The sequence below is a fragment of the Protopterus annectens genome, chromosome 7.part0 (assembly GCF_019279795.1).
Source record: "Protopterus annectens isolate FY-2018-M chromosome 7.part0, PAN1.0, whole genome shotgun sequence".
Classification (NCBI taxonomy): domain Eukaryota; kingdom Metazoa; phylum Chordata; order Ceratodontiformes; family Protopteridae; genus Protopterus; species Protopterus annectens.
In genome coordinates this window covers 310,388,662-310,460,750 of record NC_056739.1, presented here as the reverse complement: position 1 = coordinate 310,460,750, position 72,089 = coordinate 310,388,662, and positions in this window count along the sequence as shown.

The window sequence follows — 72,089 nt, the reverse complement described above, 5'->3', positions numbered from 1 at the left end:
CCTGTACCCACTGCCCTGGCCATCTCTTCAGCTGCATGTGCAATAAGCTGCATGGACAAGCTGGAGATCGATTCTAGGGTGGGAAGCTGGGAGGCAACCTTATTGATTACCTCATCAGACACTGCTCCTGCCAAGATCCCTGAAAGCTCAGTTATCAGGTCCATTTGAAGTCATTGAAATGTGCCAAAAAATTCAACGATCTTATGGTAAAAGTCCAATCCACACCAGCAAACGAATACACAACTTTGAATACGAAAAACAGATGACAGAAACCAAACTCCACTCTGCAAGTTGATGGAAGAAGTACTTTTAATATGAAGTAAATTGCACCCTTCACGTGCGGCAGGAATCACAATACAAACAATGGCATTAAGTACTTTTCATCCGGACTAAGCTCCAAATTACAAACTGTTTAAAAAGCCCACGTCAAATGACATGGCCAAGTAGTTGGTACTAAATTCATTGAAAAAATTGTTTAAAAGTCAATAGTCATTTCATTGTAAAAGTCATGTAGTTCTAAAACTAACTAAATAAATAAATACATAACTACTCTGCAGGTCGACAAAAATTAATTCTAAAAGGCTTAAATTACACCTATAGAAACATTTAAAGCCTTTAATGTGTTCATACTTTCCTATATAAAAATCCAAGTATTACGTTTGAAAACACGGTTAAAATGCATAATGAATACATAGTGCCCCATTCTGTCCTGATGTACGATGGTTTCTAACAATGCAACACGTCCAGCGGTACTAATATCTATTTTTACTCCAATAAATAGTCATTTGGTACACGTAAAATTAAAAACACGCACCAATAATAAATTCATTTTTATATATACATGTATGTAAGTGTTGCTTTTTATATATATTATTATCCTATTCAACAAATGTTTGAATGACCTAAGGGGAGGCATATACCACATTTTGACTCTACACACTCCTTACCTAAATAGTTAAAGTTAAAAATAATAAAAATATATGTATATACAATAAATATAAAAAGTGTAATAAGTATATACAAGCAATATATTGAATAAGTTTTGTTTGTTTTTCAAGGAGTAGTTTAACCATGTTATCCTCTGATAACCTTCTACTATCCTGTGGAACTATTTGTGTTATAACCTTAAACCTAAAAGAATGGTTTGGGTTCGCCTCACAGTGCCTTGCTAAAGCATTGTCCATTTTATGCTTATTGATGGCATAAGTATGTTGGTAGATCCTTTCACGCAGTCTATTAAACTAGTCCTTGAAAAAAACTGAGTTAAGTTGGCAGCTTAGACTTAATGCTTGTAGCCATCCAGGCCTAAACGAAACTTATTCAACAGCATGTATTTTGAAATTAAAAAGTTTACTAGTTTACTAAGGTGAACTAGGTCATATTATGGTATAACCACTCCCCTTTTTGTGCACTTATTTATCTTGGTTTATATTAACATTAGAAATTATATGTCTTATGCTTGTATATACTTATTACACTTTTTATATTTATTGTATATACATATATTTTTATTATTTTTAACTTTAACTATTTAGGTAAGGAATGTGTAGAGTCAAAATGTGGTATATGCCTCCCCTTAGGTCATTCAAACATTTGTTGAATAGGATAATAATATATATAAAAAGCAACACTTACATACATGTATATATAAAAATGAATTTATTATTGGTGCGTGTTTTTAATTTTACGTGTACCAAATGACTACTTATTGGAGTAAAAATAGATATTAGTACCGCTGGACGTGTTGCATTGTTAGAAACCATCGTACATCAGGACAGAATGGGGCACTATGTATTCATTATGCATTTTAACTGTGTTTTCAAATGTAATACTTGGATTTTTATATAGGAAAGTATGAATACATTAAAGGCTTTAAATGTTTCTACAGGTGTAATTTAAGCCTTTTAGAATTAATTTTTGTTGACCTACAGAGTAGTTATGTGTTTATTTATTTAGTTAGTTTTAGAACAAAATGACTTTTACAATGAAATGACTATTGGCTTTTAAACAATTTTTGCAATGAATTTAGTACCACCTACTTGGCCACGTCATTTGACGTGGGCTTTTTAAACTGTTTGTAATTTGGAGCTTAGTATCTGAAGAAGTCTGGATAATATCCGGATGAAAAGCGCTTAATGCCATTGTTTGTATTGTTGTGATTCCTGCCGCATGTGAAGGGTGCAATTTACTTCGTATTAAAAGTACTTCTTCCATCAAATTGCAGAGTGGAGTTTGGTTCCTGTCATCTGTTTTTCGTATTCAAAGTCATATGGCAAAAGTAGTTGAAGCATAGACCAATTTCCCGAATCTGTCCATTGACTGAGACTCTCGGTTTGGAGGATGGACAGCAGAATTCTCCTCGGTGAGTTCCTTTTTTGTGGCAGCCACCACCACCATAGCATCTACTGCTAAACCTTTGTTCTTCAGGTATGGAGAGAATTTTGTCTGGTCTCCAGGTAATTGGCTCTATAGTGTCAGGAGCCTTCCACGCATGCTGCACAATGAGTTTTACCAATTCATCGGCAGGTGGGGTCACTCAAGAATTAGAAGCCTACAAGAAAACAGATTCCTTGGAGGAAGGGTTTGTGGACTTCCAATCAAACCTCTGTTTTAAGATTTCCAGGATGTCTTTGAAGGAGGCATCTTCAGGGGTGACTGTGGAGACCCTTCCCCTTCATCATAATCTGTATCCTCAGTGACAGATTCTTCCAGAGAATCTATGTGCTTCCTCTTGCATGATCTCTTACGGGGTGGCACCTCAGGGGGAAGGTCTGAGGAGGACTCTGAAGAAAGGGTGCCATGCAGCAGGGTGTCTTATTACTCTTGTGCCCACTGCCCTGATGTAGCAGATTGAGACAGCTGTAAGCCAGAGGATACATAGATGTGACACTCCGATGCAGATGGTGCCAACTGCGAGCCTGTTGAGGCAAGAGCTCTCCATAATCTGAAAGGCAAGCCCACCTGAAGAGGGATGGGAGCCCAGAAATGAAAAAGAGAACCTCAGAATCGGGGTCACACCCTGGTCTGATGAGCCCACCTCCAGAGAAGGAGCCATTAGATGACTCAGAACTGCTAAAGCACCAGGAACCATAGATGGTGTCATGGAAAAAATCGGAGCCAAACTAGGGATCCCGGAGCTGGCAGCCAAGTCATGGTCCCACTGGTGGGTCAGCTCTGACAGAGCCACTGACCACAGAGTCACTTCTAGAACTAAGATGAGCTCCACCATCGGTACCGAAGTAGTTGGCACCGGGAGTGTCGAAGTCAAGGGCTCCAAAAATTGCAGAGAGGTTGAAGGAGGAAGATAAGTGGGAGTCCTTGGAGAGTAAAACTCAGCTCTGGATGGGAGAGAGGTCCTAGACGGGGCAGGGAGACCTCTGGCCACCAAGAGCTGATCCACCAATCTGACTACATCAAGCATTAAAAGGCTCCTGGTGGAATGGATGGACATCCATGAGGGTAATTCTGGACGTTCAGTAAAGGGACTCAATTGTTGACCAAAGAAGGGGTCAATAGATGGGGAGTACCTAGTCCTGGGTATAGATTCAATCTTTGGCACCATGGTCGGCTGACCAATGAATTGTTTTGCTGGGGGGAAGTGGCCAGTTTAACTTCAGAATCTATTGTTTTTGCCGAGAGGGTCGTAGGCACCGATGAAGGGGTTGGTACCGAGGTGACTTTCATAGGTTCAGTAGTTGTTGGCACCATGGAGGAAGTTATAGGCTTTGGTGCTGAAATAGTAGCAGGTGTCAATTTTGGAAACTTAGGCCTTGGTTCTGAGGTATGAGTTGAGACCTGGACCTTAGAAGATTTAGACTCTTGATATTTAGGAGACATCAGAATGGAGTGGCTCCTCTTTTTAGACTCATTGTTGTGAGACTTAGGGATCTCTGCCTCAGACAAAGCCTGCCTAAAAGGGCATTTTAACAGCTCCTTGAGGATCAGTTTGTTTCACCTCTCTGCAAGAGTTTGAGTGCTGAAACCCTTGCAGAGCTCACATGCCAGTTGAATCTCTAAATTTGGCACCCCCAAACAATACACACAAGAAAGATGCCCGTCCAAATTGGGCTTCTTTCTGCCACACTCCTCGCACTGCTTGAAACCAGTACTTCCTTTATGCTTTTCATCCATCTTTCAAATTTTTAACAACAAGGCACGTGCACAGACACAAACTTACACACACACACACACACACACACACACACACACACACACACACACACACACACACACACACACATACACACACACACGCACACACACACGCACACACACACACACACACACACACACACACACACACACACACACACACACACACACACACACACAAGGAGTAAGAGAAAAAAGAGTAAAGAAAAATTTTTTTTTGTTAATGAAAGGTCATACCAATAATGGTAGTTGAAAATACCCACAAAGGGTAAAGGAGGGAAATGGGAATACCAACGATGGTATTTAAAGAATTACCAGAGGGAAGGGAAGGGCCTATACCAACGATGGTATTTAAAGAATTACCAGAGGGAAGGGAAAGGCCTATACCAACGATGGTATTTAAAGAATTACCAGAGGGAAGGGAAGGGCCTATACCAACGATGGTATTTAAAGAATTACCAGAGGGAAGGGAAGGGCCTATACCAATGATGGTATTTAAAGAATTACCAGAGGGAAGGGAAGGGCCTATACCAACGATGGTACTTAAAGAATTACCAGAGGGAAGGGAAGGGCCTATACCAACGATGGTATTTAAAGAATTACCAGAGGGAAGGGAAGGGCCTATACCAATGATGGTATTTAAAGAATTACCAGAGGGAAGGGAAGGGCCTATACCAACAATGGTATTTAAAGAATTACCAGAGGGAAGGGAAGGGCCTATACCAACGATGGTATTTAAAGAATTACCAGAGGGAAGGGAAGGGCCTATACCAATGATGGTATTTAAAGAATTACCAGAGGGAAGGGAAGGGCCTATCCCAACGATGGTATTTAAAGAATTACCAGAGGGAAGGGAAGGGCCTATAACAACAATGGTATTTAAAGAATTACCAGAGAGAAGGGAAGGGCCTATACCAACGATGGTATTTAAAGAATTACCAGAGGGAAGGGAAGGGCCTATACCAATGATGGGAAGACAAGTCTTTACCGATAAAGTAGAAGGGGAAGAAACAGCACTCACACTCAAAAAATTAGAGCAGTAACAAGAAAAATATTAAGTAAGTAACATGTTTAGAGCTAAAGGGACAAAAATTTGAATATATATATATATATATATATATATATATATATATATAAAGTTAGCAAGGTTAGCACTTAGCTGAGAGCATGGCTGATGCTTCCTAAATTCTATGCGGAAAATGAGATGTGAGGGGAAGGGAAGAGAGGCACTATAGGTAGCCTTAGCTTGAGAGTTTCTGGCTGGCGCGAGCTTGATATAATGGCCAAGTCAGTTCTGAGGATGGAACTGAGACCCAACTGTCAAGAATGAATGAAGAGTGACAACATCAGATTAATTCTTACCCCATAACACCTGTTAGTACCAGCACCATCAATAACTGTTACTGCATGACACCTGTTGGTACCAGCACCATGAATAACTTTTACCACATGACAACTGCTGGTACCAGCACCATGAATAACTCTTACCATATGACACCTGTTGGTACCTGCACCATGAATAACTCTTACCACATGACACCTGTTGGTACCAGCACCATGAATAACTCTTACCACATAACACCTGTAAGGTGCTTGGCATAAAGTTATTCTTTACTACAAAAGGGAGGATCCCGACCTACAGGGACCCATGGGGTGCAAATGGAGTCCCTGGAGAAAATTGGCTCATTAGGTGCAAGAAGACATGAAACTTGACTTCATCAGGGTAGATGCAAGGCGGATAAATCAGCTAATACATATACGTACTACAGACTATAAAATGAGAGGCTCATGTTATGTTCCTACCCAAAGTACATAATACATTTGGTCCTACCCTCAGTACATAATATATTTGGTCCTACCCTAAGTACATAATACATTTGGTCCTACCCTCAGTACATAATATATTTGGTCCTACCCTAAGTACATAATACATTTGGTCCTACCCTCAGTACATAATATATTTGGTCCTACCCTAAGTACATATTACATTTGGTCCTACCCTCAGTACATAATATATTTGGTCCTACCCTAAGTACATAATACATTTGGTCCTACCCTCAGTACATAATATATTTGGTCCCACCCTAAGTACATAATACATTTGTAGCTGTCACAAAAATTTTCAGTGCTTAAACTTATCTTCTGTACATCCTAGGTCTCAAGCATATGCCACTGAAATGACAAGACAGGAGTTCCCCTTGGAAAAAAAACACATTTAATTTTTTATTGGGCTAATTTCATAGACTTACTTTTTTTTTTAAGAAAAGGTTTTTTAAATGTGATAATGAGAGAGTAATTTATCGGTTGAAATGTCCATCTAATAAAGTATATATTGGGGAACGTAAGAGAAGTTTTGCAACTAGGTTAAAAAAACATCTGAGAGATATAAATAAAGGTAGGGAAGACAGTCCAGTAGCTTCACATTTTCTAGAATGTCATAATGGTACTCCCCATGGACTACAGGTGGCTATTTTAGAACAAATTAAAGATCAGGAAACAAATGTTAGTAATATTAAGAGAAAGATTTGGAAAAAATAATCAATTTTTATCTTGAAATTTAATACTTTGATGCCAGGGGGGCTTAAGAAAGAGTGTCATTGGAAGTGTTTTCTATGGTTGTTTTTTATTGTTTTAATGACTTAATTATTTAATTTAACAATGGGTTCAATTGTTATGTGTATTTAAAGGGTATTTTGGAAAAGGAAGGCATACTCTGTAAAGGCTTAACAGCCGAGGCACTAGAGAAGTGTAAAGTGTGTTTTTGCCGACTTTCGTATTTGTTTGTCATTTTAATAAATGTAAAAAAGTGTTAACACTGGGCCGGCTCATTTCTTCTTGTGGTGGAGAATGATTTCATAAACAGTTGTGTCCTGTTGGTTGGTTCATCACTGAGTTGTAACTTGAATAGCAGTGAAAGCAAACTATAGAGCAACTTTAAAAGGCAGAAGGGTTTTTTCCAACCTAACAAGGACAAAAAGCTAGCTTTGCTGAGATCACATGAAATTAAGTAATGTATTTTCCAGCTACCTTTAGTTGGTTCAGAGTTTAGTTGCTATCAGAAAGGCTTTCTGTTTCTATATATTTAAAGCACCATAGGTTCATAGGTAGGTAGGTACTAGGCTATCAGCCCTGGAGCCTATATAAGCCTAGCCAAAAAGGTTCCCTGGCTTTTGCCACCCAAGAAAATTATTTTCCTGTGCCCCTGTCAAGCAGTGCTGCAGAAGTGATCCCTGGGGTGAATTTTTTATTTCCCATCCAGTCGTCAAGATTTTTCTTAAATAGGGCCAATGAGGAGCTTTGTTTGACATGAATGGGTAGTTTGTTCCAGAGTATAGGAAGTCTCTGGGACTGGAATCTATTCTTCCAGCATGTTCTGTTTATTGTGGTGACAAGGTTTAGGCCCCTAGAGCGTGTAGCTCAGAGGGATTGGGAATTCTTTAAGTGGATCATGTCCAACAGCTCTGGGTTTGACATAGCTTTGTATGTCAGGCAGAGATCGCCTCTGAGTAGGCGATATGCGACGGAGTAGAGCTGGAGTAGGTTTTTGAGATGGTCTGCGTATGGCATCTGTTTGAGGCCAGTAATCCTCTTAGCGAGGTATTTCTGTGGTCTTTCCAATTGTTGTAGATGTCTTGTGAGATACATGCCAAATGGAGGGTTGTACTCGATAATGGGTCTGATGAGGGATGAGTAGAGGGGAACAAGGACCTCCTTTTTTCTAGTCCATGGATTATCTTTGTAAAGGAGTTGTGAGTGCAGGATAATTTTGCAATTTGTTATGAACCTTTGAGCTGAAGGTCTCCTGCAGAGATAGATGTTATATCCTTCATATCATTTAAACTTGGACTTTTTCCAGAGACTCAATTATTTTTGCCTAGAGACAGCATTCCTGTATGTCATCCTTTATTTCAGTGTACAATGTATTATCCTACAATTTGCATCCCAGACTGAGGATTTTACTTTTCCAATTTCTTTTTGTAAATGTTTTTGTTTTGCAAAATGTTAAGGTAGTTGAAATTCAGGAATGCAGAGATCTAAGAATACTGCAGACTGATAAGTTACTTCATTGCAGTGTCTTCATAGTGAATACATTTAATGAAAGTTTTTTGGAAACAGTGTAGCATACATTGTTATGCATGAGATAATCTGACTTCCGAGAACTCTTATAGTGCAGTTTCTGTTTTCTGTGTACTTTTGGTTTATATATGTAAGCCTTCGAATTCCAGCCTGTTATAGAAACAAAAGATGGATAAGGACACCCATCTCATTTTTATATGCTGTTTTTCTTTCCATGTGTCTGCAGACCATATGCTCACTTACTGCAACCATCTATTCATATAACCATGAAAGGCTTTTCTGTTTAGAGACTAACTCATACCACACTAAAGGCTATACATACATGTTGCCTGGTAAATCATACCACACTGAAGGCTATGCATACATGTTGCCTGGTAACTCATACCACACTGAAGGCTACGCATACATGTTGCCTGGCAGAGTCAGCCTCATGTGCCCAGCACATACGCAATATGCAGTACATGCATTCTTCAATGTGGGTCAGCATTACAGTAGACCAGATGAGCACCCATGCTCCCAGGACAAGTGAGGCAAAGTTGTCAGCTCACCACCACATTCCTGAAATAACATTTTCAACATGTAGCATACTGCTTGATCCTGTGCTGGCTGGGTCATAGCCAGGACATTACCCCTTTAATTCATGGAGCTGATAGATATGTGAGAAATTCCTGTAGTAACTACTCCATCCTCAGACTAGGCATATTTAGCTGTTGTATGAAATCACCGTTTTATCTTCATATCTTGTTTTATACCTGTAGTTTTGATTTACCTCCAAGTTTGCATAGAATTGATTAACAGAAAATTATTCCATCCATCCATCCACAACTCCTTTTTCCTATTTTTACACATGGGTTCGGGGTGTCACTTCAACATCATCATCTACGGTCAAGGTTGACACTGCCAGGTGGTTAACCCTGCTGTAGTGCTCTTCCTCATCCCCCCCCCCCCCACAAACACACACTCACACACATCTATGGCCAATTTACAGTGTCAAATCCACCTAGTGCATATCTTTGGAATGTAGCAAAAAAAACAGAGCACCCGGAAGAAACCCACTGGAACACGAGAAGAACACACGGACTCCTCATAGAAGGTACCACAGATGAGAATTGAATCAGGGAACCTCTTGCTGTGAGGCAAAAAATGCTATCAGCTGCTCACCAGAAAATGATTACCTACTCTGTTTGATTACAACTGGCATATACCCACCTATCCTGACAAACGTTCCGACTTTCAGCAATGTGAGTGAACACAGCATGGAAAATATGCTCTGCAAATTTATATTGTAGAGACCAGATGTAATCAAGTTGGTTGTTAGAGATAGTAAGCACTGTCATTGTCTGGTTAGGAGATATTCTAGCACCAACTGCTTCTTGCTTGGGGGATTCTTGAGCTCTGATCTTGAATTTTTTGGGAATAACATGGACAGAAGTCTATGTTAATTAGCCATGTACTCTGCCCTGGAAATGCCAGTTAACTTTGCTGGTCAAGTTAATTAACTTAGCCAAAAGTTTACTGTCACTCATTATTGTCAATGGATGAGATTGTGTTAGAAGAAAGTGCCAGAGAGTTTAGTAGACAGGTAGTAATGGGGTGTTCATATGTATGCATGTGTCTATGGATGCATTTGTGGGTCTATGCAAAAGGATGAGTGATCTCAGATGTGTGTGTGTGTGTGTGTGTGTGTGTGTGTGTGTGTGTTTGTCTGGTCACAGTAGGATGGGTAGTTATGGGATAGGTAAGGAAGGCTATAGCTGTGTGTGTATAGGTGACTTTATCCTGGTGATGTAGGGCTGTGTGTGTGTGTTTGTTTGTGTGTGTGTGTGTGTGTGTGTGTGTGTGTGTGTGTGTGTGTGTGTGTGTGTGTGTGTGTGTGTGTGTGTGTGTGTGTGTGAGTGTGTGTGTGTGTATCCATGCTGGGGGGCTTGCCATAACTCTGAACTCCCCTAGACTAAAGAACAAATCCTGCAATATTGAGGCGAGGGAACACTAGACACAAGGGAAATTTAAGTATTACTCTAAATCACTGAAAGAGTTAATAGAACAGCAGGTTTGTAGCCAAAGGACATATGGGTAGGGTGGGGGAGGACACAACACCAGGAATACTCATGACTTCAACCATTAACCTGAACTTACTAGAAAGGTAATAGAGCAACAGTTTTGCAGCACAAAAGATGTAAGGGTGGAGGGAATGCACTAGATACCAGGGAGTTGAAATATTACCATACAGTCACTTAAAATGTTAATAAAACAACAGGTGTTGCAGCACAAATGATGTAAGATGCAAAGAGGGGCAACACTAGACACCAAGAATAATTGCTAAATTTTAGCCTAACTCAATTAAAAAAAAATAATAAAATTGGGGAAAAAAGCTTTGCGCTCTCATTATATTGAGGGAGGCAAAGTCAGGCAATATATTTACTTTTTAACTCATCAATGACAAAGCAATCTGGTGTTTGCCAGTGAGACAGTATATACATCTGAAAGAGTTAACAACAAGTTTTAATGGATTACTGTAGCCCCTGAAACTATAACATTCTGGTGGTTGAAGTCTTGCCATTTCTAGCCAAAAATTGAAGAAATGTTGCACACCCCAATTCTGTGCACACATACAATCTCTCCGAATCAACAGTAACCACCTAAACCAACTACCCAGAAATTAAATTAATTCCATTTAGAAAGGAAAAACTTAAAACAAGAGAATAAAAAGCTAAAAATGCTAACCACAGCTACCAAGTCAGAAAAAAGCATTACTGGCAAAATACGAACACCATTCTAGGTAATTAAACCAACTGAAGATAAACCCACTAAACACACAATTTAGCTAAGACTAACAAATCCTAACATAACATATAAACCACATTAAACTACTAAAGCAAATCAAATAAATTACCTTTAACTTCATAAGAATATCATTAAAATTTACCCCAGGGACCAAAGGAGAAAACCACTGGTGAGTCTACCCATTCATAAAAACCTGCATGGATGACCTAAAACACTGTTTGCTAGAAATGTAAACACATTTGGGTAGCCAAGTGAAGTCAGCGAATATAAAAAATACAGAAAATGGATAAATGGAATTTGTGGGGTCTGTTTTTTGTGACAATGAAATTTTTTGCACTGTGGGATTACAGATCTTGGTTCATGCTTTACCATGCATCATAACACCCAGATGTTGCCACCCACTATATAATGTAGATACCATAGTAGTTTCATAGTTTCATAGTATAGTACTAGGCTATCTGCCCTGGGGCCTTTGTAAGCCTAGCCATAGTGATGTGGCTTTTGCCACCCCTTGAAATGGTACAAAAATGTACAGAATAAATCTAGAATACTGTGCCTCTGTCTAGTAGTGACACAATGAAGGTCCCCTTATATAATAGAATTAGTTTACTGTGCCCCTGTCTAGCAGTGACACAGATGTGACCCCTGGGGTAAACTTACGATCTCCCATCCACTCATCAAGATTTCTCTTGAAGAGAGTCAGTGAGGGGCTCTGCCTAATATTAACTAGGATCCTGTTCCAAAGCATGGGAAGCCTCTGGGTTATGAATCTATCCCTCCAGCATGTCCTATTCATACTTGTGCCGAGGTTTAAGTCTTTAGCTCTCGTGGTCCTGATGGATTTGGATTTTTTGAGGTGGAGCATGTCCATCAGATCCTGATTGGACATGGCCTTGTACGTCAGGCAGAGATCACCTCTGAGCAGGCGGCATGCTACTGAATAGAGCTGAAGTTTCTTTAGTCTGGCAGAATAAGACATATGTTGGAGACCCTTGATCCTTTTGGTGAGGTACTTTTGTGGTCTCTCCAGCTGTTGCAAATGCCGGGTGAGGTACATACCAAATGGGGCATTGTACTCAATCATGGGACTGATGAGGGAGGAATATAGGGGTACAATGACATCCTTGGATCTGGATGTGAATCCCTTCATGATGAGGTGTGCAAGGTAGAATGTTTTTCTTACCACTTTGGCAACATGGGTGTCAAATGAGAGGTCGCTGTCTACTTGGGTCCCTAGGTCTCTGATTACTTTTTCCGTACTCAGTGGGTTGCTGTCTATGTGATAATTTGTGGGTACTTTATTTTTTCCAAAAGGGATGACTATACATTTTTTGGCATTTAGTTTTAGGCCGTGGCTACGGCACCAGTTGTCCGTTTCAGTGAGGCCTTTTTGTAGGATGTATGTGTCTGCTGGTGTATCGACTATGGTGCCTAGTTTGCAGTCATCTGCGAACTTTGCCAGCCACAGCCCTCCCATGTTTGCTTTAACATCTGAGAAATAAATGCCGAACAAGAGGGGTCCCAGGACAGATCCCTGTGGGACACCACTTGTGACTGGCTTTGAGTCTGACATTGCTCCAGCGATTTTAACTTTATGGGTTCTGTCCTTTAGCCAGTTTGCAACCCATCTAGTGACATAAGGGTTTACTTTTATGCTGTTTAGCTTATCTATGATGCCTGAGTGGGGTATTGTGTCAAAGGCCTTAGCCAAGTCCAGGTATGCTGTATGGACTGCTTTGCCCTCATCAATGGCTCTAGTGACTGTTTCGAAAAAGTCAACCAGGTTTAAAAGGCAAGATCTGCCCTTTACAAAGCCAAACTTGGTGGGGTCAAGTGTCTGTAGGTCCCCTATGTCTCTGTTTATGAGTTCCATAATGATTCTTTCCATAGCTTTGCAGACCAGGCTAGTTAAGCTTATGGGGCGGTAGTTTCCAGGGTCTGTAGAGGCACCCCCTTGTGGAGTGGGACCACTGTTGCTGTACGCCAGTGTTCAGGTACATATCCCGAAGTAAGGCTAAGGTTAAATAGCATTTTTATGTGTGGGTTTAGCTCCTCTTGGAGTTCACGTAACACGCACCCCGGGATACCGTCAGGTCCCATTGATGCTGTGTTTTTTGCTTTGTTTAGGGCGGTTCTCACTTGGACATCTGAGATGACAGGGAGATTACATTCAGCTGGGATAAGTATTTCTTCTTTTGGGGGTGAAGGAGGGGAGAAATTTGTACTGAACCTGTCAGCCAGAATGTTATCAATATCTGTGGGTTCAGTGTATTTTATGTTGTTGTGAACCAACTCTGAGCATATCTGAGGGTTTCCGCCCAGGTTTCTAACATAGCTGAAGAAGGCTTTGTGGTTATTTTTAGTGTCCTTAGCGATTTTTCTCTCAAAGTTTGCCTTGGGTGTTTTTATGAGAGAGCGTAGTTTTCTGCTAATGTTGAACAGAGATGTCTTCCCTTCATGGGATTTCGCTCTGACGTGCAGTAGTTTCCTTCTTTTGTTATACAATTTGTTTATGGCTGAGGTCCACCAGACAGGACGCTTACATTTGGTGGAGAGGGACTCTGATTTGTTTGGGATTGCATGATCCATGCATTCTTGGAGATGTCCATAGAAAGCATTTGTGAAGGATTCGGCATTGTGGGATGTGATATCCACTGGTACAGTAGGCTTAAAGGATGCCATCTCAGTCTTAAGAAGAGTGAAGTCTGCTTTTGAGAAGTTTTTCACTGTGGGTGGAGGTGGGATATGTATATCCAGGGTGATTAGTTTGTGGTCAGATTTCACTAGTGAGGGGCATACGTCCGGTGTGGAGCATTTTGTCCCCATGTTTGTGATGGTCAGGTCTAGTATATTATCTCCCCTAGTGGGAGAGGTGACTAGTTGTTCCAGTGCATTTGAATTTAAGAATTCCAGGAACCTTTGGGCTAGGGTATTAGGGCTAGAATAATGTACCCAATCTATGTTTGGGTAGTTGAAGTCTCCCAGTATGATGGTATTTTGTGATACATTCATATCCTCCAATGTCTTCAGGAAGGCTGAGTGGGGTTCTTGAGATTGGGAGGGTCGTCTGTAACATGCTACCAGTTGTATAGCAGTTTTGCCTATGGTTAGTTGCACCTGTATGGTCTCTGATGCTTCATGTGTTGCTACTAACCTGGAGGTGTGGGTGTCCTTTATGAATATGGACACTCCCCCTCCCTTTGTGGTTCGGCCTGGGTTTTGGGGCCAAAAGGCATGATACGAGGTATAGCCTGGTAGTGCTGGGGTGCTCTCAGGAGCCTTGAACCAGGTTTCAGTTACTGCACAGACGTCAATGTTCTCCATGCTGAGGAGTGCATCAAGTGCCTGCATCTTGAGATTTAGACTTCTGGCGTTGAGCAGCATTACCCTTAGTTTTTTTCCATTTTTGTTTTCTAAGGAGGTGGGTTTGTCTTTTGAGCCTTGCCTAAAAAAGGCACTATGGGGGTGGCAAGAGCCTTAGCCAATATCCGGAAGCCCAGTGGTGACAGGTGTAAGCCATCCCTTGCGAAGCAGCTTGGCTTGTCCAACATATCATCCCAGGCAGACAGACATTGGATCCCCTTAGAATGACACCAGTACTTGAGCCAATTGTTAAAGCTGATCATCTTGTCTTTGTATTGTGGTATCATTCTTGGTAAGGGCAAGATGCTGCTCAGGGTCAGGGTCATACCAGCCTGGGCTACATAATCGGAGAGCTCCTCTATGTCTCTTTTCATGTAGTCCAGGGAGGTACATCTCAGGTCATTCACACCAGCATGGACAATGACGGAGTCATATTTGTACTTGCTTTGGAGTGACCTGAGTGCGTGTGTTATGTGGCGGATGCTAGCTCCCAATAGACAGCTCACAGTCACCTTCTCCTTGTTCAGCCTGGTCAGTGGGACATCAGTGTGTCTGACTATGGAGTCACCTATTACTAGTGTATCAGGCAAGGTGTTTGGCCTTAAGGGCTGCGATTGGTCGACACACTGATTTATTGAAGTATGTGTTGCATGTGTTTTGTTTTGAGGTGGTGGATTTTTGGATGTCTGCTTTGGGAGCCTCTGTTGTTTTGGTAAGTTTTTATTAGAGCCTCGAGTATGTCTTTGTGTTTTTATGTGTTTGGTTTGCAGTTGTGGTAGGTCTATGTGGGACTGGGATTGTTGTGTGTGTGGTTGCCATCTCCTCCTGTCTGGTCATGCCAGCCCTGAGTTGAGAGAGTTCAGCCTCCAGTTTGGCTATATAGTTGCATCTCTCACATGTATTTGTGTTTGTTGGGAGGAGGAGAGGGTTGTCTGTGTACATGAGACAATTGTAGCATTGTCTCAAGATACCCAGATTGACCAGCTGAACTGGAGACGGCGCCAGTAATCTACCACTCGACATGCTAGAACAGTATAAGGGAGTGGTATACCTTTCAGGGAAGTGGATATTCACAGGGGTGGTAGGTAGATGTAGTGCTTTACTTAGTACGAGAGTGCTTACTTAGTAGAGAAGTATTGAGAACAAGTGCTAGGCTTATAATACAGTGAGTAGTCTGGTTATACTAAGAGTAGAGCTTCCTTAAGGGAAAATTTGAAGAGCAGACTTGGCGGAGCCAGAAAAAGTTTAACCTTGTTTAACCCCTATGCGCACGACCGAGCAAAGCCGTGCAAACGCGGATTTTAAACAGTGAACTACAAAAGAGCTAGAAATGGTCCAAAACAACCAATTACTACAGCTTCTTGTGCTGAGGTCACTTCCCCCAAGGACAGGTAGGCTGCTCAAGGCTCCCCACTCCCACTGGTGAGCAAAGAAACTTCCTTCTATCCAAGTAAGGTAATGGACAACACAGGACTACACCACAGCCCAGAATACAGCAATGCCTGTAAACTGGTCTAAACTAGTCGAGGAAGGCGGGAAAACAAGGATTATTTTTTTGTTTTTTTTTGTTTTTTTGGTAGAAACACACAGAAAATGCAGAAACAGTGATAAATTAGTTACACAGGCTAGCACACTTTAGTGGGCAGCCTCCACAGTTAAATTAAACAAACAAACAAGCAAACTTTCTATCAAATTCGACTAAAATGTAACTTTAAGTGCAGATTTTAAAATAATGCAGCAATCAGTTAAAAAACAGTTCAGGCTAGTTCAAGGTAAGCTACAGAAGCTATTCCAAGTGAAAAAAAAGCAAAGATACTTAAATCCAGAAGGTAGTCTCTTTTCTGAGTTCCCTGCTGCTAGGACCACTCTGTAAACCCACGTGGAGCTTGTCTGAGCAGTATTGCCAGAAAAAAACGCCCAGAGGCGGATTTTAAACAGTGAACTACAAAAGAGCTAGAAATGGTCCAAAACAACCAATTACTACAGCTTCTTGTGCTGAGGTCACTTCCCCCAAGGACAGGTAGGCTGCTCAAGGCTCCCCACTACCACTGGTGAGCAAAGAAACTTCCTTCTATCCAATATTTAAATCTATCTTATATTTCTTTTCAGTCTTACATATAACATTTTATCTTCAGGCCTTTTAAATGGATGTGCTGACATGCATTCCTTTCTGACATTCTCAGACAGTAGATGTTCATGTGTTTCTGTAAATGCTCATGGTTTATATATTTATATGCATGCATAACAAACTTAGATTATCCTGGCAGTGCAGACCTATACTGTACTTACCCCTTGGAGTAGTATATTATACCAAACTGATATATGGCTCCAAAAACAGGCAATAAACAAAAAGAACAGACAAAATACATTTTTTTAAATACATTTTATGCACAATAGCCAAAGTGTTATCTCTGTGAAAGTGGGCATCAAAGTAAAGAGCCTCTCTAAATTTAAATGAGACAACACATTTGACAAGCATTTAAATGAGAAAGTAGGATATGATCATGCAATAATAGGCCTTTTATTAAGTACACATGGATATGTACTAAAGAATCATAATGACAGGCAATACTTAAGTGAAACTCTTCATTCACACTTCACTTAAGACAAGAATGAAAAGGAAATTACTTTTCAAAGCACTTCATAAATAAGCTCTGGTTAAAAACCTATGCAAAAAAATGTCTGCAAACAAAACCAAAGAGCTCTTCATTTCCACACACAAGGGAATATAATGGCTGTCTGATGCTCTTTGTCTAACAAAATATTTGTTACAGCTATTTTTTGCTTAATAAGCTGCTAAAGCTGTGCTCTGCCATTATATGAACTTTTATAAAAAGGATGTACAGTGACTCATTTGAAAATGCACAACTATATTTGTCAAGGGTAGAAGGATATCTGACAAGTTAAAACAAGTATAAGTCAATTCCTAACATAAATCCTCTTAAAAGCAATAAAATGTACTTTAAAATACCCAAATGCATATAAAATTATACACTCTTGCACATTCTGACCTGCATGCAATAAATTCCATCGTTCTAGTGAGAACAAAAAAGTTACTGGTTTACACTCCCTTTTCATGTTCTCTAATGGATAGATTATTTCTTTTTCATACTATGTTTAAGTCCATGCTTTGCTCTTCCAGTGCTGTCCGTCTACTCCTATGATTTTTACAAAGCAGTGCACCCTTTACTTTACTTTTACAGCTTGAAATTACCTCTGTTACTGTATGGTCATTTAGTTACAGTGCTCCTCCCATTAAATAATACTTTCACACATCTGTTTACACTGCTCCTCCCATTAAATAATACTTTCACACATCTGTTTACACTGCTCCTCCCATCAAATAATACTTTCACACATCTGTTTACACTCCTCCTCCCATTAAATAATACTTTCACACATCTGTTTACGCTGCTCCTCCCATTATATAATACTTTCACACATCTGTTTACACTGCTCCTCCCATTAAATAATACTTTCACACATCTGTTTACACTGCTCCTCCCATTAAATAATACTTTCACACATCTGTTTACACTGCTCCTCCGATTAAATAATACTTTCACACATCTGTTTTAAATCATTTTCCTTAGTTTGCACCTCTGTCCAATAACCCGTATCTGATATTTATGCTAATTACTTTGGATATTTAGTATCTGATGTTTATGCTAATTGGTTTGCATACTCAGTCAGTTTAAGCCCAATATACTTAAAAATCTATTAGCTCCCCTTTTGAAAGACAGATGCACTGCATATGCCAAGGATACATTTAAGAAAAAACAGTCAGTGTATGAAATTAGTTTAAAAGATGGATAAGATACTGCTTTTTTCATGTGTAGAAGCGTATTACATAGGTACGGGATATGGTGGCTTAAGCATCTAGCATTCCTTTTGCGAAGATGATGGACATTAATGCAGGTGTCTAATAACAGTAGTTTTGCAAAGAAGGCTAACCAAAGATAACTACATAGAAGCTTAAATGAGATAGTGTATAATGAGACAGCTTTTAGTCTATTGTTTTCAGAAACTGCCAGCAACTTTTCTTTCTATTTGGGCTCATGCCATCTTAATGCCATGTCATTTCTCAAATCATCTGCCAGTCTGATCCTGAATCACTTACTTTATCCAGAATTATACTGTCCAAAGTCTACCTTTCCTTTCCTTCCTAAGAACATATTCTAAAAACTGGAGCAACAGTCAAGTCAATTAAATTAATTCCATAGTCTTGAATGTAATTATGATAATCCCCCTTCATTATGATTCTGAGGATGCTACTTATCCTCATAATGTTCCTCGGTCACTCATAAAAAAAGCACTTGTGTCTTGCAGGTTTAACAGCTTAAAGATAATGTGCAAATGTGTTTTGCCATTTATGTTTTCTGTAATCATGTCCTTGTCATGTAATGTAAGCCTTCTAATTTTAAGCTATGTAGGTTATACTTAAGTTACATCTGTGGGTCTATATTTATTAAGCTTTAAAAACTTGTATTTGTACTTACTGTTTTGTGTTTGTATGCTAAGCATCTGTCTAATTGCTTTCTGATGTTGTGTCATCTTGTGGCACTTTTTGATGATGTCATAAGGGACAGAGTAGATCAATATATCTAGATATTCAGTTAAAGGGAGTTCATCTGTGCCAAGGACATTTAGTTAGATTCTGTAGCAGTCTATGTTAATGGATTTTATTATCAGTTCTGAGCACAGCCCGAACTTATTCAAAGATGAATCGGGTCACTGACTGCAAGTAATGGTCTCCAGCAGCTTCACCTCCATTTCAGACCTGGTACTGCCTGGAGGGAGACAAGTCTGGGGGATGCTGCATGGCCAAGAAGCTGTTCAGTACAGGAGCTTTACATATAGGCTGGCATAGCTGGTGTACAGGCATTCTGCTCATCAGGGAAGTAAATGTATTTCTGAAATTAGAACACTGCAAGCAATTCCCACAGAGGTTTGGGCATGTGGATCACATTTTATCAAATCATGCATCTTTACTCCATAACTCTATAAAGCTGCAGTACAGCTCAACCTGTATGTAGAGTTTGATATTTTGTGTCACTTGTTCATCTCTAACACATAAAACAAGAAGGCTGGGGTTTTGTTCAGATGTTTAATACATACAAACACATCAGAATGGATAGCAGCATCATTAAATATGAACAAACTAGTTAACAGACAGAGCTTACATGCATACATGCTTACATCGCAACAGTTAACTATAAAATGGCAGCCTGACTTGCACATGCTCAGTATTTATACACTTGTGCAAGCGTTTGGACAGCTTCTTAAAGGTATATGCACATATAAAGATCTACATACTCCATTTTAAAAGATTGCACTTTATGCAAAACAATATCAGAGATAGAAATGCATTACTATATACATCAGAAACAAAACACAATGTTCATGTCCAGTTTGCTTCATATCTGTTGCAAGGTTTACAGAATAAATCATATCTTGTAAGATAACAGTTGGGACCAAATTTAGCAAAAGGGACAGTCTGTGGTGCCCAACTCGTATAAGGAACTTCTGGATTTGTCATAGGAACAAGAATGTCCTCTGGAACTTCATCTGTAATTGGAACACCAGACAACTCACTCTGAGATAAAAAGTCTTTCTCACAGGCTATCTGCTGTGGTATAGGCTCAGATACCAGTATCAAATGTTTCGGATTCCGCCTAAAAGTTGCTTCTTCTGATTCCACAATGTACAATCTCAACTCTGGACCAATATTCTTCATGACTTCTTCATGACTCCAATCCAGTCAGAACCTTTGGATGTTTGCATCCTTACCACGTCTCCCTCTTGTAATGGATTGAGTGGTTTGCTGGTCTCATCGTAGTAGGACTTCTGGGTTAGGCGGTTCTTCAACAGATTGGCTTTCACTAACCTGTTGTTCTTGACCCATGGAACCAACAATTGATTATTGATTTGTAATGTGGTTCTGGTTTATCTCATTAGAAGTCTCTGAGCAGGTGAACCAAGATGTTTTTCACGAGGAAAATTTCTGAGATTCAAGAGATTCAGGAAAACACCAGTATTATCTCATTTTGACTTCTCACGTAACTGTTTTGCACTTTACACTGCACTTTCTGCCAAACCATTTGACTGTGGGTACTCTGGACTACTTGTGACATGAGTAAAGTTCCATTCTTCAGCAAATCTTTTGAACTGTTGGCTTGTAAATTGCGTGTCATTGTCACAAACAACTTTGTGCAGACCACCATGAACAGCAAAACGACACTTCATCTTAGTAATGACAGTACTGGATGCTAGGTTGGGAAGTCGGTCAATCTCAAACCAATTGGAGTAAGAATCTACTAACACCAAATAATGTTGACCATTCCACTCGAAGATATCAGTGGCTACTGTTGACCAAGGTAGTTCTGGAATCTGGTTAAGCTGAAGTGGTTCCTTCTGTTGATGACGCTTTGTACTATCACACACTGAACAAGATAAAAGTGCTCTCTCAATGTGTTGCAAGATAGAAGGACAAAATACTAGTTCTCTAGCCCTTCTTTTGGTAGATTCGGTTCCTGGATGACCATGATTCAAGATAGTAATGCACCCTGGTTGCAAGGACTTTGGAACAATTACTTTCAGACTTTTCATTACGATACCTTTGTCAGACAAAATCTCATCTCTGTATGGAAAATAAGGTTGCACTTCTTGAGATACACTAGATCACTTTGATGACCATCCTACATTGATAAAGTGGTTGAGCCTTTGTAAAACTGGACCTGTGGCTGTATGATCTCTCAACTCATCAAGATGTGTGGAAGAAATATTTCTTACTTCCCTGACTTTAAAATCAAGACTCTCATTCTCATGCTGTTCTGTGGTATTTCTGGGTGATCCAGATAATGTATCTGCAAGATAAAGAAGTTTGCCTTTCTTGTAGACAAGATTGAAATTATACTTTTGCAATCTCAGCATCATATGTTACAGTCTGGCTGGAGTTGAATGCATTGGCTTTCTCAGGATAGTGACTAATGGTTGGTGGTCTGTTTCAATCTGGATAGGTCTACCATAAACATAATCATGGAACTTTGAACATGCAAACACGATTGCCAAAAGCTCTCTCTCGATCTGGGCATACTGCATCTCAGTTTGGGTAAGAGTCCTCAATGCATAGGCAACAGGTTGATCCTCTTGTAGAATGACTGCACCAAGACCAAATTTTGAAGCATCACAGGAAAGTGTAACTGGTTTGTGAGCATCATAGTATCTGAGAGTTGGCGGACTTGCAATTCTCTGTTGCTCTAACCAAGACCAGGATACATCTTTATGTGTCAGCTTTCTTAGTGGTGCTGATAGTTGGCTCAATTCTGGAATGAACTAGGTAGTTAACCATGCCAAGAAAATGTCTTAGGGCTTGAACATTGTCTGGAGCTGGCATCTCGAGAATGGATGTTTGTTTTGAAGTGTCTGGTTGTAGGCCTGTACTTCTAAATAAGTGACCAATATAAATAACTTCTTGTAGCCTGAATTTGCATTTGTGTGGATTGAGCTTCAGATTCACTTGATGTGCCCTTTCTAGAACTTTTCTGAGGTTTCTGTCATGTTCTACTTCATTGTGACCTCCTACTAGTATGATGTCTACTATAATAGCACAAGGATACCCAGAAAAAATGGCTCCATTGCACGCTGAAAGACTTCACTTGCAGAATTTATCACAAATGCCATTCTCAAAATCTGTACCTGCCAAATAGAGTACTGAAAGTAGTGAGCAATGAGGATTTTTGTCAAGCTGAATTTGCCAAAATGAACTCTTTGCATCTAAGACAGAAAAAAATATTGGCATTTGGCATCAAAGCTGTGACTTCTTTGACTGTACGCATTGGATGATGAGGTCTTTTTACTGCTTTATTCAAATCTCATGGATCATTACATATTCTGATGTTATCTGAGCTTTTCTTATGAGCTACCACCATGGAAGATACCCATTCAGCTGGAGTTTCCACTGGAGAAATCACACCTTCTCACACCATTTTAACTCTATTTTGACTCTGTCTTGCATGGCTATTGGAACTTTACGTGCTAGCCTTATAACTGGACTGACCTCTGAGTCTAACTTCATGGAGTACATGACTGGAAATTTGCATAGTTTGCCTTCAAAAAGATACACATAGGTAGAAAAAAATGTGCTGGGCAAAATTAGAGTAGTGGTCTTTTAAGCTAATATGGTGGACTTGTTAAATGAAAGCAGTCCCATTTTCAAACTGTCTCTGAGCCCTAATAATGACTGGACATGCGTCTTGACCACATAAAATAATAAGTCATAGCTTCTTCCAGCAGAGTAACATGAAAGCACTACTGAGCCTTCGGTTTGAATTTCTTCACCTCCATAAGCAACAAACTTCGCACACCTTGCCAAATCAAGCCTTTCACCTTTACATACTCTGGCAAATGTTTCTGCTGAAGTAAGATTGCACTTGAAACCTGTATCAACTTTGAGCTCTGTGGGTTTGCTACTTAACCAAACAGTACAAAATACTTCATTCCTTGCCCTTAAATCTACCTCTTCTGCATTGACCATTTCTTGAAGCACTGACACGCCGTCAACATAAAGAGTAGACTTGCCACTGTCTAACTGATCAACTTGTTTCTTAAAATGTTCCCTTTTAATAAAAGAACGTCGGCCTTTTGATTTACAAAATCTTTTGAAGTGAGTCCATTTATTACATTTATGGCAATGTTGACCAAAAGCTAAATACTTTTCTCTTTTAGATTCGTGACTTCCACCGCAATTACGGCAGTTGGCAATGAAAATAGGTTGGGGCCCATGCTTTGAATATGCTGACTCACTGTTATGCTTCACTGAGACTGTGCGACTTCTGGAACTTGTTAGAAAGTTTTAGGGTTCATCAGTGAGTGCTGCAGGGGTTACAGTTGCTGCCACATGCTTGGGCCCGTTTCTCTTAATAATGTGCTGCATCTAGAGCTATTCTTATTTGTAAGTATATTGGTGTGCTTTTCTGTGAGCTTGTATATTTCACAAATCTCAATGGCTTTATTCAAAGTTAAATCACTGTCGCAAAGTAAAATCTTTCTCACAGCATCATCTTTTATGCCACATACAAGTCTGTCCTTTATCATCTCATCCCTTAAGTCACCAAATTTGCATGTTTTAGCCTTATTTCTCAGGTCAGTTATATATGTTGCAAAAGTTTCACCAGGCTTTTGATCCCTTGCACAAAATAAGTGCCTCTCCATTGTAATATTTGTGTGGGGGTTACACATTTCTCTAAATTTATGTTTTAAGCACTCTGGGTCCTCCCTTGACTCAGTCAGTACTACAATATGATGGTTTTCCCCTCTCCTGTATAGATAGCAGGTGCATACACAAATGAGCGTTCACTTTCTATACCTTCTGACCCAGCTAAATTAAATAGTATAAATGCCTTTGTATGATCATCTTTATCAGAAAATGCAGCCTGTATGAAAATGTCATACTCTTGCTCAAACACTCTCCAGCTCTCTGCAATATTACTGTCAAGTATAAATGCACTGGGTTTACGAAATCCATCTGCCATGTCCACAAAGTGTACACAAACACACTGAAAATATGGCCCTTGTAATTATGTATGAACAAACTGTTCTGTGAGCTTGTAACAACATATCTTTGAAATACTTTACTTTGCAAAATATACTCTGTAATAGCTGTTTTCTGCAAAATTTGCCCTGTAATGGCTGTATTTTGTGAAATAGCTTTACTGTAACACTGCATAAACATGCAAACACTTTATACACTTTTTTTAAGGTATTCATTTGTTTTATTTGTACAGTACTTACACAATAATACACTCTTGGCTTTGTGACTAAAATCTCTTTAATAACTTTTAAAGGCAGGTCAGCCAATCTAACCTCTATTTTTTTTCCAAAATGTTTTTATTCATTTTATAACACAATAACATAACAGTATAGTAACAGGAAAAATACAAGTAAACTATATACAATGTCCATAGCAATTAACAAAGCAATATACATAGGAGAACACTTAATATTTCTCTAACAGATTAGACAATTTTGTCCAAGCAATTAAATGAGTTGTGTTAGTCCCTGCTTTTATAGTAGCAATCTCATTCTTAAAAATGTATTTCACAAAATGAATAAACTCAACTTTAAAGACAGGAGGAGATTTCCAATTTTTAGTAACAATTTTCTTTGCTATAAAGAGGATAGACCATAGTAAAAATGTTTGGTTTTTAGGAATGACTTCAGGAACAAGAACATTGAAAAGGATAAGGGAGTCAGAAATTATATGGTTCTCGTTCCATAGAGCTTCAAAGATATTTAAAGTCTAACCAAAATGGAGAAATTATTTTGTAATTAACAACCATGTGTATCCAGTCAGCATCAGGGTGTCCACATCTCCAGCATTTCATTTCATCTTTCTTCTACATTATTGGTAGTCTATGTTGGATGAAAAAACATCTATGCAAAAGTTTCCATGTGTATACATGCCAGAACAGGGAAGATGTGGATTCCTTCACCAACTGTAAAGGAAGTTTTTTTTTTATCTTTTTTTGAGAATGCTTGTTTATTAACTTCACTTGAATAATTCCAGAAAGAAACATCTGTTTTGCTAAAATCATTTCTGAGAATTTTATAAATTACAGACTTGTATGAAATGTTCTTGGGTGAGCTATTAATAATTATTGAGATAAAAATCCAAGATTTTTAAGTTACTCTTACTGTATGCCTCTAATGAGGTTACAAGCTTAGTATGTATAAAATCCTTAGACATTTGGATGTCCAGCACTTTATACACTACTGATAACTCGAATATCTTTGCTTAATAAGAAAAATACACATACTTTGCAAAAATGCAGTCTTTTCCCCTTATTTTATTCATTTTATGTAATTTGGACTTTATTTCAAACATGTTCCATAGTAATTTGAATATTCTTATAAATATTGTACATATCGGTTTATGCAAATATTATTTAGACTGTTCTTTATGCCGCATTTCATATTATGGGAAAAAACAGTGCTGAGCAAGTTTTTTTAATATCTGAAATTTGTTTCTGACCTGTTTTGCAAAGTCTGCACATTTTGGGATGATCCATTCTTGTATATTCCACCGGCATCTAAACAATTGCCTTAAATCATTTTAGCCAAGCTGTTTCTGACTTCATACCCCTTCGATATGCTTCTACTAACTTCATGTCATTTTAAATATGCTGCTTCTGACACCATGTCAGTCATTCATCTCTAACACATAAAACAAGAAGGCTTGGGGTTTCTTTAATACATACAAACACATCAGGATGGATAGCAACATCTTTAAATATGAACCAACTCGTTATCAGACAGAGCTGACATACATACCTGATTACATCTCAACAGCTAAATACAAAATGGCAATTTGGCTTGCACGTGCTCAGTATTTATACAATTGAGCAAGCCCTTGGATAGCTTCTTAAATGTGCACACACACACACACACACACACACACACACACACACACACACACACATATATATATATATATATATACACTTAGGTTTAAAGTTAAGTACTAGGCCATTAGAAGCCTAGCCAAAAACTCATATTCAAAAATTCTATCCAGCCAGGAAGACAAGACAAGATACACTGAGGGAGAATTTAAGGCAGGCCATCCAATTATCTAGGCTTGCCTTGAAGGTTTCAGGGGGTGATTCTCTGCTTGTCATGTAGCAGAAGTTTGTTTCAGATGTGGGTGATACATTAAGATATGAATCTATTATGCCAACATTACTTATCTGCTTGTTCTATACAGGAGTAGGTGGTCAAAGTTTTGGATCTTTTAAGGCTCAAAAGACTAGACGCAGATGTCCATGGAGTCTACAGGAGACAATTCAGAGAAAGAGATAGCTGTTGGTCTGCTCTGATAACTAAGATTTTTGAAGCCACTAATCTTTTTAGCTTTGAATCTCTGTGGTCTCTCACGCTGAGTGATGTGCTTTGAAAAATACATGCCAAAAGGTGCATTATATTACGGACATACAAGTAAAGGGGGATTTAGACATTTTTTGGATCTACAAGAGACACCTTTGAAAATGAGATGAGCCAGAGAGAAGGCTTTCTGAGCTACTTCATAGGCATGTTGGTTAAACAATAAGAACTTCAACAAGAATGTCTAGATGTCTGACACTAGCATCTGATTGGAGGTGAGTGTCACTTATATGGTATGTGAATATGTTTTGTTTACAAAAATAACCAATACTATATATTTTCACATTTAATTTGAGGGCATTGTCCTTGCACCAGTTGTTAACATGGTCTAACCCCCTGATGGAACAGTTAAAATGAGAGCATCCATCTAATTTTAAACCAACCCCATGTTGGAACAATTCCAGGTCAGACTGAATGACTGCACCCAAACTAATTATAAATATAAGTCATTTGCAAACTTAGCTAACCATAGGTCACAAGTGCTGGCCTTAATATATGCCATATAGGAGATGGCCCAAAACCAAGCCCTATGGTGCGCCACTAGTAATTGTTTTGCTTTCAGAAGTGGCACCTGCTACTCTAACCATGTGGGTTCTGTCAGATAACCAGTTAGCTATTCACCATGTATAAGGTTTTATAATCAGATTTACAAGTCTGTCAATAATGCTTGCATGGGGAATAGTGACAAAGGACTTGATCAGGTCTAGATATGCTGTATGGACTGCATAATTGTTATCCAGTTCTTTAGTTACTTTATCAAATAAATTAATGAGATTAAAGAGACAAGACCTTCCTTTGGCAAAGTCAGATTGATGTGCTCCTAGGGTTAAGAGATTTTCTAGCAGTCTGATTTCCCATCACGTACTGTCTGCAGTATCTAGGCTTACATACAGATGGAGTATTCATCTTGTTGAGAAAATCATTAAGTTCATACTTTATCATTGTAGTGATTTACACAGCCCAAGCTATCTTCCTATGAATGATTATCCTATCATAGACAAATGTTTATTATACTTCTGTATGTATATATCAGTGTATGTATAAAGTATGTTGTTAAACTGAATGTCAAGCACCATACATTTTGCTAGCAGTCTTATCCTGTTCTGTTTCTCTCTTATTATCTTCTGACTATAAATGCATTTGATTCTTGATTTATAGTATGACTGCCTGACTGAGTGACTAATTGTGCTACAGTTTCTGTCACTTTGTGTGTTAAAAGCTGCTGCTAACTACAGAAACCATGCTTAACAACTACAAATTGTTTACCACCATATTGCATTAGAAAAAAATACAGGACCATGTGATTTATAATCAGGAAGTACACGCACAGTTGCTCAGCATGCAGAAAATAAAAAGCTGCGTATTTCAGAATCAGAAAACCAACTTATATGATAAGAGGACAATTGCTACAAAAAGTATCAGTAAAAAAAGCTTTGCACATGATCTTTAAGAAATCAGTAAAATAACCATAAAACAGAAATAAAAGCTGTGAGATATAAACAGGATACACACAACAGTGTCTTTCTCTCTGCTGTGAATGCCTCCCCGTTTCCTTTTACATTCTGTTTACTGTAACATTTGACATGCATTTCTATATTTATGTGATCCCCTAATTTCTGGTGAAATAGGCACTGCAGGTTTTACATGCCAAATTATTCAGAGCACAAGCTAATTTTTACTTAAGATATGCATTTCTTTGTGCTGGTCCCAAGCCTGGATGAATGGGGAGGGTTGCATCAGGAAGGGCATCCAGTGTAAAACCTCTGCCAAATTACTTATGCGGAGAACATTTCATATTTCCATACCGGATCAGTCGAGGCCCGGGTTAACAACGACCGCCACCAGTACTGTTAGCCAACAGGGTGCTGGCAGAAATTGGGCTACTGTTGGCTGAAGGAGAAGAGGGGGGGGAGGCATGCCCGAAGGCAGGAAGAGAGGAGGAAGGTTAGGAGTGTAGTAGTGAGGGTAGGAACTTTGAATGTTGGCAGTATGACTGGTATAGGGAGAGAGCTAGCTGATATGATGGAGAGAAGGAAGGTTGATATATTGTGTGTGCAAGAGACCAGATGGAAGGGAAGTAAAGCCAGGTGAATAGGAGGTGGGTTCAAATTGTTCTACCATGGTGTGGATGGCAGGAGAAATGGGGTAGGGGTTATCCTAAAGGAACAGTATGCCAAGAGTGTTTTGGAGGTGAAGAGAGTGTCTGATAGAGTGATGTTTATGAAGCTTGAAATTGATGGTGTAATGATTAATGTTGTTAGTGCATATGCTCCGCAAGTTGGGTGTGCTATGGATGAGAAAGAAAAATTTTGGAGTGAGTTGGATGAAGTGGTGGTGAGTGTACCCAAGTGTGAGAGACTAGTGATTGGAGCGGACCTCAATAGGCATGTTGGTGAAGTGAACAGAGGGGATGAGGAAGTGATGGGTAGGTATGGTGTTAAGGAGAGGAATGCAGAAGGCCAGATGATTGTGGATTTTGCGAAAAGGATGGACATGGCTGTGGTGAATACGTATTTTAAGAAGAGGGAGGAGCATAGGGTGACATACAAGAGTGGAGGAAGATGCACTCAGGTGGATTATATCCTATGTAGGAGGGTCAGTCTGAAGGAGATTGGAGACTGTAAAGTGGTGACAGGTGAAAGTGTAGTTAAGCAGCATAGATTGGTGGTCTGTAGGATGATGTTGGTCATCAAGAAGAGGAGGAGAAGTGTGAAAGCAGTGCCAAGGATTAAATGGTGGAAGTTAAAAAAGGGTGATTGTGAGGTAGAGTTCAGGGAAGAGTTAAGACAGGCACTGGGAGGCAGTGAAGAGTTACTGAATAGCTGGGAAACTACAGCAGAGCTAGTAAGGGAGACTGCTAGAAAGGTGCTTGGTGTGACATCTGGACAGAGGAAGGAGGACAAGGAGACCTGGCGGTGGAATGAGGAAGTACAGAAGAGTATACAGAGGAAGAGGCTGGCGAAGAAGAAGAAGTGTGATTGCCAAAGAGATGAAAAAAGTAGACATGAGTACAAGGAGATGAGACGCATGGCAAAGAGAGAGGTGGCAAAGGCTAAAGATAAGGCATATGGAGAGTTGTATGAGAGACTGGACACTAAAGAGGGAGAAAAGGACCCGTACTGATTGGCTAGACAGAGGGACAGAGCTGGGAAAGATGTGCAGCAGGTAAGGGTGATAAAGGATAGTGAGGGAAACGTACTCACAAGTGAGGAGAGTGTGTTGAGTAGATTGAAAGAGTACTTTGAAGGGCTGATGAATGAAGAGAATGAGAGAGAAAGAAGGTTGGATGATGTGGGGATAGTGAATCAGGAATTGAAACAGATTAGCAAGGAGGAAGTAAGGTCAGCTATGAGAGGATGAAGAATGAAAAGGCTGTTGGCCCAGATGACATACCAGTGGAAGCATGGAGGTGCTTAGGTGAAATGGCAGTGGAATTTTTAACCAGATTGTTTAATGAAATTTTGGAAAGTCAGAGGATGCCTGAAAAGTGGAGAGAAAGTGTTTTGGTACCTATCTTTAAGAATAAGGGTGATGTACAGAGCTGCAGTAACTACAGAGGGATAAAATTGATCAGTCACAGCTTGAAGTTATGGGAAAGAGTAGTGGAAGCTAGGTTAAGAAGGGAGGTGATGATTAGTGATCAGCAGTATGGTTTCATGCCAGGAAAGAGCACTACAGATGCAATATTTGCTCTGAGAGTGTTGGAGAAATACAGAGAAGGTCAGAATGAGTTGCATTGTGTCTTTGTGGACTTAGAGAAAGCATATGACAGGGTGCCTAGAGAGGAGTTGTGGTATTGTATGAGGAAGTCGGGAGTGGCAGAGAAGTATGTAAGAGTGGTACAGGATATGTACGAGGGTAGTGTGACATTGGTGAGGACTGCGGTTGGAGTGACAGATACATTTAAGGTGGAGGTGGGATTACATCAAGGATCAGCTCTGAGCCCTTTCTTATTTGCAGTAGTGATGGACAGGTTGACAGATGAGATCAGACAGGAGGCCTCGTGGACTATGATGTTTGCAGATGACATTGTGATATGTAGTGAGAGTAGAGACCAGGTTGAGGAGACCCTGGAGAGGTGAAGATATGCTTTAGAGAGGAGAGGTATGAAGGTCAGCAGGGCTAAAACAGAATATATGTGTGTAAATGTGAGGGAGGGTAGAGGAATGGTGAGGATGCAGGGAGTAAAGTTGGTGAAGGTGGATGAGTTTAAGTACTTGGGATCAGCAGTTCAGAGTAATGGTGAGTGTGGAAGAGTGGTGAAGAAGAGAGTACAGGCAGGGTGGAATGGGTGGAGAAGAGTGTCAGGAGTGATTTGTGACAGACAGGTACCAGTAAGAGTGAAAGGGAAGGTCTACAAGAGGGTAGTGAGACCAGCTATGTTATATGGGTTGGAGACGGTGGCATTGACAAAAAGGCAGGAGTCAGAGCTGGATGTGGCAGAGTTAAATATGTTAAGATTTGCACTGGGTGTGACTAGGATGGACAGGATTAGGAATCAGTATATTAGAGGGTCAGCTCAGGTTGAACAGTTTGGAGACAAAGCAAGAGGCGAGATTGCATTGGTTTGGACATGTGCTGAGGAGGGATGCTGGGTATATTTGGAAAAGGTTGCTAAGGATGGAGCTGCCAGGTAAGAGGAAAAGAGGAAGGCCTAAGATAAGGTTTATGGATGTGGTGAGAGAGGACATGCAGGCAGTTGGTGTGAAAGAGCATGATGCAGGAAGAAATGGAAACAGAAGATCTGCTGTGGCGACCCCTAAAGGGAATAGCCGAAAGAAGATGATGATGATGATATGCTGATGAGAAGTAATAACAGAAAAATCCATCTCCATACCTAAGGGATTCTAAATTGTTGACTGCTGTATTATTAAAGACATGCTTCAATACAATATTTTTTGTTATAATGAATATTTGTATTCTTAGAGGTAATTAATATATTTGTTATAATGCCTTTCAAAAAGGATGATTTTAAATATTTTTGTGCACATGCTTTCCTCAGAAATTACTTTTAGTGTTATTGTCTTTGTTCCTTACTGTATACTTTGACTTGTGGGATTGGAATAAAACTGGAGTCCCTAAACCTCTAATCTGGTGTCAGTATGTCACCAATGTCCTCCACACTAGCTATGCACTAAGGCAGCACTCACCATGCTATGACACACCTATGTTTTAACCAGGATCACATCTGCTATAGTTCTGACTAATACCTGTGAAAGATATGGAACAATGTCTAATCCTTCAGGTATATCACCAGCCATGTGATGGCTTTCTCCCTTTCTGTGGTTGATTCACAAGGAAAATGCAATGATTCTTATGGGGACTTTATACAAAGGACAAGACATGAAACACTGCCACTTGTTTTGTACCCCACAGCCAAATATTAAAACCTAAATAGCAAAACGGAACAGACTCCATACATCTAGCTCTCTGTAATCCAGCACTACTGCCCTAACTCCTATTGGCAGATGCCAAGAGATTAAAATCAGTGGTTGCACTTTGGCCATTCAGGTCAGTCTTAAACCTGAGACAATATGAATATCATCTCTGACTTCAATACATACAAATGTCAGAATAAACCAGCCAGAACTCTGTCCCAGAGATTTCATTTACCTACATTCCAGTGACAGAAATGGCCAAACAGATTTCAGGCTTAGGCTCATCATTAACATAATTGCCTTATCACGTATCCCTGTTGATCCAGGGAGATTAAACTTCACTTTTAGGTCAGCTTCATCCTTCTAAAAGGAGATGTTTCTGTTCTGGCTATTAGACTGCCAATCAAAGATCTTTATTCAGTCTGTTACACCTGAAATCACTACTGAATTGAATTCCAGTCCAAGCTAGTTTGCTCCAGTCACTGTTGCCTTTTCCCCTTGTAACAGCTGCAGCCAAGCCCATGCATTTCCCCACATATTATCCTAGTATTATATATATATATATATATATATATATACTGCTCATAAGTTAAAGATACAAGATATGAATAAGTCTAAACTAGATGAACACATTCATTTAAACGTGCCTGTCCATATCCTTATTAATAAGTTGAGTGAGTTTATCTGTAAAAAATGTTATTGATTATTTTATTGTTTTCCAAAAACACTAAAGTAGGTACACTAATAAATGAAGATGAAATTTAAGCATTTTAAACTGGACAGATTAACCGTGAGAGGTGACTCTAAGATGTTTTTAAAAAAGTCCTCCAGTATTCTCCTCACTGCCTTCTTAGTACTTAGTACAAGAGGGTTCCTTATTTATATTTTTCTTACACACTTGCATTGCAGCCCCCTTCCCATTTAAACCCTACAATGCCATCACACTGCCACAAGGGTAGATGTTCACCTGGGCTGACAATGACCAAGTATGATTGGAGGTCGGGGAATTAGAGAAGTAAAAAAGATTTTCAGTGGCTTGACTATCCCTATGGTACCAGAAGGGACATCCCAGGGGCACATCGCATGAGTGAATCTCTAATGGAGACTGGAGACCTGATGAGAGGCATTCAGCTTGATGTGGGTAGGAGGAGGGGGAGGGGTTACAAAGCTTTTGAGAGTGAATGATGTCACCTTATTGTGCCAATAAAATATTTAAAAAACAAAAAAGTCTGCCATCATAATAATTTTCTATATAACATGCCACAAAAATTTAATGGAGACAACTCCAGGGCTGGTCTAAGTTAAGTTACAACTACACTGCAGTCCTGATGCATAGTTATCCAAACTAAGAAAGAGGTGACTGATATTTCAAAATGGACTCTCTTAATTTTACCACCTTAAGACACTATAAGTATCATTTAGCCTATTATAAAGATGGTGCATTTGTTTTTCCATTTTCACAAATAGATTAACATACTTTATTCAGGTTGAATACTTATAACCAGTTGATATATTTGTGAACCCATGCATGGAAAATGTGGGAATTCAGCTCAGCCAGAGGATTTCTAGACAGTCCTTCACTGTTAAATGGTGAAAGCAGCATTGCATAATTTTAACTTAAGACTGAGAGGCAATGAAAAGAAAACAGTTTGAATAAGAACAGATTAAATCCATCCATCCATCCATCCATCCATCCATCCATCCATCCATCCATCCATCCATCCATCCATCCACAACACCTTTCTCAACACCTTTCTCGTATTTAGCCACATGGGGTCATGGTGTCACTTCAACACTGACAATTAACTAGATCCTAGGTTTATACCACCAGGTGTCTAGCCGTGCCATGGTAGTTCTTTGACACCAGAATCTCACACTCACACCTATGGCCAATTTAGAGTGTCCAGTTCACCTACTGCCTGGTGCTCTGGTTTCCTCCAACAGTTTAAATGCAGATAGCAAATGCAGAACCTAAGTAATTATATAGGGTGACAATAATTTAGCATATGTGGCTGCAAAGAATATGGTCCTTTAACTTTCTGTTTATAATCTCTAGTGCCATCTGCAATTTCCCCCAGATAGACTGCTTTGTGAGTTCAGTAACCACAGGTTAGAATGGAGCATGTAGCAGCCACTGAACATATGTAGCTGCAGAGAATCGGTCTATTATTCAAAGCATTTCTCTTGTGTTCTTTCATTCTTTCCTTCAAAGAGTTTTTGTCACCTTACGCTACACATAAAAGCAAATTAGAAATACTAAGTATGCAGGAGTGACTTTTCATGCATGGTTACTGCTGCTGAATATTCCAACAAAATACATGTATGCATTAGAACAAAGCCTTTGTATGAATGTCAACACTAGCATATGCTAAACACTTCACTTGCACTTTATTAAAAGTTCTAAGTTATATAAAATGTCTCATTTAATGAGTCACAATTAGTTAAATGAACATTCATGTGAAATGATGTTCATTATATATTCTTTTTGGGGGGTAGCAGAGATATGAATGAATGAATGGCTAGTCATTGATTGCCAAAATGCTACTCCTTAAAATGTGACTAGGGTTATTAAGGTAATGAATATTCAGAACTAAACTTTGAATACACAAAAGCAAATCAATATAATATGATAATTAATTATGAAGTAGACTTCATCCTGTAACTAACTATACTGATTCCAAGAGTCCACTGCCATGGAGATAGAGTGAATGTTTGGTTAATTGAAATCCAACCTCAATATAAAACCAATGTCTGTCTATATACAGTGGATATAAAAAGTTTACACACCTCTGTTAAAATGCCATTTTTTTTGTATAAAAAAATGAGACCACAATAAATCATTTCAAAACTTTTCCCACCTTTAATGTGACCTATAACTGTACAATTCAATTGAAAAACAAACAAATCTGTTAGGGGAAAAATATGAAAAATAAAAAATGCACAATATGCTGGTTGCATAAGTGTGCACACCCTTAAACTAATACTTTGTTGCGTGTGTGCATACCCTTAAACTAATACTTTGTTGAAGCACCTTTTAATTTAATTACAACATTCAGTCTTCTTGGCTACACACCTCTCATCAATTACAGAGACACTGATTAACCCCAAATAAAGTTCAGCTGTCTTAGTAGGATTTTCCTGACATTTACTCAGTTGCCTGCTACAGCAAAAGCCATGGTTTGCAGACAGCTTACAAAGCATCAAAGGGATCTAATTTTAGAAAGGTATCAGTCAGGAGAAGGGTACAAAAAAATTTCCATAGCATTGGATGTAGAATGAAACACAGTGAAGACAGTCATCAAAAAGTGGAGAAAATATGGGACAACAGTGACGGTGCAAAGAACTGGACATCCCTACAAAACTGATGAAAAGACAAGACAGATTTGGAGTGCTTTTGCAAGGAAGAGTGGACAGCTATTGCCAAGTCAAAATGTACCATGCTGATAGACTCCTACTGCAGAAGACTGAATGCTGTAATTAAATCAAAAGGTGCTTCAACAAAGTATTAGTTTAGGGGTGTGCACACACAAAAAAGTATTAATTTAAGGGTGTGCAGACTTATTCAACCAGCATATTCTACTTTTTTTATTTTTTATATTTTCCCCTAACATATTTGTTTGTATTTCAATTGAATTGTAAAGGTTATAGGTCAGATTAAAGGTGGATACTGCGGTGGTGGTGCTGCGGTAGCATTGTCGCCTCACAGGACGACGTTCTCCTGTTCGATTCTCAGCTAGAGTGTCTTTTGTGTGGAGACATGCGTGAATGGGCATACCTTCATTGAAGGTTGTGCGTCAGGGCCAGCAACTCGGCACGTAAAAATCTACTGCCAATCATTAGCAGACCGGAGTTCCACTGTGGCAACCCCTAACCGGGAAAAGCCGAAAGACACAACAACAGCATAGGTCAGATTAAAGGTGGGAAACATTTTTAAACGATTTATTGTGGTCTCATTTTTTTATATCACAAAAACCTGGCATTTTAACAGGGGTGTGTAAACTTTTTATCTCTCTCTCTCTCTCTCTCTATATATATATATATATATATATATATATATATATATATATACATACAGATATATATATATATATATATATATATATATATACATATCTGTATGTGTGTGTGTGTGTGTGTGTGTATGGTACGATGGTAATACTGGCATTGTCCCCAGACAATTCAAAACAGCAATCATTATTTCCAAAACTTTATCACCACCCATCCCCAGCAAATATGGGACTATTTTAAGCCTATGTCCCTACGTGGATTACTGTGATAAACTAGAAGATTGTTACCATTATTTCAAAATGAAAATGCATGAACTATCCGTATTAGAACTGTATCAAGTTTAAAATGTGTATAATTAACAGTTTAAATGACCAGTATAGAAGAAGTTACATTGTATGTATCTTTTCAGTAAAATATAATATATTTAAAAATATACAAAATAGCATTTACATGCACTTGTTACTATTTAAATGTAGCACTGTTTAAAAAGTAAATGTAATGTGTGTACTGCTGTCAAATCTGCTTCTTGAAGATTCTGGTTAAGTCATATGATGATGATCATGATTATGCCTTATTTGGACAGCAGCTTGCTGGGAGTCCTCACACCCAGAAATATGCAACTGTGGATATACAAAGTCATCTTGTAATATTTACTGTAAGCCACCAGAAATTGTGTTTGATGACTTAAAAACAGAGAGAGATTTCTAATTCAAGTCAGTCGTTGAAATGAGTTACTGTAATCTGCCTGTTGGAGCATTCCATTGGAGAATGAGCTCAAGATGTTTTATTCTGCCTGTAAGGAATCTGAAAATTGTATATTGGATTTCAAAGTCATATATAATAAGAGCACAGTTTATCTTTTGGCCAGAGCAAATAGTTTCTGGTTTAGATTTTACATTTTTTAGACATTAGCTATCTGAATATTTTTTTTCATTCCTTGTGTAAGTTCTGCACTGTTTGCATACGTATATGCAAACAGTGCAGAACTGTTTGCATACATATATGGAAAAACAACCTTCTTTATTTAAAGCAAATAATATTTATTATTTAACTTTGAATAACTGAGGCTTATGCTCTACTTGTTAACTTAAACATTTATGCATTTTTACTGTTAAAAGTAACTGTCTACCCCTGAAAGTATTACTATTTCAACTATTATTACCACTGAACCGTTTGAAGGTTGACTTATTTTAAAGGAAAATTCCACCCTAGAACTAAATAAAATATATTTTTTAACTCTATCTTTGTTTCCTGATCTATTTTAACACCTCAAAATCACTCTAAGTGCTTTATTTGTAATTTTAGCCTGTTTTTCACAACATGGCTACCTATGGGGCTTGATGTATCAACGTGATCTTGTTCTCCCTCAAACCTTTCACTTTCCCATAATGCTTTGTATGATTCATACCAGAGATAAGGAAGTAACTGTGAATTCCCATGCCATTGACATATAATGGGATTTGTGTGAATCACTGTTATCTTCTTTACCTTCTGTAAAAGGATTGCTTCTTTTCTGTCTCTAATCACCCTCATTTATGTTTGGCTCAGACCTTGTTTTACACTATAATTAGAAGTTATCCAGCTACAGCAAGAAAAGTAGCTAAATTGCAGGCCTTTGTTCAGGGTTTTCTTTTGTAGTCCAAGAGGAACTGACACTCCCCTCCCCCCACACTACTGCAGAGGTGATAAAACTGTCACTGCAATGAGAAAACCTTGCAGAATCAATTCCTCTTGGACTACAAAAGAACAGTGCAAAGGTTTCAATTACTACTGGAAAAAAATGAAGTGGAAGGGACTGAATTCAGTCTGAGGTGGGTAAAATCAGGGTGCGGCAATGATTATAAATCTAACCTGTATCTGTACAGTGTAATGCCCATTTTGGTGTGGCACTGCTTGGATATTATTTAAGGCAGCAGTACAGATTTACTATATATCCCTAAGGTCAGTTGCATGTGTCTAATAATGGCTATCAGGAGTGGAAATCATATCCCTTACTGCTGATTTTCCCACAGAACAGATAATGATTGCAGCGATACAGGAGTTAAAACCCAAATCCCTGTCTATCACAGTTCCCTCAAAAAGCATTTGAGAAACTATTTTACAAAAATATCTCAGAACACATTAACAAACAGCGGTTACTATATGACTCTGAAAATGGGTTAAGGCTAGAACATAGCATGATTACAACTGCACATATTCACTGACAAATCTACTATGCTATCAAAAAGGGCTGATTTACAGGTGGAATACCTGTAAATTTAAAATCTGAGAGCACAGAACACTCCTTCTACTCCTTAAAAGTAAGAGTTTTCCAGAAACATTAATATTGTTATAAAACTACATTCTTAATAGATAGTTTGTTGATTTTCATTTAGAGTATAAAGTTACCACAGGTCGTTTTACTAAAGGGTTCCACAGGAATCTCTACTAGGTTGCATTCAATTTACTTTAGTTACTAATGATATAACTACCACCATACAAGCTAGTGTTATTACACTGTCTGGTTTCCCAGACAATGAGCAGCACTAATCCTGTTTTCTAGCAAGCCTGACCTGTACTAATGGTGAAATAACCATTGTCTAATGGAATGTGTTGCAAGGAGCTCATGATAAATCCATGGTTCATGGTGCACAGCAGGCCAAGGACATATGCTGATGATATTCAGATTTACCCATCCTCTGTCTAGGTATGTACCATTCTTTACTATCCATAGTGACTGCTTAGATTGAAAGTCTCCACTGGATGAGAGAACATAGATTAAAGCTTAGCCAAGCAAAGAGAAAACAATTACTCATAAATACTACTATATGCCCTTCACATCTTTCTCTTCTTACCCTTTTGGGTGGTAGAGTAGAATTGAATTTGCTGCTTAGATCAGTTGTGGTTATGATTCTCGGTGACATGCCGAGATAGAAAGACCATCTGTCATCAATATCAGATTTTTATCTTAAAAGTATTGCCAGGATCCAGAAATGTATTTCCTTCTTTAGATTTAACTACAGTAATTTGTGCGTTGGTATTGCCTAGCTTTGGCTGCTCCAATGCCCATTAATTTGGGCTGTAGGATACAGATTTGTTGCAACTGCAAATGGAGCTGAATTTCTCATTGAATTTGCTGCCTGGGAGTTATGATTTCTGTCACTTCTCTCATCTGTTGCTGGATCTGTACTGACTGTTGCTCACTGCCAGGTTGGTGTACAAGGTACGACTACATACCTTATGAGAGGGTCTATTCTGAAACATCAAAAATTACTAATTTGACTGTTCAATATAGCTAAAACAATACATCTAATCTTGCCCTTATATCAAAAAGAAATTGAAAATAGAAAAATAAAACAGTGTTTCTGCAATGGGGCAAGCCCCTTGCATCCTCCCACTAATTAAGGACACTAACTCAAAGATCAAGCAATAGTTGGAAAAAAGGACAACTTGCCTATCCCACTGCTACTGGTCTTACACAAACACCTGATCTCACACTGACAGTCCAACATTCAAGTCTGCACTCAGGTACATAGTTCACACAAACACACATAGGCATGTATACATTCATACACAATAAAATGAAAGTGCAGATACATTATTTTTGGTGTACTCCGCATTTATTAATCCAATAACTTTGATGTAACACAGAATACACTGAAAATCAACTATCTGCATTCTGACATAATGAATCCCCATATGGGCCCTACCCAATCTGGCCCTCAGTTATATGAAACAATGTTTGGTTCATTTTCCCAAACTAGGTCCCCTAGGTTATCGGGAAGGGGCTGCTAGTTGTTTCAAGGGCCTATTAGGTAAACACTGCCACAGGATCTCTTATTTGCCTTGTCTCAGTCCCTCAGAATCAGCTGCCTTTCTTGATTTTGTCATTTATCACTGAGGCCCCATGTAGGAGGTCTCTGAAATTTGATCTTTGTGAAGAGCTTCCCATGTGTTTTAATAAATTATTTTTTGATCAGTGCATTACTTCTATTGTACTGCCTGAAGTAAGACATCTTTATTAATCTCTTTTCAGTTTTTGCATAGCGCTTAGTTTTCTGTTCATTTTAATATTCCTGTACCCACAGAATGATTCTTAGATTAAAGATAGGAGAACATTATTTCCAAATTCTATTTTTTTTTTCTTGGTGTAGCTCCAGTATTTACACTCAAACTTAATGGTAGTCATATTTATGCAAATCTCTGCATGACTGATGTCTGAAGCAGGCTTATGCTGCACCCCAGCTGTTGCAGCATTTGGGGAATGTGATCACATAATTTGACATCCAAGGGCTTATGCGCAGAGACAATTTTTTTTTAAAAACATCTTTTTTTAAAACACTGCATTTTAAACACTGCTTCTCTGCTTTAGCTCCATTTGTTTAGCAATCTCTCCACAACCATCTGAAGGAACTCATCTCTTACCCCAACTTTAGACAACAGCAGATAAAACTAAAATAGCTTCTCATGGAAGCTCAATGCTGTTGCTGCCTACAAAAGGGTCACATGACCTAATCAGCTCTCTACCATTCTGCTGTTTACCTTTGATATCCCTTCCTCTACTTTGAACGTTTATTTTGTATGCTTATGTACTACGGTTCTATACAGCTGCATATAGTGTACATAGTGTAATGGTCAAACAGCTACAGCAGATATATAAATGTTCAGGCACATCATGTGATGGATTGCAACTCCTGCATCTTTGCTTCATACCAATTATGTATTCATTTTGACTGTTATCTTCTGTTTTAACAACATTTGTGTTATTCACATTATTCTTTTTGTTTTAATTTCTCTTGATTAGAACTATACATTCATTGTGATGTGTTCACTCACGCTGTGCCTGAAAATGATCATTTCTGATCAGTGCACTACCTCAGTAAACAAATATAAATTAAAATAAAACAAACTGTAACATGAGTTCACATACATTAATAAAAAAGAAAACAAACCGCAATTAGTTTCCATTATTGTCATGCAGTGACATTCACTCAAGCACTATGAACCTCACACCTCCTCCTGAACAGTATTCTGCATGTTTTGTTTCTGCAAATTCAATTTATTTTATGAAATTTGGTCCTTACCTTCTCTAAAGATCCCATCTCTGGTTCTTTAATCTCCCTTTCAATGTTCAAAACTTCCATTATGTTTGGTATAGATTTTGATTTCCATTTTCTAGTAATTACTTTTTTTGGCAACCGAGGGGATTAAAATTAGTAACCAATATGGACCCGATTTCAAAAGATTTGATCTTACTGGAAGTGACTTAATCCAGTAAATCAATTAGACTAAGAGCAGGTCTTTTAGAACCTGGCTGCTGGTGTAAACCTACTTTCTAGATAAGCCTTATGCTGGAGTAAGTTACCCTCACACGACATGAAGTCTTTTGGAATCAGGGCAGCCTTACACTGGAGTAAATCACTTACACTTAAAGCAAGTCTTTTGGAATCTGGACTTATATCTAGCCAATTAAGATCTTATATCAGAGCTCAAAAGAATAATTTCTTCAGTTACTGCTGTATGTTTCCCCAACACTTATGCCAAAAGTACTTTGCTCTGAATTTTTACAATCCACCAAAGCATTACAATCCCATAAAACATGCTCATAATTACCATTCACCTCAATGATAAATCTTGTTTCCTTACAAAAGAAAGTCTTTCTGGGATCTTAGCTGATTTCTATTCTGGAGATACTTTATTCATCATTAGAGATAGCTGAAGAGATTCTCTTTTCTAATAGCTTACTTATAAGCATCTTTAAGCCCGGCAGTTTCTCAACATTGTAGTGCACAATATATGCCAGCATTCTGATACAAGAGAATCACCATTAGCAGAAAACGTTTTTAAATGAGAGAATCCAGTGTCAAAGGAAAGCCATTTGAACCAATCCATGGACTAGGAGCTCTTCTAGTGGATGTCTTTGGCCTGGTTGAACTTAAACAATACCATTTTTCTTTCCTTTCATCATCTCAAGTTTTGATGATAAATAAGTTAGATACTTTTTGTACATTTATTTTTTTCCCTCTGATTTCATTCAAGCTCTTTGGTCTGTCTATCAGATTAAGGTGCATATAATTCTGAAGGAGCTCCTAGCCGTGAAACTATCTAACCCAAGATATTCTTCAACGGCTATATTGGTAATGTGGTACATGCAAGAAAAAAAGAGGCAAAATGCATTCTTATTAGTTATGCAGAATGATTTTGGTATACTGGCATTCATTATGTCTACCATATTTGACAGTGGTTTACCATTTTTTTAATTTCTTCAAATGACTAGGGTTTTTAGTATCATAACCAGAATGGATCCCATTCCCGAGTCAGGGAATGATTTAAGTTAATGAAATTTGTACATTTTCAGTCTTTGATGTTTGCCAAGAGAGCTCTGCTTAGCACACACAATGCACCCTTCTGCAGCTCATAAAGAGTTACATGCATACCTCTCAAATGTCCAAAATTTTGCTTCATATGTTTAGTCTGTTCCTCATAAAAATTGTGGTTTTCTGGGAAATTATTGATGATTAAAGTTACTAAATAATGGCATACGTTTCAGTTTCATAACCTTCAGAACATGCATGCTAATACAAATCCTGTTATTCTGGCAACTTTCTAAGTTTATAAGAGCAATATTTAAAATCTGTCCCTATTTTTGGGCCTGTCCCCCCATTATTTTAGGCTCATTCCATATTTCTTGTGCTAAGAGGTTGAGAGGTATGGTTATACGTACTAATAACAAATTTAAGTATGCCTGAAAATTCTTTTTTTTCCATTAATTCTGTTGCTCCTATTACTATTGGAACTATATAGGTTGACTTCATTCCATATTGTTATAATTTCTGTTTGCATATCTTGGTATTTTATGACTTTATGCCTCTCAGTATGTAGGACACCATAATTGCTGTATGTAGCTATTTCAATGATTAATACTACTTTTGTCTTTTTATCATTGACATTTGTGTCAGGTTTTCTTGTTTCTACTTAAATGTTGGTATCAGATAATCCCATGTGATCAGAACTTAATTTTCAGCAATTCTTTGTGGTTCACATTTCCAGTGTTTGCCAGCTACCTGTATGTTGTAGTGTTTGCATACTCCTCAATCCAACAGTCTTGCCACATTATTGTGCCGTTCAGTATATAGACCCTCTGTCAGAAGTATATAGCTATTCATTTTTTTTTTTAATTTCTCCAAATGTTTTGTATTTTTTTATTGTGACAAGAATGGAACCCATCTCCTGTGTCAGGGTGCAATTAGTGTTCAAGAAATGAGTACGGCTTCTGTCTTTACTGTTTGCCAGGTATTCTGTTCTCAGCAGTTGGAATGTACTCAGATGGGTTCACTCTGTTTCAACATCTCCAAATGTTTTGGGTTTCTAATACCATGACAAGAACTGATCCCATTCTAGAGTCATGGCATGACTATGGTTCAAGAAATGTGTTTTTCATTTCTCTTGCTTTGAACTATGCAGTTACTGTAATGCCTTCACACCGGCCGTGTCTGAAAATGGTCAGTTTTGAGTTGTGCAATTTCCTGGTAAACAAATGTAAATTACATTAAAAAAATAGTATAAATAAGTAAATAAATCTCCTTCCTGACATCCTGTCTTTTCATCTTCTCGAGTGTGCATGCCAGTTGAGATTCTCTAATTCTTTACCCACTGTAATGTGACAGCAATGTGAAATTCTTGTCCATTTAATTCTCTCTTATATAGTACGCTTTTAACTCACAGCCCAACATGTGTACTGTTTCCCATGAACACACAAGTTTCTTTTCTAACAGTCTTGAGTTAATCATCTTTTCTTTGTTGCAGAGCAGCAGAAATTGCAAGGACCTGTAACAGTTATATTGCCCAGTGGCATGCTAGGGGATGTGAACTATGATAGGTTATGTTTGTTGTGCGGATATGTGCTACAACGACAAAAGATTATTCTTCTGCACTGTGGGGTTTGTAATATCTAATGCTCTCTGTCTGCCCGGTCACAGCCCTGACCACCCTTTTTCACCTGGCAGGTGTTTGCACTGTATCATTTACAGCTGTTACCTTTCAGATGTATCTTCTAAATCCTCAGTGTACTATTACAAAAATACAGAAAAACTCACTCTTTGTTTTTGCACGTTAATTTGCACACAGCTCCTTGGAAGGGAAAGAGCCTAGGAGTAGCGTGCTATAATGCAATGAAATACAACAGAGAAACACAGCCAAGGTATTTTACCAACATGTTGCAAGCAGTGTCCTGATGTATTATGACAAGCACATTTTCAGTTTCATAGCTGTAGCTGTAGTAGCTGAATCACTGTGCACATACCATTCCTTCCTATGACTTATGTAGTCACTGTGGCCACCTGAGAGCTGATATCATGGACTATGTGTGCTGAATTTCTCCAATAACATCAGACTCTTTAAGGGACAGATACAATGGTCAGCATCCCTATGAAGAAACACATCACACCAAACCCAACAATGTAATTATGTAATCACCTAATGCATATAATGCATAATACTTCTTGGACTCAAACAGATGTTGTAGCTGTTTTGGCTTTTGCCAGGAAAGGTCCAGTATTTTATGATAGCAGCAGCTCTTATCATAGGGAGTACTGGTATCAGCAGTCAGGACTCACCCTATGCCTGTCTCAGTATATTGACATATGACTGCCCTTATCCCCAAGTAACCAATCATGGGGTGCAAGCTGTGCACACAAAAGGGAGCATCTATTACTCTTTTCATGATGGAAGTATAAGGATTGTTCTCCTCTTTTCTGGGCAGTTGTGTCTTGTTAACCATTTTCTTTCTGATATATTTTCATATAAAATAACAGTGATGTCATGCTTACTTAGGAGATGGTTTTCAGCACCTCAATATGCTTCCACAGCCGACATATGTAATTCTGGGGTATCCAGACATGGCTACGTAATACTGCAGCCTGAGTTACACACATTGTTATACTACATTGCATGGGTAGTGTGCTTCAAGAGGATTAGCTACACTACTGTGCATGCTACACCTATGTTAGGTAGACAAACAAAGCACAAAACAGTAGCTGTCATGTCAGTGGTGTATCATCATTGTGCATAAGGCTAATGCACGACAAAAGAACTACATCATGTCTAGTCACTGCTGTCTCTCCTGTAGACAGGTACACTACTGTTTAGCATACGAATGCAATGTTTCAAAGTTGTAGTCAGATATGCTACAATTCATATGGTTCCATGCAGCACAAACCTCATTAGCCATCAATGCACTGCTTCATAGGTAGTTTTTTGGCATGTAGTGCAGGAGACATTTCAGGAGCTTAACCCAGTTTCCTAGTTTCCCTGAATCACTGTCTATTTGTAGGACTTTCTGAAGTTATACAGTAGGCAACAAGACACTGAAGGAATGAAATCGCGGACTGTAGTAAGCAACTTGATAACAGTTCATAGCCTTAATCCTCTGTGCTGACTGCCAGACAAAAAGACATCACACTAGACAGGACATGAATCTACACTTGCTGGCTTATGAGGCTAAAGCCTAATTCATTAGGCCACTGCATATAGGACACTACTTACATGTCCTTATAGGGTTGGTGTGCCACAGTAATACCAAAATCTACAGTTACAGCACAAAATATTTCCTGACTGGACACAGAAAGGGGACAATGTTCTGATCAATAAATGCTTCTTCACAGCTTTTCCTAGAGTAAGCTAGAACTGACCTCTTTGGTAAAAAAAACTCAGATGAAATAAAGTTACCAGTTCACATGGTGCCACAAAGTCCTGGGTCCAAGTAGGAAATGGGTGAGTAATAATCATTCTCTATGAGAACAGTCAACTGAATTTTTAAAATGCAAAGAGGAATTCCTTGTAGGAATTAAGAATTATTTGTCACTTCCCTTAACTCCATCTCTGATGTCCAATGTTTTCCTGGAAGGCTTTCATTGCCTTTAAAGAGTAACTCTACAGAAGTGTTTACTGCAAAAGAGCTCAGCTGCTCCCTAAGTTATCCTAATCTGCTGAATCCAACACAGATGACACTGCTGCACTTCTTTTGACTCCATGTTTGTCCAGGGCACTGTCAGTGTCTGGTGCTGACCGGTATTAGTTCCTCCAGTGTAGCAAGTGCCACATAGAGCTGTCACACTCCAAAGACATGCATTTTGTTTTATATTGTTACAAAGAATCCCCTCTTCTCTACATCTATGTGCATATACATTATTGTCTGAAGTGTTGCTCAAGTGGGCAAAATACATTTTACCAGTGAATTTGGGTACCTTTGCTACCATATTTCAGATCTCTGCATCAGGATGGTCTTTGTCTGTCCAACATCATTATATTGAATGTTTTACTCTGTTTATGGCAATATGTTGGTCTAGTGCTGTATAACATTGTTGGGGCGAGGGCACCCTTGGGATACCTCACAGCATTCCTTCTTATATGGAAAACTCAAACTCTGGCAATGATCTATGGTACAACGCCTCTCTGAGTTTCTTTCTTTACAGTACTTTTTAACCCAACCCTGCACTGCATTTTAAGAATTAGTATGTTTTTCAGGTGTGCCTAATACCTGATACTGCCACTCCCCAAAATGTTAAGGGCCCAGTTTCTAATTCAAATCAGGATCATAGACATGAACCCCATAAGGTTTTTATGAGTCAGACAAAGTAAAAGCTGTACATATGAAATACACATAGTAGGTCTCATGATGACTAACATTCACAAGATTGCTAAAAATACCAGTAGCAAAGGAATATTTGCAATTTATGCATATCCACAAACCTTCTCTGTTTCTTCAGTTATACTTAACTTTTAGTCTTACCCTACCTAGAACAAGTCAAACAGCATTTACTGTGTGCTCATAACTATAGGTGACTTTAATCATTAATGTCTGCATCCAGACACATTGGTGTAGAGCTTATAGTTAAGTTTGGTCTTATTCTACTTGTTTCTACTCCAACCAGATATTCTCATTAAGGTTACTGTTCCTTGTGGACTGGGTGTTCACTTCTAATGGTGTTCAGATATACAAGTGTGGGGTTCTAGCTGAAACCATCAATAACAGCCTACTTATAAGTAAAACTAACCTTTACATTAAAATGGCAAGATATAGGAAGGGCACTTGCAGACTGGCAACCATTTGTAAGGGTTAGAGTCTGACGTCACAGCCCAATTGGAGCAGGTTTTATTATTTATATACAACTGATTGAAATAGAGCATATTAAAAAATACATAAACCTTTAGACATTTTTTCCATCGCTATAATTTATGTCACTTAGCAAACAGACTAAATGACATAACTTAAAAAATTATGAACCAATATAAAAGCAAACTGGGAAAGATATAAAATATAGCAAATACATCAAGGTACTGTACAGTGCTAAGAAATGTGATTTCTTAGAAAGAAAACTACAATACTGCAAAAAAATGTTTTTCTCAAACATGAATAGCTTATGATGCACTTCTTAAAAGAAATCATAGATGCACTTGGGGCTATTTTCAGAAAGAAGATGGCTCTCAGGTCAGAGAGGATTTTGAGATGTTGAGTGGTTGCTGAAGGCATTTTATTTTTGAGTACTATTACTGTCCGCCATCAAGTAGAAGTTTTTTTGATGATAAAACTGCCTCTGCTTATTTTTCCATAGTCTTTGAAGAGTATTTGTTTGATGTTATGACACATTTTTACAAAACCTTTTGCGAACTCAGATGGCAGAAACTTACATTTTGTAATGCTTGCTATAAATTACTTGGTATGGCATGCAACACTACGATTTATCAACTTTGAATAATCAACATTTCGATAGTGAATGAAAATAATATGGCAGTTTTGGTTACAGTATTTGAAAAGACTAATCACGCAATAAGAAACTGTAGACCAATAGCACTATTAACTCTGCTATCAAAATAAAATAAAAATACTGACTAGCATTAATTCTTTCATTCTCTTCTAATGTAGCTCCGAGTCATTAAGGAGCCATAACCTGCTCCTGCACTTGGTGGGCATGAACCATTAAAACTATTCATTGAACAAGGTGCCCAACCATTATGGGATGCAAGCACACATACAGACAGACACACACACACTCATACACACACAAACACACAGGCAGACAGACACACACAACCACACAGGCAGACAGACAGACACACACATACACACAAACACACAGACACACACAAATGCACAGACAGACACAGACATTCACAAACACACACACACACACACACACACACACACACACACACACACACACACACACACACACACACACACACACACACACACACACACACAGTTATGGAAAATTCAGAAGTAGTCTAATTCACCTACTGCAAATCTTTACAGTGTGGGAGGTAATCATTGTACCCAGTGAACTTGACTTGACTAACTGGAGACATGCAAATGCTACCAAGAAAGCACATCAGATTAAAGCAAACTGGAGAATCAACTTCTGAGAGGTGACAATACGTAACTGCTAAAATATTATACTGCTCCATTCAATTACTGAATTATTTAGAACATAGTAAAATACTTGCCATCTTTCAGCATGGTTTCCATAAACACTGTAAAGTGGCTTTGTCTGACTGACTATACCACAGTGACAAGATTTGAAAACTAAGTTTAAGTCAGTTTACAGAGTTGCCTAAAACATTTCAGTTAGTGGTCTATGATGTGATTTTTTTATCCTTTACAAGTCTAGGAGTGGGCTCTGAGGCCACCAAATGGTGTCATTTTGATTAATTTGTTAGAAGCTGCTGCATAAATCTGGGTACCTGTTATTCCTGTGTTCTTTCACTAGAATAAGGTGCCTCAATGATCACAGTTAAACCTAATATTTGTCATCACAGTCATGAATACTATCGGTGACATCCTGCTGAATTCTAATATTCTAAATGTCACTGATGAGATGACTGCATTTTCTGGTCACCATGATAAGGCCTTAGAATAAAAAGGTTTACAGTGAGATTTTTCAAAATGCAGGATTGGGATAGCAGATTTTCCATGCAAGTTAATGCAAAGAACAATGATTATGATCTTTTGCATGAACATCTAGACAATCACCTTGTTGATAAGCAGAAAGTTACTGGGTCTAAAAGTTTACTTACCTATGTTTGGATTTACACAACAAATTATCTTTATGCAGATAAATTAAATCTTAAAAACAAAATGTGTGTGGATAAAACAAGCAAAACTTTATTTCTTACAACAAAACTAGCACCTTGGCTTATGACCTTCTTAGGCTGAAACAGATAATAACAGTAGCCACATTATTTAGCCAAACGTCACTCTAGCAATAAATTCCTTACTCTGTGTAAAATAGAAAACTAAGCAGTAAATTAAGCAACTTAACTTTGTCATATAAGACCTTAATTCAAATGGTTCTGCATTAACATACCTTACTCAAGCTGAATTGTACTTTTAACAGCTGAGAATTACAGGAAGGAGGGAAGAAAATATATACTTTGAATGAGCAGGAGCAGTCTAATTCATCTTACCACAGAGATTTCATTATCAGCTTATAGTGCATGGATCACCATGATTACACTTCAATAACCATTAATCATCATCCTGGTACAGTGCTAAACTAGTGTTAGGCCCAACCTTAGTAATGCTGTTAAGATTGCATTTGGCACTAAAAGTTGACAGGGCCAGCCAGTAAACAGCAGCAGAACATTTAACAGCTTTGTTTCAACTCCCATTTCTGCCTGCTGTCTGTTACATTGCAGACACTGTTTGGAAGCAAACTGATTTCCTTAGACAAGGACTAGCTAAGGATGCCAAACACTTCCCTGCTGCTTTACTGGATTTCAAAGCCAGCAAAACACATTGTATTTTCTGTAACTAGTAGCACATACACTGCAAAAAATTATGGTTATATCCCTGATTGTAACAGGTATATCTATAATGTGTTCTCAACATGGATGCCATGACTCACCACTCAAGCTTTGCTCTTGAGGTGAATCTCTTCATATCCATACTCGAACACACCCAGGCATAATCCTCTATATTATTCATGCTTTGAGATTGTGAAATATTGAATTAAAGATGCACCATGCCTGTCTGTCTTTTAGTGAGGGCATGTAGAACATCTGTCACAAGGTACCCATGATTCAACCTAAATAAAACAAACAACACATTCCCATCACCATTCTGATTCAGACTGAAATGTTTGGCAACAGTATTCACAGATGAGCCATTTCTAGTATCACACCGGTGATCAAAAAAAAAAAAAAAAAGTGGCCTAACATTTGGACTGCAGAGAGATTACAGGCAAGGAGTTATCAGAGGGATCTGTGGAAAGGGGCCTATCTTAAAGCAGATCTTAAGTTCAGAACAGAATTGTTGACTCAAAATATGCTGCCATCACCAATGCAGATGTGAAGATACATAATAGGTAGATTATTTACAAAATATGAGCAATTTTTGGAGGCAGTCTCCATGATAGTCAGGAAATACTGATATATACTTAACAATAATGAGGGTTTTATTCAGAATACTTCAAATTATTCCTAAGACCGCTTACAGGAACCATTGAAGCCTAAGAGAGAAGATGACACACTCTGCTAAGTATGATTCCTGTAATGAAAACCAGGCTTCTGATATGCATAGCGTCTTGGATGCACACTATGTATTTATAGATATGACCCCCCAGGCCCAGTATATTAATGGACAAAGGTCTGTGAGCAGGTGTAGTAGCCATCCTGAGTCATGTATGGATTGTACTGTCCCTACAATATGCATTGCACAGGACAAGCAAGCAGGAAAATTGAATGTACATACTTTTGAATGGTTTAACATAAAAAAACTGACGATTAGATGTGCGACCGTTGAGAACCGTGATGCATTTGATTGCCTCATGAATATTAAGTAGGTCAGAGTATCGGCAATACCATGTACAACATCATAAGCTGTCGACATGTTCAACAGAAACATAATGGTTGTCACACATCTGAATATCAGAGATTTGTCTGTCGTGCACCTGAATTACAATATTTTGATAGTAAACCCTTTGAACACCTAAGTGACATTAGCAATGGCTCACTCCTGAGTCCCAGGTTTACATCCTATAAGAAATGTATTTGCAGGCTGAAATTTTGTTATGTAAAATGCATATTTCAACCCAAGAAGGCAACTGCGCCAGGGTACTAGTCTCAATGTAAGAAGTAAAGGTTTGTTACTGTGACATATACTTTTTGCCTTGTAAACTACAAAACCCGTATTTGATGTTGCATAAAAGATTATTTATTTTACAAACTGGATAGGTAATGTTCAATAAGGAATGCATAATAAAAGAATCAAGATTTCTTTATTTACTTATTTTGAATTTCTTAACCAAGGTAGAACGCTGATCTGACTGGCTCTATTTCAGTTTTAGCCCGGGGTAAACACAATAAATACATGACACTCAATACAAAGTGAATTATATATGCTAGGGAATACATCAACGTCACCATCATCATCATCTGTTTTTGATGCTAATTTGAGTCTTTTTACTGCCTGTAATAAGCAAGTCTATCCTAAATTACTGGTTACATATCATTCTATATTAAGATAAATGCAAGTGTTTCTGTTAATGTCATCATTATGAACTGAACAATGAATGTTCACTTTCATGTTCTGCCAGAATTAGCTATGTATTACTTGTTTGCATATTTTCCCAGTTACAATTGCCCCTCTTTTTGATTGCTTATTATATTCATCCATCAAAATGACACAAAGATGTGCACATCTGACCACAGATATTGGGCCCCTAAGGTTTTGTTTTACCTGTATTTTTCGCTTATTGTATTAATATCTGTTTTTGTCACACTTCTGAGTATTGTTTTCATTTGTCCCTCTGAAAACAAGGTATAAATCCTAAAATCGTTTTAGTATAAAAAAAAATAAAGCTAATGACACTGAACCCATTTTCAAGACTAAACATCAGTCTGGAAGACAGATATGGCACAAAAGAAACTGACATACACATGTAAATTCGGTAATTAAAAATGGTCAGGCATTAAAAAAAGCTTTCAGATTGTTGTTCTGTTTTTTTGTGTTTCTGTATGTGTTGCATTTTGTAAAAAGACAATATAAATTTATGTAGATGATGATGATGACGATGCATCACCCAAGTCAATCAGGGAGTAATGCTAGATCTATACAAATGCATTTCCCTTCTTCACCTTTTTTATTTGTACTATGTGCCTTCACATCACTCCATAGACTGTCCTCCATTCCCTCACTATTGAAACCATCTTTTGGGATGCCATTACTCTCTCCATAGAGGAATATCACCATAATTTTAGTTTTAATTCCTGAAGTCCTGATCAGTGATGGCTGATGACTTCAAAGCAAGGAGATGCAGGAAGCATCTGAATGGGTGGGGCAGTATTATGGCAGACCGATGATTGCAGACCTGTGATCAGGGGTCAGTCAATTTCATCTACAGGCTTCCTTGCTACCCATACATTCTAGCCACCTTGACTATATATATATTTTCAATGTCTGATTGCAATCAACAGTGCCAACCAATAAGAAAAATGGAGCCTTAAATAAAGGATTCCATGATGTCTCCCCTGAGAAATACTGGTCCCCCACAAGTGTCATACATCCCTGTTTTCCACCCATCACAGCCTCATAAAACCATCCAGGCAGATACATGTTTCTTGTTCTTTCACACTTTCTCTTATATGCCTTAATCCAATCTTCCTCTAAGCCATTAACACACTCTAACTCAAAGTACCTCACTGAAACTGCATTTCAACAACTGAGGTGGAACTAAATCTATTAATCTGGGGATATGGAAGCTACTAGGCCTACAGGAGCCATAGGTTTCCAGATGGTCTGTGGATTTGTGAGCTTTCTTCCAACATTCTGATCTAGTGATGGACTGAATAAAACTCTTAAGTAAGGAAAGAAATTCAGCTTTAATTTGTTTTCTTTAAGGGAAGAAATAAGCTGTGTGTAAAGCTTAATGTTCATAAATGACTAAATTGTAGTTCCCAATAAATACAAGATATATGCTTATAAGCATATGTAAATCATATCTGGGATAGGTGTTTACTTCCCTACCATGTAAAAAAAATAATAACCTTCTATTCTGTCTCTCTGGCATTAGACTAGGATTAGAATGAAAGAACATATGGCCATAAACATATATTTCAATTTGTTGCTGTCATATGTGTGTGTGTGTGTGTGTGTGTGTGTGTGTGTGTGTGTGTGTGTGTGTGTGTGTGTGTGTGTGTGTATGTATGTATATATATATATATATATATATATATATATATATATATATATATATATATATCTTACCCCTGCACACCTAAAAACAGCCACCTTCTGTGCACCCCTCTGATGTAAGACAACAAATTGACACAGTAATGCATTTCAGCTTGTTGCTGTTAGACTTCTATGCACAACATGCCTCCTTATCTATACCTCAAATGTTAGCAACCTGTATACACATCTGATGTCTGATTAAGAGGAAATTCAAAAAATAATGATTGTGGTAATATATGCTAACTTCTTGCAACTAGACAGTACACTTCTGCTAGACAAGCCATGGTGACCAGTGCACACCTGTGATATTTTATTGTGCACTTAAAACAATGACCACACCTTATTCTGCATTTGGAGTATGTTGAATACAAGACCAACTCAGGAAGGTTGAAACACAAACAAAATCTTTTTCAGGAGTGCAAGACACCTCATAGCATACAATGAATCCAGTAAAACATTAATAGCAGCTATAAACCTTTTAATGTGAGCGCTTTCATTCTCATATATTAAATGAACTTCAACCGGCAATAAAAGGTATGCAAATAAGCACTTAAATACAATTCTCAATGAATAACATCACAAACCCACCCTGTGAATTAATACCATGTGATTTTTTAAATCCAATTACTTCCTCACTAAAATCAAATTCTGTTGTTATAATACTTATATATGATATTATTTACAATAATACAAAAATATAAATAAATATATATATATATATATATATATATATATATATAATGGTGTAAAGTAACATACATATATTTTTATTCTATGTTCATCTCAATAATGACTTCAATTTTAAAATACATTTCAGAGAGCAGTAGTCATTTAGTCCGGGATATGAATGTGCATTGAGTCTTAGTTGCCATAAGAGCTCATGTTCTTCTAGTTTCAAAGTCCACGGGCACCTCCTCCTAAAATTGGGTGCTACCTGAGCAATGATAAAATATTTAAACTGATGGTTAGGTTTATCTATAATGTACCTAGCGAGGGCATTTGTACTGTTTTGTTTATTTATGCTGTATTGATGCTCATAAATTCTTTGTTTGAAGTATCTTTTTGTTTTCCCTACATAAAAACAGATGCATGATTGACATTGTGCTAGGCAGACTACCCCTTTAGTATTACAATCATATCGACCTTCCAATGTATACTGTTCATCCAAGACAGTCAAAGTTGTTGTTGTCAGGATAAACTTACAATAGGGGCGTCGACCACATTTTTTCATGCCTTTATTGGGTATGTAGGGTTTTAAATTCCTTTCTAGGATAGATTTAATATTGGGCCCTCTTCGGTATGTTATTTTAGGTTTAACCATTAGTTTAGACCTAAGGGTTGCATCTTCATTAATTAGGGTCCAATTTTTGTTTAAAATGCTTCTTAGAGCACTTGCATCCTTGGAAAAGGTTGTTATTAAAGCTAACATTAAATTAATTCTCCACCCTAGGATTCAAGTTTATTATACTACTATCCAGGTCAATGTTAACTTCAAAAATATTCCTGTTCAAAATAGGTTCGAAGTCTCCTGTCATTCTCTTCCTCTCTACGTCCATTAAGATGTCATCCAAGAGGTCAGGTGGGTAGCCCCACTTAATAAACATATTCCTCAACGTTTGACATTCACTGTCAAAGTCCTGATTAAGAGAATTCATTCTGGCAGCTCTTCCGAGCTGCCCCTTCACCACAGCCCTCTTTTGGTATGTGGGGTGGTTGCTAGTGAAATGGAGAAAATCGTTGGAATATGTAGGTTTTCTATATATTCGGGCTATATACCTACAATTAATGCTATTTTTATTAAATTTCACATCTAAGTAGGCCATTTCCTGCTTAGCAAAGTGAAAAGTAAATTGCAAAAAGGATGTCATAGTCGACGTTTCTTCTAACAATTTATTAACTGTCTGTAGGTCCCCTTTTATTAACAAAAACATGTCATCTAAATATCATGTATACCATCTCACATTGTTCTTCAAAGTGGTATTAGGGGACAGAAATTTCATTTCCCAAAAAGCCATGACACTATTTGCGAAGCTGCCCCCGCAAGGTGACCCCATGGCAACTCCACTTTTCTGTAAACAGTAGTTCTTCTTAAATAAAATTAAATTATTTTACAAAATCAATTCTAACAAGTCTTCTATTAGATTCAGTTCATTACCATCAACACCTTTGTCCAGCAGGAATTCCCTCACCCAACTAATAACCAAAGTTTGTGGTATAACGGTATATAGGTCTTTGACATCTATTGTCAGGAAGTTGTATTCTGGGTTGTATTCTACCTCATTTAAAGCCTGTAGGAAACCCCAGGAGGCCTTACAAATCTGGGATTCAGTAATCAGGTGTTTCTTTAACATCCCATCTACCATTTTGGCACAGGCATATGTGATACTGTTTCTGCCATCCACAATGGGTCTGAGTGGGGGGGTTCTCCAATTTTTTATGGATTTTGGGGATTCCAAATATTACAGGTGTTAGAGGGCCAGCCATTGATAAATAATTACTTGTGTCAAGACTAATCCTACCTTCTAAGAACATGTCATTGATGGTATTCTTGATTTTCAAAAATGCCCTATTCAATTTATTGATAGTAACTCTTTCATAAGCATCACCATCTAACTTGGTAGACATCCTAGAATTGTAATCATTTTCTTCCATAATAATCAACCCCCACCTTTATCGGGTCGCATTACCCATATATTAAACAATTTTAGTTCAATAAGATCCTGTATTTGAGAATATTGTAAATTGGCATCATGTTGTTTATAAATTGCCCTGGATAAAATTTTTTTGAAATTCATTTCACAAAGCTTCTCAAAAATGCCCAAAGTTGCATGCAGTGGGGGGTTAAAAAGGTTTGACATTCTGGGTTCACTTGTTGTTAATGAGTTACTACCTAGTAAAATCTGCAAATTCAGTTTCTGTAAATATACTTTTAAGTCAATTAGTGTCCTAGAAATGTCTGCCCTTTTTGTAGGTACAAAAGAGAGCCCATATGCTAAAACCTCTTTTAATTCAGGTCTTACAGGTTAAGCAGTAAAATTATAAATTTTAAAGACACCTTCTTTGTTCGTGTGAATGGCAACTCCTCCACTTTCATTCATATAGGCTGACGTCCCTTCCAGTGCTATTTCTGTCTCCGAGTTTGTTTTCTCGATCATTGGTTCCTCTTCATTCCCTGTTGTCGAGTTTATTGCCAGCCCTGGCCATTGCGAAAACCTTGATTCTGTAGTGATTGATTGGGGTTGGGGTTTACTTCCTGTTCTCTCAACCTGCCTTTCCAATTAGCTGACCCTCTGTTGCCATCATTAGCCTCATTATTCTGTGGCTGTACACTTTCAGGGCTCCCACTTATAAGGTTTTTGTGCTCAGTGGTGCCTATAAGTTTGGCATTACGCCAAGTTTGAGAAGGTGAGGGAGGCGGATAAGCTGTATCATTTAAATATTCTTTCCGGTCCCTCTCAAGATTTTTAATTTTTACTTCCCTCAACTTCTGAATAGTACTGTCTATACTATAGAAAAGGCGACTAAATTCAAATTTATAGCGAGAAGTGAATGTTATACTTGATGTCAACCTCCATTTTGTTCAAATCATTTCTTAAATTATCCATTTAATGGATAATTGGATGTGAATTATCCATTTGTACTGAATAGTGTTTGATGAGAGTTTCCAGAAACTCTAAACCAAATAGTCCCAATAAGTCATGGTGAAATACTGAGTCTTTCACTAATCCCGTAGGGTATCGCCACTGTCTCAAGCCCTTAGGGATATGGTGCCTTTGCAAACATTCTTGAAAGTAAGCAACTTCAAGTTGCAGTTTCCTGTACTTCAAAAGACTGAAGTCAAATTCCTTTAGCTTAATCACAATGCTGTTGTCATTATTTAGCGGTATTCCGCTCAGCTGATTGTCACTGCTGCTGAAAAAAGCTGGGGTATTGTGCCAGTCTTGTAAATTTGGTATAACATTTGTGGACTTTGAAACTAGAAGAACATGAGCTCTTATGGCAACTAAGACTCAATGCACATTCATATCCCGGACTAAATGACTACTGCTCTCTGAAATGTATTTTAAAACTGAAGTCATAGAATAAAAATATATGTATGTTACTTTACACCATTATTTTTATATAGATATATTTTTATGTTTTTGTATTATTGTAAATAATATCATATGTAAGTATTATAACAACAGAACTTGATTTTAGTAAGGAAGTAATTGGATTTAAAAATCACATGGTATTAATTCCAGGGTGGGTTTGTGATGTCATTCATTGAGAACTGTATTTAAGTGCTTATTTGCATACCTTTTATTGTCTGATGAAGTTCATTTAATATATGTGAAAGAAAGCGATCACATTAAAAGGTTTTTATCTACTATTAACGTTTTACTGGATTCATTGTATGCTACAAGGTATCTTGCACTCCTGAAAAAGATTATGTTGGATACAAGGCCATGTAAGCTAATTTCTTTTTCTTTCTTTTTTCGCCTGCTACTCCCCAGTACCTATATATCTCCCAACTAATAAAGTCATGTTTGATGCCTTACAGTTTTCTCCAGTGTTGTATAGAGAAGTACCAGCACTGTCTGATTGCCACAATATAAGCAAGATGAATTTGTACTACTCACGTATCACAGTTACATATCACAACCACATTGATCCCCAACTGAAAGTATTCCCACACATGTTGAAATATGGCTCCCATTGTGTCTATTAAGCAATTTCAGTAGAATGTAGTGGTTCTAATATATCTGGAACCTTTGTCCATTTCTGGTTATTAACTTGATATGGTGAAAAACTAATACCAAAAATAAGGTAACAAAATGTAACAAATATGAAAGCTAACAAAAGATAACAACAAAATGACAGTGTACATAAATTACATGCAGGTTTATACAAACCAGTGCAGATTTAATGTAACCTGCAATATTATAGGTAAATATGATGTTACTAAAAGTTACGAGGCTAAATAAATGTTGTATATCAATTGTAATTTGAGTGTTTGCAGCTTACATTTATGCTATCCAATATAAACAAGTCACACTTTTTTTTTATTCCAGTGCTGCTGTAATTATATTCCCAGTAATAAAGTACTTTTTCCTTTGGGTTTTGTTCTGTCATAGTCACTGCACTGAATCCAAACCAATCATATCTTCAGTTTTGTAAGAGCATAATTCATGTTTGAAAAAAAAAATTACTGCTCTGTGTTTTGACACACAAGCAAAGCACTACAAATGAAATGTTTTTTTTTTTCAGTTGTGGAAATTAATTTCACATGATTTAAAAGCAGCTGACCACATTAAAACACCATAGTCCCCATTGTACAGTACCCACCTTTCCATAAAGCTGATTGTAATGTCCACCAAGCCATGATGAATACATTTCTAACTGACAAACACTTTACGCTGACAATCTGTCTTGGAAATTAATGACTCAGTCTAAAAAAAAACACAAGTATTTTTTCTTTGAAATATTGTGGGGTGTGGGAGTAGAACTGAAGATGGTGAGGCTCTTGAATTAGAACTGTTTTTACTAATTTTCCTTAAGTTTTGTTTCCTTTGGGAATCGGTATTGTTGAGTAATAAGTATCAGCAACCCAGAGTTCAATTAATCATATTTCAACAGATGGTGGGACCTGCACAATACATAAAAAAGACAATCCCACCATTTTAGTTTATAGTCTCAGTGTTTTGCTTAGAAAATGGTACCTATTTTTAAAACCAACCAGTTATTTTTTTTTTATTTATTTTCTTTTGCGATGTGTTAGATTGTTGAATATTTAACTAAAAAAAAAATTCAACATTCAAACTGGTCTGGCAGGGCATGATATGATTATTTCTAACTACATCAAAGCTGACCCAGACCCCAGTACTAGTTGGAGTGCCCATGAATTCTGTTGAGAAGGAACAAATAAGTGGCTAATTTTATCTACTAACGGGGTGGGAGTTGGGGGCATATTTAAGTTGGATGATTAAGTACTTCACAAAAAAGTGGGTGAAAGTGGAGCAGGCCTCAGCAGCAGTAAAAGTAATTGGACAGTCCTTAATATGGAAGGTGGAGTGTATGCAAATGTGCTCATCTGGTTTATACTGGGGCAACTGCATGCCTGTAATCTCCATGGTGAGTGGGCTATAAAAAGATAGGGTGGAAAATCCCCCTCTCTTTTCTGCAGTGTACAGGTTGCAGGAAGCAAATCAACAGTTCCCATCTCCTTAAAGAGAATAATTGCTAATAACATGCAGGGACACTGATTTGTGGTAAATAAAAATGACATTTCATTTCATTGAGATTAAATCCTGGAACTATTCCTATAATTGTTAACTGTAATTGATGGTCATTCCTGCGATTTAATTATAATTTTACTACACACACACACACACACACACACACACACACACACACACACACACACACACACACACACACACACACCTAGATAGATATGGGTTCCTATCAACGGCTCAAAACATTACAATTTCAAACACTTGAAATACCAACAAAATAGTTTGAAAATTAGCTTTGTAATTTTGCAGTTATTTGGTTATGTGAGATTGCACTACACTGGGGACATGGACTGTATCCTTTTCACACTAAAGAGTGATGTCAGAGTTACATAAGTAGCAGGAGATAAGGGTGTGCAGGAGAGCTTGCTATCTTTCAAAAAAGTTTTGCTTTATGCCTTCTGATTTTTTTTAATCTTTCAGTTTCATGTTTTTTTTTTTACCTTTGAAAGTTCAAGCAACTGGCAAAACTCAATTTGTACACACACACACACATACACATATATAAAATTAAATCCAATTCTATTTACAAAACACATAAAGTACACCAACAATTCTTCTTCTTCTTTCGGCTTTTCCCGGTTAGGGGTTGCCACAGCTGTCCGCTCATGATTGGCAGTGGAGTTTTACAGTGTCGAGTTGCCAGCCCGGCGCCTAACCTTCCACAGAAGGCACACACATGCACACACTCATGCCTAGGGGCAATTTAGAGTGTCCAAAGTACACCAACAATAATTATTAGTAAATATGCAAAAAATGCAGGTTGTGGTGAATGAATGATTTGGCTAAAATGACAAATTACATGATAATCTCATGATTTTCTAGCAATTTGACAGTCCATATTCATGATTTTCTTGTATTTTTCCTAGAATACTGGGAAATGAATGTCCCTAATAACCGATAAGAAGTGACATGTCTTCGTCTTTGATGTAAGAGGTGGAAGAGTACTACATAGTATACTGCTCAACCTCTTAGCACAAGAAATCTGGGCAAAGAGAAAAATAATGGGGGGACAGAGGCTTGAAACCAGTAACAAATTTTAAATACTGCTGTTATACACTCAGAAATTTCCTAGGATAACATGATTTGTATTAGCATGTATTTTCTGATGGACATGAAGTCTGAAACTCAAAAGCCTGTTATTATTTAGTCACTTAATTTCTCAATAATTTGCCAGAAACCAACAACTTTTATGAGGAACAGGGTAAACATATGAGCAAAAATCTGGACAGGTGAGAGGTAATCTACAAATTTATAAAAAAATAGGAGCACAATTAAAGATCTTTGAAGTAGAACATTTTTTGGAAAAAGTTGTTTACCATTATGATACCAAACAATTTTGAAATATGTCATATCTCCACAAAATCCCTTATTGAATAATTGAGCAGTCTTGTGTAAAGCCTTTAGCTTTTAATTTATAGTTTGCTTATCCACAGTCACACAAAAGTTCAACGCTCTGCTGCCTCTGTTTGTATTCTGAAGCTGGAAGTGCTTCAATGATATGTAGAAGGTCAAGCTAGCAGTGCACTCAGATAGGACAGATGTCAGCCTTGGATCTCCTGAATACTGTACCTATTTACCATCCACCGCCTGCAGTCTCACACAAATTTTAAATAGATGGAAATGGAACATTTTTAAATGGGTTTATGTACAGTTTAAAGAACTGCACATTAATACTTCTAGTACAATGAGTAATACATACCCACTTTATAAAACGCACACATGAACAAACATCGAAACATGGTTATACTGGCATGTGAGTGTACTATTCATGCAGTATAATCATAAGAAACGTTTAACTCATGGTACTTACAATCGGGACATTCTAGTTGTCTGCTTCTTTTATAAAACAGCACAAGGCTACCTTGTACTGTGGATAGGAGTCATACCTTACAGTAGGAGGCTACCTTGTACTGTGGATAGGAGTCATACCTTACAGTAGGAGGCTACCTTGTACTGTGGACAGGAGTCATACCTTACAGTAGGAGGCTACCTTGTACTGTGGACAGGAGTCATACCTTACAGTAGGAGGCTACCTTGTACTGTGGACAGGAGTCATACCTTACAGTAGGAGGCTACCTTGTACTGTGGATGGGAGTCATACCTTACAGTAGGAGGCTACCTTGTACTGTGGATGGGAGTCATACCTTACAGTAGGAGGCTACCTTGTACTGTGGATGGGAGTCATACCTTACAGTAGGAGGCTACCTTGTACTGTGGATGGGAGTCATACCTTACAGTAGGAGGCTACCTTGTACTGTGGATGGGAGTCATACCTTACAGTAGGAGGCTACCTTGTACTGTGGATAGGAGTCATACCTTACAGTAGGAGGCTACCTTGTACTGTGGATAGGAGTCATACCTTACAGTAGGAGGCTACCTTGTACTGTGGATGGAGTCATACCTTACAGTAGGAGGCTACCTTGTACTGTGGATGGGAGTCATACCTTACAGTAGGAGGCTACCTTGTACTGTGGATGGGAGTCATACCTTACAGTAGGAGGCTACCTTGTACTGTGGACAGGAGTCATACCTTACAGTAGGAGGCTACCTTGTACTGTGGACAGGAGTCATACCTTACAGTAGGAGGCTACCTTGTACTGTGGACAGGAGTCATACCTTACAGTAGGAGGCTACCTTGTACTGTGGATGGGAGTCATACCTTACAGTAGGAGGCTACCTTGTACTGTGGATGGGAGTCATACCTTACAGTAGGAGGCTACCTTGTACTGTGGATGGGAGTCATACCTTACAGTAGGATAAGTTTATTGGCAATAGAGAATGATTTGCAGACTACCGTTCAGGGTAGCTTCAGCTACACAGCAGCAAGCGGTGTTTCTCTACTGGCAGAGAGATGTTTGTGTCACGTTTGTATGTATTTTTTACATGCAAATGGGTAAACAATTCACTAGGAAGAATGTGGGCACATGAGACTGAACAAACTTAGGTCAGGTTGGATTCAGTACCCATACTGAGAATCTGGTCTTCAGCAGCCCACTGTGAAAAGGTTCCAGGCAACCTGACCCAAAGTACATCTAAAAGCAAGACACTGCAGATTAAAATGCCCTTTTCTGATCAGATCTGCGTAAGTAACCATAGTATCACTGGGTGAGGGCAACCATTTCATATTAAGCTGTTTTATGTTTTTAATAGTATGTGAATTTTCACAACATAATTCAGGTTCCATAATGGGACTTCACAGAGAACAGGGGGTGCCTGACACTTTAGAAAATCCATGGCAAGATAGATAAGACTCATGTATCATAAGAGCATACCACAGATGTTAACTATTTAGAGCTGTAACCCATTTAGTCTAGTAATTAATTTATTGATGTTACTGCAATGTTTGGGTTAATGCTGTTCAGGAGTTTGTTTTATATGCAAACAGGTGCAATGGATGTGTCTATTCTAAATCAGCATGTATTAACCGAGAAGATAAAAAGCATCTTCAATCTTACTAAAGTGTACAATACAAGAGTTAGATCTATTGAAGATTAGATTGATAGAGAGAGGGTATAAAAATAAAGAAATTGATGATGCCTTAAAAATATTACCTGCATTAAAGTCTACCCAAGGAAGATCCTATTTCTCAGACGGTCAATCGAATAGTTCAGACAAGGATAAGATTGTTACTTCCTGGAAAATGACCATTACCTACTCTAGTAATATTAAGCAGATGCAAGACATGAGGAGAAACTGGCAAATATTGTCTCTGGATCCAGACATTTGGGCTAAAGTAGGCCAGAAACCTAATTTTGCACTTAAATATAAGAAATCACTTAAAAGGATGTTATGCTATCCAAAAGCAATAGAGACTTCACTTGAAACACAGCTAATATATGGCACATACCTATACTCCAAGTGTAATTATTGCAGTTATGTAGATACTTCTAGTAAATTTGTGCACCCTGACACTTGGAAGTGCTTAGAATTTAAAGTGTATGCAAATTGTAATACTTCTCATTTAGTGTAGCTGGCTTACTGCCAGGTTTGCTGGTCATTTTATGTAGGTAAAACTGCTTGAAGGTTAAGAAAATGGAAAAGAGAACATATTTATAATATAAATAATGCAATGAATATGAATACATTAGCTAGGCACATCATTCAGCATGGTTCTACACACAGCTTTAAGTTTATGGTAGTGGATGTAGTATGGTTACGTGAACGTGAGGGTGATGTTAGGAATAGAATGGAAATATCAGAATTAAATTGGATTATCAGAATGAAAGCTAATAGGGGGAGAGGGCTGAATGACAAAGTTTCTATCAAACCTGTCCTGAAGGCCAGACAGATCTCTAGATAAGGAGGTTTTATATATGCATATTTTATATGCATCTTCTATATGCATATTTTTTTATTATTTAAATGTTATTTTTTTGTGTGTTTTTTATGTGTTTTATGTGATAAATATATTATGTAGTATGGTTTTAAAAGTGTTGCTGTTTAAATACTTAATGCTTTCTGCAATCCTATTGGTTGAATGTTTTTAAATATTAAAGTGTCAAGATGTGAATATGTCTGAGGAAGCAGTCTTTGTAACTGCGAAAGCGCTCACAATAAAGGAATATTTTTTATGTGGCTGTCATTTACCCTGGTTTGGTTCACTGCAGTTTTGAATTTTGGAATTTGTTTGATTTTTTTCTGTAGTGGACCATATATCCTACCCGCTCTTACTGGTTGTTTGGTTTACAATACAATATACCTTACCAAAGTAGTTTATGTTGACTGCTGTGGGGACATCCCCCTTTTTGCATCCTGTGGTTGTACGCTTGCAGCACACTGCTAGCACACATTGCATTCTGGGTCACTGACTACATCCCTGTACTTTAACCTTTGACTGCTACCACCATGTGGATATGATGAGTGCTGAGATATAGCAGCAGCTACACATTATTCCTGTACCAATATTTTGCCTCATGGATGTGTAAGAGTTTGGGTTACAAGCCTCATACAAAAGGTTACTAGAAACATCAGCTAATCAAGTTTAGTTATTGGTTCTATATTACAGCAGGTAGGAAATGCTTTAGTTGTGTGACAAACTATGTTGGTAGGTATTCCCACCTGATCTCAATGATAAGGGGAAATCTGTTTCAGGATAATGAGCTGCAGTGTCTTTTTCACTGGCCTGATCATAAAAAAATGACACAGAGACAGCACAGTTGAAGGGAAGATTGACTATGGTTGCATGCAAAGGGGACAATGAATTAAAGAATCAAGGAGCTGATCTGCTTTCATGTGTCACCTGGTCCTGTAACTGCAGAAGCAGAGTGCTGGTTGGATATCCAAAGTCTGCTCATTCTGTTCTCTTTCATTCAGAAAACTAGCACAGTCAAAGCCAAAGTTAACATTTTGGGGGCCCAGCCAGCATTTTTAGGGTGACTAACTAGAGAATGATATCACACCACAGTGATACACCAACCCAACACCCTAATCCTCATCACCCTATACCATACCACCTCTGTCCATGGGTCTATATTATGAGAACGAAGTTTTAAATAGTCGAATACCATATGGGCGGCATCATATGCCCGAATATTTAAAACCTCTCAAGTGTGAATGGAGATCACCATAGGGAATTCTTCCTTTTACTTCAACGTAGCGCGATCTTGGAGTTGGTATATTTAAATAGTGGGGGATGTGGAGTGCAAGGGGGCTTTCCCCCCTGGTCAAAGTGATCAGGTTGGTTTTTCTTTTATTTTTAAATTTTTTATTTTGTTTTCAATGTTTTACAACTTCGCCCATATGGTGTTCGAAGTTGTAAAACTTTGTTCTTATAATATAGACCCTCTGTCCACAGCACCCCCATCCTTTCTCACTTCTTCTTCATCAACACTGTCCCTTAATCTCTTAATTTCTCCATAGCCTTTTTAATTCCTATTCCTAGTTCAAACATGTATATTTACACTGGATGGATGCCACACATTTTAAGCATTTATACTTATATCTTCATATTACAGAACTTCTCCATAACCTCACTTTCACATTTTCTTTCCTATACAAACACTTCACATTTAGATTACTATACAAAACATAATAGCAGATACATTTAGAACAAATGCAGTAATTCCATTCTGCTAAAACTACATTTCGACTTTAAATAGCTCTCCAGCAACAAACTATTCCAATGCATGCATCATACTTTATCTTATATCAGTGGATTTGACTTTGAAGGACTATACTTATGTTCAGTTGTGGCAATGTTACAAACTTCGGTACCAAACCAAATTATTCAGGTCTACAGACTTCCATTCATCACTATTCTTATTTGTACTTGCAATTAATCAAGTCCATCTGAACAATCCCACAATCCTCTCATGCAATGATTGCCATCTTACCCTATTATAAATATTTTTACTTTGTTTTTTTACTGGCTACTTCCATTTTCTCATGCATCCCAAAGACAGTATCACAGGTGAACTGGTCCTTCTTCACATTACCTGATGGTTTTCTTGCTGTGTGTGAGTAAGCATACATGTATGTCTGTGTCTTGTAATGTACTTGCATTCTTAGCTTACATTATACAAACCCAACAAGAATGATTACTTCCTTCATATTCCAGATTACCTAGTTTTGATTAGCAGTCTGGGCACTGTAAGAGCTGACACAGGATAGGTGGGAGCTGAGATGCAAGTCTTAGACTGTCCCCCTCATAGATAGGGGCCATGTTGGCCCCTTGTGAGGACAATGTTGGCCCCTTGGGAGGACAATGAAATCACATCTGCCTGAGTTGTTTTTTCCCAGGTGGATGTAAAAGATCACATGGAACTTACTGAAAAGAGTAGGGGATCTTTTTTTTTAAAGTCATAATATACACTGATGTTATAATCCTTTTGGAATTTTATGCTAAAGAAATGAAAATAAAAAAATAAATATCTTATTTCCTCCACAGTTTCCCTGTATTGCTTTAACTTTACCTCTTTTTTCCCAACTTTATACCTAAAATTTCAGATTCTCTCACTGGAAAATATATTTCACCTATTCTTATGGTTCTTCCATGTCCTTTACTTTGTTCTGTACTTAAGACCTACTTTACATACACAGTCACAGTCATTATTACCGAAATGTCATCTACATAAGTCTCTCTCTCTCTCTCTCTCTCTATATATATATATATATATATATATATAAAACTGAAAAACCATAAGAATGAATACCAAAAATACTGAAAACTCAAAATAATGAAAACATTTTTAATGCAGGGGGCAAGCCCCCACCTACACCCCTCATGTGGGGGGCTGTGCCCCCTAACCCCCCTGCTAATTATATATACCAACTCCAAGATCACACAAGAGTGAAGAAGGTGCAAATTCCACCCTTCAGTATTTTGAGTTTTCAGTATTTTGGGATTCAGTCTTTTGTTTTTTCAGCCTTCTGAAGTAGACCCATATATACAAGCATTCATACATGCATATCTTAAAATTATTAATGCTACTATTTTAAAGCCACAGCATGTGTTAATAATCCAAATAAAGCAAGTTTCATTGGGCACTCTTGTTTTACACCTTCTTTTATTGTATTTTCATCAGCTATTCATCCATTTACCTACAGACCCACTCATATATTACTGTAGACAGTTTTAAGAACTTTAATCACAGAATTATGAATTCCGTAAAGTACGATTTCCCATAGCATTTCATGACAGATATTATGTTCTTTAACCATATCATATGCAATTACATTTCCTTCCATTTTCCTCACAAATTTTAAATATTACTCCCTTTAGAATGACTAGTACTTCCTTTACACACCTTCTCCTATAACTCCCTGTATTATGTTAACAAACGTATTCAGTAATACTGCCATCATCATTTTGTCAATCAGCTTTACAAAACGTTATTGGTCTCTGTTTCTTTAACTTTTCTTTATCGTTTTTCATATTAATATAACAACTCGTTTACATATTTCTTTACTCTGCATACCCTCTTTCAGCCTTTCATTTAGAATCTTAAGCAAATATTTCTTTCCTTCTAGTAACGTATCTTTATAAACTTGTAATTAATATCATCCTGCACTGGTACTGTTTCACTTTTTCCTTTCAATGTAGCATTTCTTTCATTTTAATTTTCTTAAATAACATCTTATGTAGTTTTACTTGCTATTCTTCTTACTTTCAATTTCAAATACATTTCATCTTTTCTTTCTTATACATCTTTTTCAGATATTTATTTATACAATCTTAGCCTCAATTTCTTCAATTTCTGTGTTTTTATTTCCCCTTTGTCACACTCCAGTGCTATTATAAAATTGTACCTATCTTTTCTTTCTTCTATAATAGTGGATAAACCTCTCCCTTATTTCCTTTAGTTAATATTTTTGCCTATCCATTTCCTCTTTCGCTCTCATTTTACTAATAGAAAAAAAAATCCTTTCAGTAAATTTTCTTCCGCCCTTTATATATTGTCTGCTCTGATTGTTTTGATTGTTTATATACCTCTTCACCAACTTCTTTACTGCATTCATGTCAACAGTTTTAATAAAAAGTACATATTTACGTGTTTGTTTTTATAGGCAAACCACCATGACCGCCAGTCCTCACAAAATTCTTTCAACTCTCTAACCTCTTTATATAACCTTTCCCTTCCTTTTTTGCGGTTTTCACGTTTTCATATAACCCTGTTAATCTTTGTATTCCTTTCCCTTTTTTAATACCTGTTCATTCTCTCGAAATTCTGCTCAGATAGCAAGACCTGTCTACTTCCATTTCTTGCCTCATTTAAGACATCCAAACAAAAATCATAGAAACTATTTCTGTTCTTCAGCTACTCCTTTTAAAAGTAAAATTATGTTATCGTTAATTAGAATATTTTTTACACATGTCCATTCATAACATTTACATGTTTTCCTAATGTTTTTCTTTCTTCCTGTTACATCATGGTTTCTGATACAGTTATAGATACATGGGATTGTTTCCCTTTCTGATTTACCTTCTCACTATTTTTTTGTTTTTTGCTAGGCCTCACTGCTACATCAGTAAAGCCACTTTTATGTGTTTAAGTGTTCCTGTTTGTCTTGTAATGCAAAAGCTTGTTTTCTTTTCCACTTATATAAAATGTTCCAGTCCTTTCTCCAAAGCTCTCAACCTCTTAGTGCAAGAAATCTGGACAAATACTAATATAATGGTGGGGGGAGGGGGGGGCAACGGCCCCAAATTAGAGACAGATTTTACATATTGCATTTTTAAAGTTAGAAATGTGCTAGAGTAACAGAGTTTGTGTTCCTGAAGGATTTGAAGTCTGAAACTCAAATGTACGTAATTATTTAGTGACTTCAGTCCTCAGATCATTCCAGCGATATGACAAAAAACACACATTTTATGAGAAACAGACTAGTAATAAAGGAAAACATTTCTTTACCTAAGTGTATCAATGACCTAATGTCTAGCAATAGCAAATCCCAAGATGTTAATGAAAGAATGCCATATGACATATTTGTCACCTTATTGCTAACCTTTCACTGCAATCTGCACTGATTATATTTTTAACAGTTAATTTTTGTCAGAATTGCTTGTCAGCTCCTACAATCCTTGCAAGGCAACTTCTTCTTGGCATTTACTTTTTCAGTGTTACAACACCATTGTGGTGCTCATCACCCTCATTCTAATGACCCCTCTTTCGATGTCCACTTCATTGTCATCAGTAGAAGCACTTCCCCCGATGTCCGGGGATGATAGTACATTTTTCTCCCTCTGGATCTTTCTCCCCATCACATTCTATATTGTCTCTTCACCCAAGCCTCCTGAGCTTACATTGGTAACACAACGATAATAGGTTTATAGGTACTTACCAAGCTATTGATGTGTGAGGACCTTTAGAAGCCTGCCCATACATTCCCATGAAATTTTTAGCCCTATATTTTAAGTACTAGTAACCCAGATTAATGACAGGGTCTCAAAAGAGTCTATTATAGTTTTGATTCTCAGCTGGTTCAATCAAATTAACATTATTCTCCACATCTGCATTATTCCAGTTCTCATTCTTAGCACCTTCCAGTTCTCATTCTTAGCACCTGTGCCCAGTAACACATATGTGACAGTCTCTTCCATCCTTTCATGGTAATGCAGTGACATGCCTGCCAGGTTGAAAAGAGCAGTAGAAGTGCCTAGTGCCTTGGATACATTTCCCCTAGTCATTATGAATGCCCCTCAGATCTGCCCTGAAAAGAGGCTGTTGGTCTAGTGGGTCTAACCCAGTAAGCAAAGTGTAAATAAAGAAATACATTTAGAACATGCTTGTTTATGTGTCACACACCTTGAACTGGAGGCAGATGCATGGAAGTATACACATGCCTTGCGTTGCAAAAGCACATTACAGAACTGACAGTTGAAGCCCCAGGGACATATGTGCACAATTTGAACACACACACACACGCACGCACACACACACACACACACACACACACACACACACACACACACACACGCGCGCGTACATACGCGCACACACACACACACGCGTACACACGCGCGCACATACATGCGTGCACACACACACAATGAATGATGTCATCATTCTTGGCATGTGACGTAAAACATTGACCAATGGGCTATTATCCTAAGTGAGAAGGAGGAGGACAGTGAAGACTGAGAGGAGGCCTGATGTTCATGTCAGACTAAGGATCACCCCAAAATATTATTACCTCATTTAACCTTACCTCCTTGCCATTTCAATTCAGGTTAACACATTTACTTATTGATGTTGACAAAATCAGATGCAGCATGCAAGCTATGAACAAGCAGTCAACAAAATAAATGCTTTTGACTAAGAGAAGTACTTAAGATTTGTTTCACAGTAACAGATTCCCATAATGGGTAACAAATATTTACTAAGAGTTTTACAGGATCCCATCAGAATTCACAGTAAAGATGATCAACACAGCAAGAGTTTTGTGAAGATCTGAAGTTGATGGCCCTAAAGAGTATTTAATAACTTTGTTCACCTGATAAGTTCATACACCTTTTCTTTTTAGACAGTCAGAGACGATGAGATCTGATTAAGTGACATGTTTTGAGCTGCCTAATACACACCTGAAAACTGAAGGACTAAAACCTAAGACTACTGAATGAAGCTTGTTAGCAGCTCAAACCATTCAGACAGTTGACTACAACTACAAAATAAGTCTTCCAAAATAAATTCAACTCATGTATTACTAAATGCTTAATGCCTCTATGATGGATATGCTGCCAAGTCTGATTTCCAGGTAGAAGGAATAGTTTCTGAGCATACCTCTCAACCTCTCAGTGCAAGAAATCTGGACAAAGCTAGAAATAACGGGAGGACAAAGACCCCAAAACAGGAACAGATATTAAATATTGCTCTTATAAACTTAGAAAGTTTCTAGAATGACACATTTTGCCTTATATATTTTCTGAAGGATATGAAGTCTGAAACTCAAATGTCTGTCATTATTTAGTATTATTTAATGACTTAAATCCTCAGTGATTTATCAGAAAACCACAAATTTTATGAGGAACAGACCAAAAATGCAAGGGGAAAATCTGCAAACATCTGGACAGTTGAGAGGTATGTTTCTGAATGAAAGACACAATTATGAAAAGGTTTCTGAAGTGAACATAAGAGACTCAAGAATGGTCATCACCTGCTGAAGGGTTTGGTGGCATAAACATTTAATATGAAAGAGGAAAACTCAAAACCTGTGTGCAGTTTCGGGAGAAAATCATGATCATTGGGAGAGTCTTGAAAATATCTTTAATGCAGAGCACTAAACGTGTCCATCTTGCAAAGGAGATAGAAGTTTCATGTACTACCTGGAGGATACTAAGGGATACTTCTAGTAGTAGATAATTTTTTTTACATGTATGTAAGAGATACATATAGGCATAAAAGACAAAGTTAAAATGAGCAAAAGACCCTGCAACAGGACAGCTGCTCATCTCAGAGCTGTGAAAACCAGTATTTCAGCAAGGATACCTGGATGCTAGAGCTGTATCTGTTTAGGTAAGGAAGATGCTGTTCTAGTCTTTGTGCTTTATGCTGTTGGGAATGTAGAAGAATTTTTTTTGAATGCAGAGCAGCGATAGGCATAAAAATAAAGAAACTGATCTCTTTACAGCATTGTGATAGCACCCTAATGAAAAATGCAAGGCTATGGGTCTGCTGAGTAAAATCGACTGAATTTACAGGATTAAGAATGTGATACAGTGAAATTGTTGAATTCTTCTGATTCTTGAAGAGCACAGAATGTGATACAGTGAAATTGCTGAATTCTTCTGATTCCTGAAGAGCACGCTGACAGTATCATACACTGCATAATGCGTGAGATTCTCTCTCTCTCTTCTGATTACAGGACAACTATAATGTTATCACTCACATGCAATTAGGGGAGCTAGAAGACGAGGTTAAAAGTCTGCACATCACTCACACAGCCTGTGTCCCTGTGCTGTTCTGTTTGCTCCAGTCAAGGTAGGGGTCTGATGCTGACAGTAGTGCACTGCTGATACAAAGCTAGGCTTAAAGGGCCTTCAATGCAAACAAGGTTCCTTGCATTCTTCAAGTACTTGGCACGGAGAAGACATGTTTCCTTATGGTAACAAGGATTTCAGACTGAAAACAGAATACAGTATGCATACTGCATGATATTTGCCCTTTCTGTATATAATTATATGTCTTGATTAAATACACAAAGTTAGAACTGTGCTGTGACATAGTTTACTTAATAAATGCTAAACACAGTGGCAGAACGCTGTTGCTCTGCATCTCTGGGAAGTACAAGGCTATAAACATATTTGGGATGGCAAAGGACCCTAAGGGCCCTACTGATGTCCTTAATTTAGGCACCAAATAAAAAGCTCATTGTTACACTTTCCTTGCCCAGTGTATTAAGTGCAGTAACTGTGCATCTCACAATGGAATTACCAATAATTAGGACTTCACTCGAGTCAGTAGGCCT